At 36.0% G+C, this 72,089-nt stretch overlaps 5 pseudogenes; all 5 read right to left on the bottom strand.

Annotated features, from left to right (window-relative positions):
* Positions 1–5,758: 5,758 nt before the first annotated feature.
* LOC110825066 (agamous-like MADS-box protein AGL62 pseudogene) lies at positions 5,759–6,566 on the bottom strand (annotated as a pseudogene).
* Positions 6,567–22,863: 16,297 nt separating this feature from the next.
* On the bottom strand, positions 22,864–23,650 carry LOC148270385 (agamous-like MADS-box protein AGL62 pseudogene; annotated as a pseudogene).
* Positions 23,651–25,948: 2,298 nt separating this feature from the next.
* Positions 25,949–26,275, bottom strand: LOC110818146 (agamous-like MADS-box protein AGL62 pseudogene; annotated as a pseudogene).
* Positions 26,276–29,259: 2,984 nt separating this feature from the next.
* On the bottom strand, positions 29,260–30,038 carry LOC110818155 (agamous-like MADS-box protein AGL62 pseudogene; annotated as a pseudogene).
* Positions 30,039–32,489: 2,451 nt separating this feature from the next.
* On the bottom strand, positions 32,490–32,816 carry LOC148270386 (agamous-like MADS-box protein AGL62 pseudogene; annotated as a pseudogene).
* Positions 32,817–72,089: the final 39,273 nt, after the last annotated feature.

The raw sequence follows: 72,089 nt of genomic DNA on the forward strand, positions 1-72,089 counted from the left end.
CCGTGATACCGACTGGAACTTCCTCATAAGATAAGTCCTCTTGGAGTGGAAGCGATTCATGAGCCAAGACATGAGAGGGGTCTGGGTTGTACTTACGTAGCATGGATACGTGGAACACATTGTGGACCTTGGAGAGCTCTGGAGGCAGTGCTAGTCTGTAGGCAGCAGTACCAATCCTGTCTAAGATTTCAAAAGGTCCAATAAATCGGGGGTTCAGTTTTCCCCTCCTGCCGAACCTACTAATTCCCTTGAAAGGAGTGACCTTAAGGAACACCTGGTTGCCTTTCTCAAATGCTAGATCTCTCCTCCGGGTGTCCGCATAACTCTTCTGCCTACTCTGAGTCGTCTGAATGTTCTTTCTGATTTTAACTATTTTAGACGTGGTCTCCTCTACCAACTCCGGGCCGAACAATCTTCTATCGCCCACTTCTTCCCAACAAATCGGTGTTCTGCATGGGCGCCTATATAACACCTCATATGGAGCCATGCCGATACTCGCTTGGTAGCTGTTGTTGTATGATTGCGGCAAGCTCCAAGTCATGGGTGGAATAATTCTTCTCATGATTCTTTAACTGTCTGGACCCATATGCTATGACCTTCCCATGCTGCATTAGGACACAACCCAAGCCTAGATAGGAGGCATCACTATAAACTGTATATCCCCCCGATCTACTCGGTAAAGCTAGTACGGGTGCAGTAGTCAGCCGCTTCTTTAATTCTGAAAAACTCCTTTCGCAGTCCTCATTCCACTCAAACTTGGCATTCTTCTTTGTGAGTCGGGTTAGAGGAGCTACTATGATGGAGAATCCTTCAACGAACCTGTGGCAATAACCTGCCATCCCCAGGAAGCTCCGAATTTCCTTAACTGATGTCAACTTCTCCCAGCCAAGTATCACTTCAACCTTTTTGGGATTTACTGATACTCCTTCCTTTAATATGATGTGTCTTAGGAAGGCGGTCTGCTCAAGCCAGAATCCACACTATTCAACTTTGTATATAACTTCTTTTTCTGAGGACCTGCAAAACTTGGGCAAGATGGTGAGCATGTTCTTCTCTGCATTTTTAGTAGACTAAGATGTCATCGATGAGCACGATAACAAATTGATCCAAGAACTCTCTGAAGACCCTGTTCATCAGATCCATAAAGATTGTCAGGGCGTTGGTTAGCCCAAATGGCATGACCAGGAACTCATAGTGTCCGTACCTGGTTCGAAAGGCCGTCTTGGGGATGTCTTCTGTTCTTATCTTCACCTGATTGTAACTTGATCGCAGGTCTATTTTAGAGAAGACCTGTGCACCCTGCAGCTGATTGAAGATGTCATCAATCTTGGGAAGGGGATATTTGTTCTTAATTGTTACCTTGTTCAATCCTCTGTAATCAATACACAGTCTCAATGTTCCATCTCCCTTCCTGGCAAAAATGACTCCGGCACCCCAAGGGGACACACTGTATCAATCTGGGCCATCCGCACGCGTGAGATCTGGGCCATCCGTGGGCGTGAGATCTGGGCCGTCCGCATGCATGAGATCTGGACCGTTCGATCACGTGAGATCTGGCCGTACCTGCACGCGTGAGATCACCCACGTGGCTCCGTCCTGCGTGGCTTCCCGCGTTAGTTTCCTTGCCACGCGGCGTGTTCTGGTTGGCCGGGGCTGCTGACTGGGCTGCCGACGTGGCTGCTGACGTGACACAATTTTTTTAGATTGCGTTTTGACCTCTAGTTTTTGATTTTCTTTTCAAAAACACCCCCATAATCCAAATTTTCACCCCTTTTTCCCAAAATCAATTTCAATTAGATCCCAAAAATAATTTTACCCTATTTTATTACTATTATCATATTTATTTCTATTAAATTAAATTAAAATCTTATAAATTAAATATTAAAATAGAATAAAATTAAAATATATTAAATAATAAAAATACAATTTTTGGGTGTTACATATACATACACACACATATATAAAGAGACGGAACTATCATAAAAATGTACTTTATAGGGAGATTATAGAAGATTAAATATTTTTAAAGATTTGCAGAATTGTACTTAACAATATCGATATTAGGATTGCCATAGCAGAAGGCCCTATTTCCAGGGGAGAAAAAAATAAGGCCAACATCTGGTCTACAAAGAGTGCAAAGTTCACTCGCCTTCTTAAAAAGGCTACTTCGATGTTTTGAGAAGGTAACTTGGAGACTGGCTTCATTCTCCATCTTTTTTGACTCGATCTTTTGACGACCTTTGCTTTTACTTGATGTCCCCTCATCTGCCATTGTTAAAACTGAAAATAACAAAAGATAACCTCGGCAAATTGAGAAGAAGATAATGGAGATTATGATGAGAGGATGTAAGTATACTATTATTGCAATTGACGATTGTAAACTACGCAAGGTATTTATAAGGTTTGGAGGTACCACTTGAGGCTATCCAAGTTGAGTTAGGTGGATTTACTTAACTTTTATGCATTTACGATTCTGGCTACAATCCTTTTTTCATTGAAATATAAGGTAAGGAATATCTTAACATAATCCAAAACTTAAATTTCTGATACTATCAAGAATTCTTTACCTTTATTACTAGTACATAGTTAAACATTCATTTATGAATTTTAATTTGCTTACATCTCAAGGAAAAAACTTATTCTTCGTCCGTCAATGATCATATGAGCGCGGCGATATTGGAATATAAAAATAGAAAGTTTACACAAGCATGTTGAACCTAAATTCCCTTTAATGTATTTTCCTTATACATAGTTCATTTAATTATTTTCTACTAAATAAAAAAATTTGTTCTCATCACGGTCGTCTAGATGATCTTATTCAACTATTAGTATATCATTCATTTAGTATAATGCTAGAGGTAAGTTAAATTTTTTTAATTATTAGTGAATTTTAATATAATTTTATCCAGATAGTTTATATGTTTATATTTTTTTTATGTTCCAGTCTTCTTATCTAGCTTCTATCACTGGATGCATTTTTGAACAAATTATTACTACTTGATTTAAACTGAGGAAGAAATTCATCCTTGGCGCATTAATGATCATGAAAAATACAAAAATGAAAAGTATACGTAAGCGTATAAAATCAAATTCTCTAATATTGACTAAAACAAACTAATGTTCAATAGTTATTCTTTTTCATGCATTTCACTTACTAACAATTCATATAATTGTTTTATGTAAATCAACAAGTTAAGTTTTATCATAGTGAGTAAGGTGATCTTATCCAACAACTAATATGTTGTTCATTTGGTGAAACGCTAGGGGGAAGTTAAAAATGTTTTTACCCTGAATAAATTTGATAGTCTCGTCGATATGATCTATCTATTTGTTTTTTATTTATTTATTTTAGTATTTTTGTTTAATTTTTATTATTAGATGCATTCATAAATAAATTATTGCATCAAGTTTGGTTCAATCTCAAAGAAGAAATTTATTAATGGCATGGAAATGATCATAATAGCCACGATCTTCGAACACAAAATAGAAAGTTTATGAAGATTTATATAACCTAATGCTCTTACATCATGCACAAATTAACTAAAGTGAAATAGTTCAAGAGTTTTTGCCTTCTATTCATTTCCCGTATTAACATATCATTTAGTTGTTCTCAAGTAACTCAGAAGGCTCGATTTTATCATGGTCAGAAAGATGATTTTATCTGATAATGAATATGTCATGCACTGGGTATAACACAAGAGAGAAGTTAAATTCTATCGCTATTATTGAATTTGACATAATCTCATTAATATAAACAACATGTCTATATATTTTTTATATTCCAGCCATCTTGTTCTGTTTTTGTCCTTGAACGCAATATTTTCTTCATACATATCTGTTTGTGTTTCATAAGGCTTCAAAATGTAAACTATCATAATAGTATTGCCTTTTTAATGCATCATTCAGCAGCCCCTTCCTATTTCTCTTTCTTTTTTTTTCTTCTATTTAATCTTAAATCTATTAGCATGTTTTTCTTTATCGGCCTCCTTTGTTGCTCTCAAAATTGAAAGCAATTTAGTTTCAGTGTACAAAATTAGTCTGAAAATATCTTAACAGTAAATCTTTTGAAATAAAATTTTAAGACTTAATATCACACTTATATGCATTGATTAAGCATCTGGTAAAAAATATGTTTTCCTTAGCGAAAAAATTTCATTCTTTGTTACGAGTTTTTTAAAAAATAGTAAGATAAGTATACAAAAATAAGACCCTCGTTAATCAAAATTGAATGGATCACATGAACCGGGAAGCAGAGTCAAATTCTCCCGTATAAATATATGTTTGAAACTCTGGTTTAGAAATATGTTCAGACTTAAAACAGAAGAGATTATTGGTTTTAGATTGAAAGATCTTTTAGCCGCTGTGGATCGACTTCAGATGGTGCTCGGGTGAGAGCACACTGCACGATAGTTGTCTTCGAGAAAGCTATGACATCTCTATGGAACTACCTCCTGCTAACAATATAACCAATCTATCCAATCCATATACAGTGTCCCCTGCATTTCAAAGCATTGCCAGCAAATTTTTTATTCTAAATTCAGTAGCTGTCTTCACATAATAGCTACAATATGATCAACATTTGATACCTACACCGAACTTAGAGCAAAGAAGGATGTCTTCATGTGAAAAAGATATAAATTGTAGACATACACGAGTTGTAGATCCAGTGTAAAAATATAGAAAATAGAAATAAGAAAAAAATTAAGAAAGAGAATAATATGCTGAGCAGATTTGTGATTCCAAAATAGCACCAAATTCAATATAGGAGTGTAATCGCCAGATTTGTGATTAAATACGTATATTATACATTTCAATACAACGGCACTTATATCTGTACATGCCTCATCTTTTTAATGAATAATTTATTTTTATTTTCCCTATCATGTCGTTCTTACAAATTTTTTGTTAAATAAGAATAAATTAACTATATAATACTTTTAAAGTTGATCTATATATACATCTACTACTTACCTTCTCGACAACCTATATGTTCTATCTTTATTTGGATTCATACAATCATTTAGTATCATACATACGTTTAAATTGTACATAAGAAAATACTGGATTATAATTTTTACGTAATTTAATTCTTGTGCATGCTAATTATTCCATAAATTTACCCGAAGAACAAAAACTCATCCATGTGTAATCTAATATCTATCTCTAACCTGAAAGCTTTTGATATTGAAAAATTCTAGTATGCTTACCTCAAGCTCTAAACTTTCCTCAATCTCTCGAGGTATGGTGTACAATAAATATGAGATAATAGGTCACTGTATATATATATACACACACACACATATATATATAATAGAGGCTAAACTCTTGTATATATGTGTTCTATATTTTGTATGGTGAATATAAATGAGTAAATATTTTGATAATAATTGTTTATATATTAAAATAATAGATATTACAATATGTTATATAGGTAGCAGTTGATAGTGTCACAATGCATGACAAAAAAAAACGCGCAGTAGATTGTTTGAGATATATACATATATATATATATATATAATCAAGTGCAAAGGGTTTTAAGGAAAAAAACTTATATTAAGAACTAGATGCAGTATCACTGAACGATTACAAAATACTTAAACAAATAACATAAAATAAGATGCCTCTTATTTTCTAGAACAAACCCTTACTCGTTAGAAGCTAAAATCCTAAAACCCAACATAATATAAAGACTAATACTGAGGCATTTACTGTGCCGGAAAAATTAAAAATTCATTTTAAATAAATAACAAAAGTTTGCTTAGAAGAATCCTTGGCCAAATCCATGATACTGTGGAGGTATCATGTTCGGATTGTTGAACGGAACAATGCTAGAACTGAATCCAGCAGGCTTTGTCTCAAAAGGAAGACCTGCTCCACCGGAAGAACTTCCCAGAAAAAAAGGATGGTTAGGATGATGATGATGAGGATGAGGATGAGGAAGATGAGGATGAGGATGATGATTATTTTGGGTATGAATCACAATCTTCTCAGCTTGCTTAGCCACATTCTTCTTTAGTTCATCGAGAGAGGCCTTCAGTTGTTGAAGTTGTGTCAAGCTCATATCGTTCTTGCGAGCCATCCACCAACATTGATTCTCATTTGCCTTTTTCATATGGTTAAGCTCCTCGCCTCGCTTCTTTTCGATTTCGAGTTGGTTCAGAACCTGTACATGTAGTAAAATTAATATATATTATTTATACCGAAAACGCTTTATAAGAGAGGAAAGAAATTAAAATAACCTGAGTGAGCTGCATGTTTAGCTCACGGACACTAGTGTTCCGATGAGCCTCAATGAGTTTCATGGTTCCAGAAGCAGCTTGTGGTGGATTACCACTAACAAAACGTTCCAACACAGTCTGGACACAAGGATGGCCAAAAGAGAAGACCTTCTGACCGGGTGAGAAGACGATAATAGCAATCTCAGCCCCACATAGAGTGCTCAATTCACTCGCCTTCTTGAAAAGTCCGTCTCGACGTTTGGAGAAAGTGACTTGGAGATTGCTTTCATTATTCATCTTCACCATCTCAACCTTTTGTCGTCCCTTACTTTTTCTCGCCATGGTCACAAGTATTGAATATGTGCAGAGAGAAATTAATAGAGAGATTAAAGGAGAGAAATAATTTGTATTGAAAGAGGGGGAAATGAGTGATATTTATAGGAGATTTGAATCAAGGTTGTGAATTAATAAATTTTAGGTAGACATCCTGTATATATTTTCTTGTTTTAATAATTTACTTGTTTAGGGTTGCTTGAGAATCTCCTCCTTATTGAAATATATGGTAGGAAAAATCTGGACAATTAAAGTTAAATTTTAGCTGTACTTTTATACAATTTCCAAAATCATCATTATTTTAACTTATATAGATACATAGCTAGATGGATATACATGAAAATTGAACCTTCTTGAAAATTTTACATTTTTTATGTTATATATATGTATATATATTCTCGATATTTATTTGGGATAGAGAAGGTAAGATAGCTACTTTTAATTTTATTTATTTGTCTCTTGTTAGGAGACACAATGAATCAAATTGCAATGATAAAAATCCTTAGATAATTTCTGTTAAAGTAATAAAAAATTTAAAAATGTATTATAAGATATATTAAAATTTAAAAATTATGATTAATTCTTTATAAAATTAATTGATCATTAGTACAATGGATAATTTTAATTTTATTTATAAGCATAAGGAAGGATCGAAGTTGCAAATTAAACTATAACTATCAATTGGATCACATTTAAAATTCAAAATTTTAAATAATTAAATTTAATTGTAACAGTCGATTAACCTTCATAACAATAAAGTTTTAATTCGATTGGGTGTGATATTTAATTAAACTTAAAATTCATATAATTCATGTTTAGCTCTTTCAAAAGGTGAATTACAATTATTTTACTTGTACAACACTTCAAGTTGAGCCTGCTTAAACAAAATCCAATTTCTTTGATCCATTTGATTGAAAATTTCTATTTAATACTGTTTGATCCTAATATAAAAACTTCCATGCATTTTTTAGGGAATTTTTATTTAAATTATATCTCATACAATTGAATAAGTTAAATAAACAATTAACATTTAATGAAGATATTATCCATACTTGGGATATATATTCCCAAATATATAGATATATTTCCATACTTAGATAAGTACTCTCGATAAAATATTTCCCGTGAATATTACCTAATTTCATTATTGATTTATTTTAAGATTAATTACTCACATTAAAGTAGTAGAATTTTCTTAGCTACCATTTATGTGTTACAACAATTTTCTTAGCTGGAGCTTGTACATGTGACCCACATAGGCTTAGTATTAAATTATTTATAGGACTTTAACCAATATAATTGATTTATTATGACTAAACACTTTTGACTCATCATCATGATTTATTTATCGCATCAATAAATTTGATGAACATACAGGTCACCAAGAGTGTCATCATATAAATGTATCACAACTCTTACAATGTATAAAAATTTGATCATGAAATTCAATAGTTTGTCTGTGGATGCATAATTACCATATAGTTAATTCATTTCATTTATTATATTTTAGATTAATTCAAGATGTGACTTGTACCAACCATTATTTAACTGAATAGTTGGTATATTTCTTCCTATATAAGAGATTGTACTTCCCTGTATGTTTTTAATTAAATGTTATTTATATTGTTTTAAATTTGATGTATATATATATATTAGTTAATTAACCAACACAGGTATTTATTCAAAAATAGAGACTCATAATTGTCAACATAAAAACTTAACTCGCATAAATATGACATAATTGAAGGTTTTCCCAAAGATGATTCATGTTCTTATCGAAGCACGATTATGTGACTTTAATATCTTATTTTTTATATTTAGACACTACCTTTTTCTTGAGTTAATGAGTTAAAAGTAAATTACTTAAAATATTTTCTCCTATTACAACTCTTAGAATAGTTGGTTGATTTCAACTTGAAAATAAAAATAAATGCATAGATAAAAAAATTATGTTATTATTACACTCTTTGAAAGTACCCCAACACTACAATGAAAAGGAACATGATGAAAACCCAAATTCTAAGGCATCAGATATCTAACATAAATAAAATAAAACAAACTGCAAGCATCGTGTTTACAACTCTTTTTAATTTCATCCTTCCAAGACTTAATCAAGAAATGCACTTAGTAGAATCTTTTTTTCCCATTTCCTTGAATATATATTTTGGGATTATCTTTGAACACGTTAGGTATCGCATTTGGGTCGTTCAATACATGAGGCATCATGTTTAATTTGTTCTGAATTATAATCGTCTCAGCTTCTTCAGTAACTTTCTTCTTCAATTCCTTAAGAGATGTCTTTAAATGCTCAAGTTGTGAGAAACTCATTTCTTTTTTCCGACCCATCCACCAACACTTACTCTCACATTTTTTTTTTTGTATTTCCTTAAGCTCCGCATTGCGATTTTTCTCGATTTTCAATTGATTGATAACCTATTTTTATATTTTTCAAATAATAAGTACAAGTCAGTATAAGTTTTAATCCAACAAAAATAAGATCAAATAAGTATATTAAGTTTTAAAATCTAAATATGGTCTACTCAAACCTGTGTGAGGATCATATTGAGCTCATGTATCCTTGAGTTGCGGTGAGCCTCAATGAGCGTCATGGCTCCTGAAGTATCTCGTGGAGGATTACTACAAATGAAATATTCAATCACTTTTTCAACACAAGGATGACCAAAAATAAAAAGCCTTTTTACCTAGGGAAAAAACAATCATCGCAATATCAACGTCACAAAGAGTGGACAATTCACTAGCTTTCTTAAAAAGACCAGCTCTTCATTTTGAGAAAGTTACTTGGAGGTTGGTTTCATTACTCAACTTCACCATCTCAATCTTTTGACAACCCTTGCCCTTCCTATCCATTGCTAAAAGTGAAAGAAAAAGACGATGTGAAGAAAAGATAAAAAAGTTGGTTTATAATTTACTAAGAACTGATAGAAAATGTGTAGTGTTTATAAGAGTCGTCGGACTGACATTATTATTTTGCGCTATGCAACATCAAACTTTATTTAAATGGATTTTCTATATAAATTTTTTAATCTTTAATTACTTACTCATTTGGATTCATCAGATTGGGAAATATCATTTTGTACTATCCAACATATAACTTGATTTATAAATTTATTAGCTTTAATTACTTACTCATTTGAAGTCAACAGGTTAGACATTATCATTTTCACTATCGAATACATAACTTGATTTAGATTAATTTTCTATATAAATTTTTTAACTTTAATTATTTATTCATTTGGAGCATATTGCATATTATCATTTTGCACCATCTAATATATAAACTGATTTATAAATTTCTTAACTTTAATTACTTATTTATTGGGAATTATCAGGCTGGACATTATTATTTTGAACTATTCAATATTTAACTTGATTAAGAGAGATTTTTTATATAAATTTCTTACCATTAATTACATCCTCATTTGGAGTTACCAGGCTAGGCATTATCATTTTTCACTATCAAACATATAATTTGATTTAGATGAATTTTCTATATAAATTTCTGCCTTTAATTACTTACTCATTTGGAGTCATCAGGTTAGACATTATTATTTTGCACTATATATAACTTGACCTATTTGGGTTTTTTGCATAAATTTCTTAGCTTTAATTACTTGCTCATTTGGAGTCACCAGATTGAGCATTATCATTATACATCATCCAGCATATAGCTTGAGTTAGGTCGATTTTCTGTATAAAATTTTTAACTTTAATTACGTACTCATTTGGAATCATCAAGCTGTGCATTATTATTATGCACTATTCAACCTATAGTTTAAGTTAGGTAGATTTTCTATAAAAATTTCGTGAATTTAATTACTTACTCATTTGGTGTTACCAGATTGACTTTATCATTTTGCACTATCCAACATATTGCTTGAGTTAGGTGAATTTTTTATATAAATTTCTTAACTTTAATTACTTACTCATTTGAAGTCACTAAGTTTAACGTTATCATTTTCCACTATCCAATACACAATTTAATTTAGATTAATTCACTATACAAATTTATTAGCTTTAATAACTTACTTGTTTGGAATCATCAAGTTGGACATTATCATTTTTCACTATCCAACACAACTTGATTTAGATGAATTTTCTATATAATTTTTTTTCGGTTTTGATGACTTACTCGTTCCGAGTCACCAAGTTGGGCATTATTATTTTATATTATTCAATATATAATTTGATTTAGACAAATTTTCTATGTAAATTTATCGGCTTTAAAAACTTACTTGTTTGGAATGCTTTACAATCACCTCATTGAAATATGTAGTAAAAAAATCTTGAAGATTGATATAATATTTACCTATAAGTTATGCGAATTTACCACTTCCAAATCATCCTTGCTTGTAGAACGAAATGAGATGAATCTTCTTAGAAATAGTTATTAGCAGCCACATTTTCTTGCTTATCAAATTTGACAAGATAATAAAAATAGTGTCAGCATCTGTGCAAGGATGAATAAAATTTGAATTACACATCCCAATACACAGTATTATATAATTACAAACCTATTTTCTAATATATATATATATATATAAAATTTAGGAAGATAATGAAAATATTTTTCATGTTTCTCCATACATGAATAATAAATTAGTCAACAAAAAATTACAAGCTTGGTAATAAAATTATAGCGAATATTGCAAAACCACCATGAAGTTTAATAAGTTATATATAAAAGAAATTAAAATTTAAAGAAGAAAATCCCAAAGTACAGAATATCATACAATTACCACCCTACAAATTATTTTAAATACCATTTTCATATTTACAACCTTAGATTTAATAGGTTTTGATGAAGCTTCTCTATAGAACTATTCCGATTTGGCTCAATTCTTCAACATGGTGAGTTGTCTTTCATAGTACATTATCTTTCTTGACGCTTTCGATGATTGCTCATCTTCTCTAATCTTCTCTACATTGATTCAAAATGATTTATACTCTATTTGAATCCATAGGGACTTAAAAGTGTTTCCACGAGAGATATTTTAGTTAGAATTTTAGGATTATCTAATTAAATTTTTATGTTTGCTTTTTCATTAATCTTGTAGCGCCCGGACCGAGGAGGGGAAAAAAAAAAAAAAAAAAAAAAAAACCACGTCGGCAGCCACGTCAGCAGGCCCGGTCAGCAGTCCCGGCCAACCGGGACCTGCCACGTGGTAAAACCACGTCGTTCCAAAAAGGGCCACGTTGGCGATCCGCGTGGGCGCGATCAGACGGCCCAGATCAAACGTGCGATCGGACAGCCTAGATTTAAACGCACGGACGGCCCAGATTTAATCAAAAACGGACGGCCCAGATTAAAACAAAATGGACGGCTGAGATCAAAAGGTAAGGGGTTATAAATAGAACCCCCACACCAGACCACAAACCCTAGCCGCCTGCCACTCGCCGGAGAAGACGAACCAGAAGCCGGTCGCCGCCACCCGCAGCCGCATCGGAGGAACTTCCGACCGCCGATCGAGGTAAATTTCGTACCCCCGACTCGTTTTTCCACGCTGATTCCTCTTGTGGCCAAATCGGAGCCAAAATCTTGGCCAAACTGCCGGAATGCACGGTCAAAGCCCAGCGGCGCCGCCGCGCCCTTCTCGGTATTTCCTCCGATGAGGCCCTTCCTGGCCTCCGTTTGATGCAATTTTTATATCACCATGATCACCACTCTTTTCTCTACAGGTTGACCGGAGCCGAATCACCAAAACACGAACCTCGCCGGAGAGCCGCCGCACCCGAGAGCGCCACCGCCGGTAAGCTCCATTTTTCCGTGATTTTTTTGCCCCCCGAGGGCCCTAGGGTTGTTTTCTCGCAGGGACCGATGCGAGTGTGGCCGAATTCAGCCAGAAACGGCCGAAAACAGCCAACCTGAGGCGAATCGCCGCCGCCAGCGGCGGCGCCGTCGCCAGAACACGGCGGAGCCGCCATGCCGGAGTTGCGATTAGGGCCGAAAGGGGCCCTGGGCCTAATTTGGGATTTTTTTGGAACACGTGCAGGTACCAGTAGTGCGTTTCAGTTCCCCGAAGAAAATTCAGAGAAAATTAGGGACAGCCTGCAAGCTCACTGTGAAGCTGTGTTCGAACCCCGAAACGAGTAAGGACCCCTCACCTTATTTTTTATCACGGTTTTAAAGTTCAATAAATGATAAAACGATATTTCATGAATCAATGAATGTGTGAAATTGCTTAGGGTCGCTAATGGAGCCCGAGTCTAGTGTGTTTGTCGGTTAATTGTTATTTGGCCTGTTTTACAGTTTTAAACGTAGCATGAGGTTCGACGTTTTCATTTTATAGTTTCGTGTGCATATTTTACTGTTTTATTGATTATGGATTGAATGACCGGGATATTGATGCTGTATGTTGTCTGTTTGGCATAAATTATCGTTTTGCTTGTTTGTATGTGATTGATAATGCTGACTGAGGGAAAAGGAGAATGAAAGATTATGTAAATAGAAATTGTATAATGTGTTCAGCCTGACTAGATATCTTGGGAGATGGTGGACGGACCGGGTCCGTAGGGAACCCTACCGGGATTGTGGTCTCCCATATCGGACGGGGTATGGAGATCTTATGTGTTTTAGCGCCCATACCGGACGGGGTATGGGGACGGCCCGTTTCACCCTCATACCGGATGGGGTATTGAGGTTTATGGTTTTGGCGCCCATACCGGACGGGGTATGGGGACGGCCCGTTTCACCCTCATACCGGACGGGGTATTGAGGTTTATGGTTTTGGCGCCCATACCGGACGGGGTATGGGGACGGCCCTAGAATCTGATGACGAATGTTAAAGGTTAACGGGTAGCGGGACCTCTATGGACCCCCACGAATACTAGTAGGCTGGTAAATGAGGAAAAGATATGTTGTATAATGATTGAATTACAAAAGACGTGATAAGTGTTATGTTTTACAGTTTATATGATTCCATGATTATGATAATGTTATTGCTTTCGTATATTGTTTTATAAATTCCACCGAGGTAAGTGGATGGTAAAGTTTTATTATTAATAAAAGGATTTGTCGTAAATCATGCTCCATTGGTCTTTTGTGTTTTTCTACCCACCTTTACCTCCGTGACGGTGAGATATCGTGATGTCTTTACTGGGCTAGTGTAGCTCATTCCTTATTTAATCATTTCAGATCAAGAGGACATCGTTCCCGAGTCGGTTCCGCAGGAGGACGACGAAGGGGACGCCTAAGGACTCCATAGTCACATTCATAGTTTTTACTTTCAAGTTTCCCCTTTAGGTAGTTTAATCTTTTATATTTTGTGAGCACGTTTTTAGTTTTCGTGTAAGGGATGTTATTCAAATTTTGACTTCGCTTCCGCATTTGTTATTTATAATATAAATTCAATTACGAATTTTCGGGGCTGCTACAAATCTCGTCATTCTTCCCAATAAATTTGCTACAAAATGGAAGGATTTAGATAGTCATGTTTTTAATCGAATATTCTCAATTGGAATTAATATTTTCTTGAAGAAATCTGTCTTCGAGAGCTTTTTTTTTTTGGAAAAAAACTCAGACCCCAAAGAGATTAGGGGTCCTCCCAATTTCCATCATAAGTAGTAGTTATGCTAATGGAAAAGCACAATATGTTTTATAAAAATTTTGTAAATATAGAACATGGTTGTAATTTTTCAATTAATTTTTTCAATCTGAGATATTATTTTAACAACACTCGATTATTTATAATATATTGAAATATCATATTTTTAATATAAACTATAACACGTTGCATAGTAAATTTATTAAGTACGCATAGATATTTTAATATAACGTGCACTTGAATCCGTATTTGCATAATGCATTTTTAATTTACTATTTATTTTTACTTTCATTGCCATGTCTTTCTTAAAATTTTTTGTTAAATAAGAATAAGTTAATTGTGTTTTACTTTCGAAGTTGATCTATATATATCCACTATATATCTTCTCCACAAGCTATATATTCTATTTTCCATTGGATTATTACAGCCATTACGCACCATACATCTGTTTTAATAGTAGATCGGTAAATAATTAATATTTCATGGATGATTTTTCAAGAACCTGCCACCCCATATGACATCTAATAGAACATATTGGATATGTAAATACAAATTCATTTTGATTCTTGGTATCTATTGTCTCTCTCTCTCTCTCTCGCTCTCTCTCTTTTGGGGTGAAATCTAAGCCCTAATATGTATTAAACAGTGCACGTCTATATAAGATTTATAATGCATGTGTAGCATATAGTACTGTAAAATTAGAGTTAAGATGAAAGCAAATAGATCTTTTATTTATAAAATATATCACTTTACATTCCATTGATAATATAACTTAAATATGAAAGTCAAACTGTATGAGCACTCTGTGACCTTACTAATCAAAACACATTCCCACAAACTTCAAATTTAGAAAAACTCTTACCCGTTTCCACCATTATTCTGAGTCATATTATATCCTGTAGCTGGCATCATGTTCACATTGTTAAGACCATTGGTATACATCACGTTTTAATCCTTGATCGCATCTGATCCCCCCACCATCATGTTCTGGTCATTGTTCATCATCATATGATCGGCTGGAACCATGTTTTGATCACTATTGATCATCAGATTTGCCGCCGGTAGCATCATGTTTGTAGGGTTACTGTTGATAAGCATGACATTAGAGACCATGATTGGATTATTAGGAATCATGGAATTGGACAAGGGAATGTTTGGATTATTGTTGTTGAGCATGTCACGAAGCATCTTCATATAAGCTACAGGATTAACCATGTTAGGATTAATCATGCTGGGCCTAATCACGTTTGGATTAACCATGTCGGAATTAACCCTATTCATGTTCGGATTAACCATTTTTCTGGGACCAACGATAGCATTTAAGGGGATAGATTCAAATGGAAGTCCAATCCCATTGGAAGAGCTTCCAAGAAAAAGCTGATCATCAGAATTAGGATTAATATTATCCTCTTCAGCATCTTTTTCTTTGGCGACTTTTATAACATTCTCGTATAATTCCTCAAGAGCAGCTTGAAATTGCTGAAACTGTGAAAGGTTCATGTCATCTATAGAACCCATCCACCAGGTTTTACTTGCATTCTCCTTCATCACCTTCTTAAGCTCCACACTTCACTTCTTTTTAGCATCCAGTTGGGCATTAAGCTTTAATTATATATAATCATGTCCAAAAAAAATTCAAGAATTAGTTATAAAAATCAAATAGTATAGATATATGAAGACATGGTAGTGATTATACCTTGTTTAGCTGTGAGTTGAGCCCTTGGAGACAAGCATTTCGATGAGCATCCATCATGCATCTGTTAGCTGAAAGAGGTTGTTCTATTAGGCCACTGAATCGATTGATCAACTTTTCCACAGAACGATTGACAAAAAAAAACACTTTCTTAGCAGGTGAAAAAATAATCACTGCAATTTTAGCGCCACAAAGCGTGCTAATTTCACTCGCCTTCTTGAAAATGCCAGCTCGGCATTTGGCAAAGGTAACTTGGAGATTCGTCGCCTTCTTGATCTTCACCATCTCAACCATTTGGCGGCCCTTTAACTTCCTAGGAGGCTGCATGGATAAATTTAGCACGAATTAAAAGATTAATTTATGATTTGAATGGTTGAATAAGGATGAAGTAGAATGAAGTATATTTATAGACTACTCAATTTGACAGTTACAATTTTTAAGTATTCCTGCATTTAAATTAACTATGTCTTATTACATACTCCTTTAGGATTTTGTAATAATGGAGAGAATATAATTTAACTAATTTAGAGTAGTCTAAATAAATGCACTTGAAGTTTTTAGAATCTTTCTTAAATAATCTGACATAGAGCTTCTACGATATTCTTTTTATTTGACTAAAAATAATTGATTGAATTATCTTTTTTTAATGAACATTGACTTAAATGAAATCTCTCGCGTCATTCAAATTTTATTATGTGCTTAGTATATAAATAGCAAAATGCTTATAAATTTTAACATATTATTACACATGTAATTTATTATTCCTAATTGCGATGAGTATACTATATTTTCCTTTCAGATAATAGAATTTAAAAGTATTTCGCCATAGTTAAGAGAATGATCAATCTTTAATTTACTAAGTTTTGTATGTTGAATATTATATACGTAAATAACCTATTATAATTCTTTTTGAAAATATAATAGATCCTAACGAGTTAAATAGTTTATAACCTCTTTCACATTATTTATTATTTTGAATATTAAAATTTGAAAATAATATATTTAAGAGAATGATCGATCTTTCAATCTATTGCATTTTGGATAGCTTATAATTCTTTTTTTAAAAATATATACATTATAAATTATATCTATCATATAATTTATTACATTTAACTGTGATGAGAATACTATATTGTCCTTTTGAATATCTACATTGAAACTAATATATATGAGAATGACAGATATAATATTTCATAATAAATTATTTACATATTTTCTAATAATAACAAAAGCATTCTCATTTTAACATTCGGATATTGAGACTAAACGTCAATTGAATTATTTTACATTATATCAGTGAATCCAAAATTTTTAATACTATCACAAAATCCAAACTCATATTAAAGATTTTTAAAAACTATAATTTGAATTTGATTTAGAATCATAACTCTTTTCCAATTCAGATATGTGGTATTTGTATAGTAATTTAAATTAAATACAAGTTAAAATTGTACAAACTCTTAAGCACGCTACCAAATTAAATATATACCAACAGATTTATATATTTCTATATAATGGAATAGGGAAGCGAAATGAGTATGCGGAATAATCTTTTACCTTTTTTCTTCAAAGTCACAGATATACACATACATATATTTATATATAATGTAATAATTAACTTTCTAAAAATAATAAATTTATTACGTACTTAAAGAGCTTCAATATTTTCATATGCTCGAGTGTGTTGATACCAAATTCTAAACTCTTTTAAATCTCTCGAGATATAGTTTACAATAAATGCGAGATAAGTGACTACTGTATATACATATATATACATACACATACATACACACACATATATTAAGAGACGGAACTATCATATAAATGTACTTTATAGGGTGATTATAAAAGATTAAATATTTTTAAAGATTTGCGGAATTGTACTTAACAAGAATGTAAAATAAACAACACTCATGAAACACACATATACTTATTAACTCGATCCAAGACTAGCAACGACAACAATTATAAAGAAAAAAAAACACGCACACACACGCACACACAAAAACACCACCTGAAAGTAAGAAAATACAAAACTCAAGCCAATTGAAATCCCAAATTCCCAAATCATTATTTGAAAGACAAGACAAACAAAAACAAAAGACACGATACTGAAACTCTTCAAACTAGCCCTTGATTCATTTCAAGATAATCAACAAACTTAGTCATTAAATTCCTTGGCCGCTTCCTAGAACATTCCCTGCAAGAGGAGGCGGCATTGTTTTCGGATTATCACCGTTAGCCACCTCATTTGGATTGTCCACAATGAAGTTCTCATCATCCAATGGATCCGCAAACAGCATCTCTAGAGTGAAGCCATCAAATACTGAGTTTAGATTTGAATCATTTGGCACAATACGTATCATATTTAGAGCATCGGATGTTGTGCTAATGGGATCATTTGGTGCATGAGGCATAGTACTCGGATTAAAAAACTCATTAGGCCCGACATTTGGATCATTTGACAGATTAATATCCAATGTTGCAATTTGGTTCCCGAAGGCATTAGACATTATGTCTGGATTATCTCCTGCATTAAGTGCTGCAATTGGATTATCTGACTCAATCATAACTAAATTATTGAAGAGATCCCTAGGCATGGCCATCAAGTCATCAACAGGATCTAACACCATGCTTGAATCATGCAACGGGTTATCCATCATCATTATGTTGGGATTGCCAGAGTCTAGGTTACAGAAGCTACTCAGGGGAGGAGTTGAATTAGTACTGCTGGGGGCATATTCATGAGTTGGGTTGGGGAGAGTAGTCAAGGTCTTCATTGCTGGATCTGAGTAAAACATCCCGTCATCCCTTGGAGAACCCTCGGCTGAACTCGAGTTACCTTGTTCCTTCTTTAGCTTCTTTGCGAGTTCGGCAACATCATTCCACAAGGCCTTCATACCAACATCCAAAACTTCAAGCTCTTCTAGGTTAAATTTGTCCATTGAACGCGTATACCAAAGCTCTTTCATCAAGCCTTTTCTTCTTTTTTTGAGCTCTATACCTCGCTTCCTTGCTACCTCCTCCTTGTCTTGAGCCTGTTATCATATACACATATTCATGTATTTGCAGCATTAGATAAGCAATTAGGCTAAAGATTTGAAAGTCCAACAAAAAATTCAAAATATATCACGTAACGTCATAGATTTAAGTATTAGTGACTCATGATAATTTTTGGATTATCATAAATGGATATTATAAAAAAAAGATGACAAATAAGTTGCTAACACCTCAGTGATCCTACTGATTGTTTGTTGAGTATCATTGTCGTTGTCAGGATCTCGAGTTGGACGAACATCAATACTAAGAAAACGATCAATCACAATATCAATATTAGGATTGCCATAGCAGAAGGCCCTATTTCCAGGGGAGAAAACAATAAGGCCAACATCTGGTCTACAAAGAGTGCAAAGTTCACTCGCCTTCTTAAAAAGGCTACTTCGATGTTTTGAGAAGGTAACTTGGAGACTGGCTTCATTCTCCATCTTTTTTTACTCGATCTTTTGATGACTTTTTCTTTTACTTGATGTCCCCTCATCTGCCATTGCTAAAACAGAAAATAACAAAAGATAACCTCGGCAAATTGAGAAGAAGATAATGGAGATTATGATGAGAGGATGTAAGTATGCTATTATTGCAATTGACGATTGTAAACTACGCAAGGTATTTATAAGGTTTGGAGGTACCACTTGAGGCTATCCAAGTTGAGTTAGGTGGATTTACTTAACTTTTATGCATTTACGTTTCTGGCTACAATCCTTTTTTCATTGAAATATAAGGTAAGGAATATCGTGACATAATCCAAAACTTAAATTTCTGATACTATCAAGAATTCTTTACCTTTATTACTAGTACATAGTTAAACATTCATTTATGAATTTTGATTTGCTTACATCTCAAGGGAAAAACTTATTCTTCGTCCGTCAATGATCATATGAGTGCGGCGATATTGGAATATAAAAATAGAAAGTTTACACAAGCATGTTGAACCTAAATTCCCTTTAATGTATTTTCCTTATTCATAGTTCATTTAATTATTTTCTACTAAATAAAAAAATTTGTTCTTATCACGGTCGTCAAGATGATCTTATTCAACTATTAGGATATCATTCATTTAGTATAATGCTAGAGATAAGTTAAATTTCTTTAATTATTAGTGAATTTTAATATACTTTTATCCAGATAGTTTATATGTTTATATTTTTTTTATGTTCCAGTCTTCTTATCTAGCTTCTATCACTTGATGCATTTTTGAACAAATTATTACTACTTGATTTAAACTGAGGAAGAAATTCATCCTTGGCGCATTAATGATCATGACAAATACAAAAATGAAAAGTATACGTAAGTGTATAAAATCTAATTCTCTAATATTGACTAAAACAAACTAACGTTCAATAGTTATTCTTTTTCATGCATTTCACTTACTAACAATTCATGTAATTGTTTTATGTAAATCAACAAGTTAAGTTTTATCATGGTGAGTAAGGTGATCTTATCCAACAACTAATATGTCGTTCATTTGGTGAAACGCTAGGGGGAAGTTAAAAATGTTTTTACTCTGAATAAATTTGATAGTCTCGTCGATATGATCTATCTATTTGTTTTTTATTTATTTATTTCAGTATTTTTTTTTATTTTTATTATTAGATGCATTCATGAATAAATTATTGCATCAAGTTTGGTTCAATCTCAAAGAAGAAATTTATTAATGGCATGGAAATGATCATAATAGCCACGATCTTCGAACACAAAATAGAAAGTTTATGAACATTTATATAACCTAATGCTCTTACATCATGCACAAATTAACTAAAGTGAAATAGTTCAACAGTTTTTGCCTTCTATGCATTTTCCGTATTAACATATCATTTAGTTGTTCTCAAGTAACTCAGAAGGCTCAATTTTATCATGGTCAGAAAGATGATCTTATCTGATAATGAATATGTCATGCACTGGGTATAACACAAGAGAGAAGTTAAATTCTATCATTATTATTGAATTTGACATAATCTCATTGATATAAACAACGTGTCTATATATTTTTTATATTCCAGCCTTCTTGTTCTGTTTTTGTCCTTGAACGCAATATGTTCTTCATGCATATCTGTTTGTGTTTCATAAGGCTTCAAAATGTAAACTATCATAATAGTATTGCCATGTTAATGCATCATTCAGCAGCCCCTTCCTATTTGTCTTTCTTTTTTTTTCTTCTATTTAATCTTAAATCTATTAGCATGTTTTTCTTTATCAGCCTCCTTTGTTGCTCTCAAGATTAATTTTGCTCTCAAAATTGAAAGCAATTTAGTTTCAGTGTACAAAATTAGTCTGAAAATATCTTAACAGTAAATCTTTTGAAATAAAATTTTAAGACTTAATATCACACTTATATGCATTGATTAAGCATCTGGTAAGAAATATGTTTTCCTTAGCGAAAAAATTTCATTCTTTGTTACGAGTTTTTTTAAAAATAGTACGATAAGTATACAAAAATAAGACCCTCGTTAATCAAAATTGAATGGATCACATGAACCGGGAAGCAGAGTCAAATTCTCCCGTATAAATATATGTTTGAAACTCTGGTTTAGAAATATGTTCAGACTTAAAACAGAAGAGATTATTGGTTTTAGATTGAAAGATCTTTTAGCTGCTGTGGATCGACTTCAGATGGTGCTCGGGTGAGAGCACACTGCACGATAGTTGTCTTCAAGAAAGCTATGACATTTCTATGGAACTAGCTCCTGCTAACAATATAACCAATCTATCCAATCCATATGCAGTGTCCCCTGCATTTCAAAAGCATTGCCAGCAAATTTTTTCTTCTAAATTCAGTAGCTGTCTTCACATAATAGCTACAATATGATCAACATTTGATACCTACACCGAACTTAGAGCAAAGAAGGATGTCTTCATGTGAAAAATATATAAATTGTAGACATACATGAGTTGTAGATCCAGTGTAAAAATATAGAAAATAGAAATTCAAATGGAATAGAAATAAGAAAAAAATTAAGAAAGAGAATAATATGCTGAGCAGATTTGTGATTCCAACATAGCACCAAATTCAATATAGGAGTGTAATCGCCAGATTTGTGATTAAATACGTATATACATTTCAATACAACGGCACTTATATCTGTATATGCATCATCTTTTTAATGAGTAATTTATTTTTATTTTCCCTATCATGTCATTCTTACAAATTTTTTGTTAAATAAGAATAAATTAACTATATTATACTTTTAAAGTTGATCTATATATAGGTCTACTACTTACCTTCTCTACAACCTATATGTTCTATTTTTATTTGGATTCATACAGTCATTTAGTATCATACATACGTTTAAATTGTGCATAAGAAAATACTGGATTATAATTTTTACGTAATTTAATTCTTCTGCATGCTAATTATTCCATAAATTTACCCGAAGAACAAAAACTCATGCTTGTGTAATCTAATATCTATCTCTAACCTGAAAGCTTTTGATATTGAAAAATTCTAGTATGCTTATCACAAGCTCTAAACTTTCCTCAATCTCTCGAGGTGTGGTGTACAATAAATATGAGATAATAGGTCACTGTATATATATATACACACACACACACATATATATAATAGAGGCTAAACTCTTGTATCTATGTGTTCTATATTTTGTATGGTGAATATAAATGAGTAAATATTTTGATAATAATTGTTTATATATTAAAATAATAGATATTACGATATGTTATATAGGTAGCAGTTGATAGTGTCACAACGCATGACAAAAAAAAAAGCGTAGTAGAATGTTTGAGATATATACATATATATATATAATCAAGCGCAAAGGGTTTTAAGGAAAAAAACTTATATTAAGAACAAGATGCAGTATCACTGAACGATTACAAAATACTTAAACAAATAACATAAAATAAGATGCCTCTTATTTTCTAGAACAAACCCTTACTCGTTAGAAGCTAAAATCCTAAAACCCAACATAATATAAAGACTAATACTGAGGCATTTACTATGCCGGAAAAATTAAAAATTCATTTTAAATAAAGAACAAAAGTTTGCTTAGAAGAATCCTTGGCCAAATCCATGATACTGTGGAGGCATCATGTTCGGATTGTTGAATGGAACAATGCTAGAACTGAATCCAGCAGGCTTTGTCTCAAAAGGAAGACCTGCTCCACCGGAAGAACTTCCCAGAAAAAAAGGATGGTTAGGATGATGATGATGAGGATGAGGATGAGGATGATGATTATTTTGGGTATGAATCACAATCTTCTCAGCTTGCTTAGCCACATTCTTCTTTAGTTCATCGAGAGAGGCCTTCAGTTGTTGAAGTTGTGTCAAGCTCATATCGTTCTTGCGAGCCATCCACCAACATTGATTCTCATTTGCCTTTTTCATATGGTTAAGCTCCTCGCCTCGCTTCTTTTCGATTTCGAGTTGGTTCAGAACCTGTACATGTAGTAAAATTAATATATATTATTTATACCGTAAACGCTTTATAAGAGAGGAAAGAAATTAAAATAACCTGAGTGAGCTGCATGTTTAGCTCACAGACACTAGTGTTCCGATGAGCCTCAATGAGTTTCATGGTTCTAGAAGCAGCTTGTGGTGGATTACCACTAACAAAACGTTCCAACACAGTCTGGACGCAAGGATGGCCAAAAGCGAAGACCTTCTGACTGGGTGAGAAGACGATAATAGCAATCTCAGCCCCACATAGAGTGCTCAATTCACTCGCCTTCTTGAAAAGTCCGGCTCGACGTTTGGAGAAAGTGACTTGGAGATTGCTTTCATTATTCATCTTCGCCATCTCAACCTTTTGTCGTCCCTTACTCTTTCTCGCCATGGTCACAAGTATTGAATATGTGCAGAGAGAAATTAATAGAGAGATTAATGGAGAGAAATAATTTGTATTGAAAGAGGGGGAAATGAGTGATATTTATAGGAGATTTGAATCAAGGTTGTGAATTAATAAATTTTAGGTAGACATCCTGTATATATTTTCTTGTTTTAATAATTTACTTGTTTAGGGTTGCTTGAGAATCTCCTCCTTATTGAAATATATGGTAGGAAAAATCTGGACAATTAAAGTTAAATTTTAGCTGTACTTTTATACAATTTGCAAAATCATCATTATTTTAACTTATATAGATACATAGCTAGATGGATATACATGAAAATTGAACCTTCTTGAAAATTTTACATTTTTTATGTTATATATATGTATATATATTCTCGATATTAATTTGGGATAGAGAAGGTAAGATAGCTACTTTTAATTTTATTTATTTATCTCTTGTTAGGAGACACAATGAATCAAATTGCAATGATAAAAATTCTTAGATAATTTCTGTTAAAGTAATAAAAAATTTAAAAATGTATTATAAGATATATTAAAATTTAAAAATTATGATGAATTCTTTATAAAATTAATTGATCATTAGTACAATGGATAATTTTAATTTTATTTATAAGCATTAAGGAAGGATCGAAGTTGCAAATTAAACTATAATTATCAATTGGATCACATTTAAAATTAAAAATTTTAAATAATTAAATTTAATTGTGACAGTCAATTAACCTTCATAACAATAAAGTTTTAATTCGATTGCGTGTGATATTCAATTAAACTTAAAATTCATATAATTCATGTTTAGCTCTTTCAAAAGGTGATTTACAATTATTTTACTTGTACAACACTTCAACTTGAGCCTGCTTAAACAAAATCCAATTTCTTTGATCCATTTGATTGAAAATTTCTATTTAATACTGTTTGGTCCTAATATAAAAACTTCCATGCATTTTTTAGGGAATTTTTATATAAATTATATCTCATACAATTGAATAAGTTAAATAAACAATTAACATTTAATGAAGATATTTTCCATACTTGGGATACATATTCCCAAATATATAGATATATTTCCATACTTAGATAAGTACTCTCGATAAAATATTTCCCGTGAATATTACCTAATTTCATTATTGATTTATTTTAAGATTAATTACTCACATTAAAGTAGTAGAATTTTCTTAGCTACCATTTATGTGTTACAACAATTTTCTTAGCTGGAGCTTGTACATGTGACCCACATAGGCTTAGTATTAAATTATTTATAGGACTTTAACCAATATAATTGATTTATTATGACTAAACACTTTTGACTCATCATCATGATTTATTTATCGCATCAATAAATTTGATGAACATACAGGTCACCAAGAGTGTCATCATATAAATGTATCACAACTCTTACAATGTATAAAAATTTGATCATGAAATTCAATAGTTTGTCTGTGGATGCATAATTACCTAAAAACTTAACTCGCATAAATATGACATAATTGAAGGTTTTCCCAAAGATGATTCATGTTCTTATCGAAGCACGATTATGTGACTTTAATATCTTTTTTTTTTATATTTAGACGTTACCTTTGTCTTGAGTTAATGAATTAAAAGTAAATTACTTAAAATATTTTCTCCTATTACAACTCATAGAATAGTTGGTTGATTTCAACTTGAAAATAAAAATAAATGCATAGATAAAAAAATTATGTTATTATTACACTCTTTGAAAGTACCACAACACTACAATGAAAAGGAACATGATGAAAACCCAAATGCTAAGGCACCAGATATCTAACATAAATAAAATAAAACAAACTGCAAGCATCGTGTTTACAACTCTTTTTAATTTCATCCTTCCAAGACTTAATCAAGAAATGCACTTAGTAGAATCCTTTTTTCCCATTTCCTTGAATATATATATTGGGATTATCCTTGAACACGTTAGGTATCGCGTTTGGGTCGTTCAATACATGAGGCATCATGTTTAATTTGTTCTGAATTATAATCGTCTCAGCTTCTTCAGTAACTTTCTTCTTCAATTCCTTAAGAGATGTCTTTAAATGCTCAAGTTGTGAGAAACTCATTTCCTTTTTCGGACCCATCCACCAACACTTACTCTCACATTTTTTTTTTGTATTTCCTTAAGCTCCGCATTGCGATTTTTCACGATTTCCAATTGATTGATAACCTATTTTTATATTTTTTAAATAATAAGTACAAGTCAGTATAAGTTTTAATCCAACAAAAATAAGATCAAATAAGTATATTAAGTTTTAAAATCTAAATATGGTCTACTCAAACCTGTGTGAGGATCATATTGAGCTCATGTATCCTTGAGTTGCGGTGAGCCTCAATGAGCGTCATGGCTCCTGAAGTATCTCATGGAGGATTACCACAAATGAAATATTCAATCACTTTTTTAACACAAGGATGACCAAAAGAAAAAGCGTTCTTACCTGGGGAAAAAACAATCATCGCAATATCAACGTCACAAAGAGTGGACAATTCACTAGCTTTCTTAAAAAGGCCAGCTCTTCGTTTTGGGAAAGTTTCTTGGAGGTTGGTTTCGTTACTCATCTTCACCATCTCAATCTTTTGACGGCCCTTGCCCTTCCTATCCATTGTTTAAAGTGAAAGAAAAAGACAATGTGAAGAAAAGATAAAAAAGTTGGTTTATAATTTACTAGGAACTGATAGAAAATGTGTAGTGTTTATAAGAGTCGTCGGACTGACATTATTATTTTGCGCTATGCAACATCAAACTTTATTTAAATGGATTTTCTATATAAATTTTTTAATCTTTAATTACTTACTCATTTGGATTCATCAGATTGGGAAATATCATTTTGTACTATCCAACATATAACTTGATTTATAAATTTATTAGCTTTAATTACTTATTCATTTGGAGTCAACAGGTTAAACATTATCATTTTGCACTATCAAATACATAACTCGATTTAGATTAATTTTCTATGTAAATTTTTTAACTTTAATTATTTATTCATTTGGAGCATATTGCATATTATCATTTTGCACCATCCAATATATAAACTGATTTATAAATTTCTTAACTTTAATTACTTATTTATTGGGAATTATCAGGCTGGACATTATTATTTTGCTCTATTCAATATTTAACTTGATTAAGAGAGATTTTTTATATAAATTTCTTACCTCTAATTACATCCTCATTTAGAGTTACCAGGCTAGGCATTATCATTTTTCACTATCAAACATATAATCTGATTTAGATGAATTTTCTATATAAATTTTTACCTTTAATTACTTACTCATTTGGAGTCATCAGGTTAGACATTATTATTTTGCACTATCTATAACTTGACCTATTTGGGTTTTTTGCATAAATTTCTTAGCTTTAATTACTTGCTCATTTGGAGTCACCAGATTGAGCATTATCATTATACATCATCCAGCATATAGCTTGAGTTAGGTGGATTTTCTGTATAAAATTTTTAACTTTAATTACGTACTCATTTGGAATCATCAAGCTGTGCATTATCATTTTGCACTATTCAACCTATAGTTTAAGTTAGGTAGATTTTCTATAAAAATTTCGTGGATTTAATTACTTACTCATTTGGTGTTACCAGATTGACTTTATCATTTTGCACTATCCAACATATTGCTTGAGTTAGGTGAATTTTTTATATAAATTTCTTAACTTTAATTACTTACTCATTTGGAGTCACTAAGTTTAACGTTATCATTTTCCACTATCCAATACACAATTTAATTTAGATTAATTCACTATACAAATTTATTGGCTTTAATAACTTACTTGTTTGGAATCATCAAGTTGGACATTATCATTTTTCATTATCCAACACAACTTGATTTAGATGAATTTTTTATATAATTTTTTTTCGGTTTTGATGACTTACTCGTTCCGAGTCACCAAGTTGGGCATTATTATTTTATATTGTTCAATATATAATTTGATTTAGACGAATTTTCTATGTAAATTTATCGGCTTTAAAAACTTACTTGTTTGGAATGCTTTACAATCACCTCATTGAAATATGTAGTAAAAAAATCTTGAAGATTGATATAATATTTACCTATAAGTTATGCGAATTTACCACTTCCAAATCATCCTTGCTTGTAGAACGAAATGAGATGAATCTTCTTAGAAATAGTTATTAGCAGCCACATTTTCTTGCTTATCAAATTTGACAAGATAATAAAAATAGTGTCAGCATCTGTGCAAGGATGAATAAAATTTGAATTACACATCCCAATACACAGTATTATATAATTACAAACCTATTTTCTAATATATATATATATATATAATTTAGGAAGATAATGAAAATATTTTTCATGTTTCTCCATACATGAATAATAAATTAGTCAACAAAAAATTACAAGCTTGGTATTAAAATTATAGCGAATATTGCAAAACGACCATGAAGTTTAATAAGTTATATATAAAAGAAATTAAAATTTAAAGAAGAAAATCCCAAAGTACAGAATATCATACAATTACCACCCTACTAATTATTTTAAATACCATTTTCATATTTACAACCTTAGATTTAATAGGTTTTGATGAAGCTTCTCTATAGAACTATTCCGATTTGGCTCAATTCTTCAACATGGTGAGTTGTCTTTCATAGTACATTATCTTTCTTGACGCTTTCGATGATTGCTCATCTTCTCTAATCTTCTCTACATTGATTCAAAATTATTTATACTCTATTTGAATCCATAGGGACTTAAATGTGTTTCCATGAGAGATATTTTAGTCAAAATTTTAGGATTATCTAACTAAATTTTTATATTTGCTTTTTCATTAATCTCATCATTCTTCCCAATAAATTTACAACAAAATGAAAAGATTTAGGTACTCATGTTTTTAATCGAATATTCTCAATTGGAATTCATATTTTTTTGAAGGAATCTGTCTTCGAGGGTAGGTTTTTTTTTTGGAAAAAACTCAAACCCGAAAGAGATTGGGGTTCCTCACCAGTGTCTGTCATAAGTAGCAGTTATGCTGATGAAAAAGCACAATATATTTTATAAAAATTTTGTAAATATAGAACATTGTTGTAATGTTTTCAATTAATTTTTTCAATATGAGATATTATATTCACAACACTCGATTATTTATAATATACTGAAATATCATATTTTTGATATAAAATATAACACGTTGCATAGTAAATTTATTAAGTACGCATATATATTTTAAGATAACGAGCACTTGTATTTGTATTTGCATAATGCATTATATAGGTAGCAGTTAACAGTGTCACAACGGAAGATAAAAAGAAATAGTGTAGTAGAATCTTTGAGAGAGAGAGATATATATATATATAATCAAGCGCAAAGGGATTGAAGGAAGAAAATTTATATTAAGAACTAGATGCAATATCATTGAACGATTACAAAATACTTGAACAAATAATATAAAATAAGATGCCTCTTATTTTCTATAACAAACCCTTACTCATACTAGAAGCTAAAATCCTAAAACCAAATATAATCTAAAGACTAATCCTGAGGCATTTACTGTGTTGAAAAAATTAAAAATTTGTTTTACGTAAATAAAAAAAGTTCACTTAGAAGAATCCTTGGCCAAATCAATGATACTTTGGAGGCACCACGTTTGGATTGTTTAATGGAACGATGTTAGAACTGAATCCAGCAGGCTTTGTATCAAAAGGAAAACCTGTTCCACAGGAAGAACTTCCCAGAAAAAAGGATTGTTAGGATGATGATGATGAGGATGAGGATGAGGAAGATGAGGATGAGGATGATGATTATTTGGGGTACGAATCATAATCTTCTCAGCATGCTTAGCCAAATTCTTCTTTATCTCATCGAGAGAGGCCTTCAATTGTTGAAGTGTGTTAAGCTCATATCTTCTTTGGGAGCCATCCACCAACATTGATTCTCATTTGTCTTTTTCATATGGTTAAGCTCCTCGCCTCGCTTCTTCTCGATTTCGAGTTGGTTCAGAAACTGTACATGTAGTAGAATTAATATATATTATTTATATTGAAAACATTTTATTAGAAAAGAAAGAAATTAAAATAACCTGAGTGAGCTGCATGTTGAGCTTACGGACGCTAGCGTTCCGATGAGCCTCAATGAGTTTCATGGTTCCAGAAGTAGCTTGTGGTGGACTACCACTAACAAAACGTTCCAACACAGTCTCGACACAAGGATGACCAAAAGAAAAGACCTTTTGACCGAGTGAGAAGACGATAATAGCAATCTCAGCCCCACATAGAGTGCTCAATTCACTTGCCTTCTTGAAAAGTCCGGCTCGGCGTTTGGAGAAAGGGACTTGGAGATTGCTTTCATTATTCATCTTCACCATCTCAACCTTTTTTCGTCCCTTACTCTTTCTCGCCATACTTACAAGTATTGAATATATGCAGAGAGAAATTAAAAGAGAGATTAATGGAGAGAAATAATTGTATTGAAAGAGGGGGAAATGAGTGATATTTATAGGAGATTTAAATCAAGGTTGTGATTAATAAATTTTAGGTAGACATCCTGTACATATTTTTCTGTATTAATAACTTACATCTTTAGGGTTGCTTGAGAATCTTCTCTTTCTTGAAATATACGGTAGGAAAAATCTAGACAATTAAAGTTAAATTTTAGCTGTACTTTTATACAATTTGCAAAATCATCAGTGTTTTAACATTTATAGATACATAGCTAGATGGATATATATGAAAATTGAACCTTCTTGAAAATTTTACATTTTTTATGTTATATATATGTATCTATATTCTCGATATTAATTTGGGATTGAGAAGTTAAGAGACCTACTTTTAATTTTATTTATTTGTTTCTTGTTACGAGACACAAGGAATCAAATTGCAATGATAAAAATCCTTAGAATATTTATGTTAAAGTAATAAAAAATATAAAAATGTATTATATGATATATTAAAATTTAAAAACTATGATGAATTCTTTATAAAATTAATTGATCATTAGTACAATTGATAATTTTAATTTATTTATAAGCATTAAGGAAGGATCTAAGTTGCAAATTATAACTATCAATTGGATCACATTTAAAATTCAAAGTTTTAAATAATTAAATTTAATTATGACAATCGATTAACCTTCATAACAATAAAGTTTTAATTCGATTGCATGTGATATTCAATTAAACTTGAAATTCATATAATTCATGTTGAGTACTTTCAAAAGGTGACTTACAATTATTTTATTTGTATAACACTTCAACTTGAGCCTGCTTAAACAAAATCCAATTTCTTTGATCCATTTGATTGAAATTTTCTATTTAATATTGTTTGGTCCTAATATAAAATCTTCCTTGTTTGCATACTCAACATTTAATGAAGATATTATCCCTACTTGGGATATATTCCCAAATATATAGATATGTTTACATACTTAGATAAGCACTCTCAATAGAATATTTCCCCTGAATATTACCTAATTTCATTATTGATTTATTTTAAGATTAATTACCCACATCAAACTAGTAGAATTTTCATAGCTAGCATTTATGTGTTAATAGAATTTTCTTAGCTGGAGCTTATGCATGTAGCCCATATAGGCTTAGTATTAAATTATTTATAGGACTTTAACCAATATAATTGATTTATTATGACTAAACACTTTTCATTCATCGTCATGATTTATTTATCGCATCAATAAATTGGATGAACATACATGTCACCAAGAGTGTCATCTAATAAATATATCACAACTCTTACAATGTATAAAAATTTGATCATGAAATTTAGTAATTTGTCCATGGATGCATAATTACCATATAGTTAATTCATTTCATTTATTGTATTTCAGATTAACTCAAGATATGACTTATACCAACCATTATTTAACTGAAGAGTTGGTATATTTCTTCTTGTACAAGAGATTGTACTTCCTTGTATGTTTTTAATTAAATGTTATTTATATTATTTTTAAATTAATGTGTGTATATTAGTTAATTAACCAACACAGGTATTTATTCAAAAATAGACTCATAATTGTCAATGTAAAAACTAACTCGCATAAATGTGACATAATTGAAGGTATTCCCAGAGATGATCATGTTCTTATCGAAGCACGATTATGTGACTTTATATTTTCTTATATTTAGACATTACCTTTGTCTTGACTTAATGAGTTAAAAATAAATTACTTAAAATATTTTCTCATATTACAACTCTTAGAATAGCAGATTGATTTCAACTTGAAAATAAAAATAAATGCATAGATAAAAAAATTATGTTATTATTGCACTCTTTGAAAGTACCACAACACTACAATGAAAAGGAACATGACGAAAACCCAAATGCTAAGGCACCAGATATCTAACATAAATAAAATAAAACAAACTGCAAGCATTGTGTTTACAACTCTTTTTAATTTCATCCTTCCGAGACTTTGTCAAGAAATGCACTTAGTAGAATCTTATTTTTCCCTTTCCTTGAATATACATATTGGGATTATCGTTGAACACATTAGGCATCGTGTTTGGGTCGTTTAATACATGAGGCATCATGTTTAATTTGTTCTGAATTATAATCATCTCAGCTTCTTTAGTAACTTTCTTCTTCAATTCCTCAAAAATGTCTTTAAATGCTCAAGTTATGAGAAATGCATTTCCTATTTTTGACCATCCACCAACACTTACTCTCACATATTTTTTGTATTTCCTTAAGCTCTGCATTGCGATTTTTCTCGATTTCCAGTTGATTCATGACCTATTTTCATATGTTTTAAATAATAAGTACAATTCAGTATAAGTTTTAATCGAACAAACGGAAGATCAAATAAGTATAATAAGTTTTAAAATCTAAATATGGTCTACTCAAACCTGTGTGAGGATCATATTGAGCTCATGTATCCTTGAGTTGCAGTGAACCTCAATGAGTGTCATGGCTCCTGAAGTATCTCGTGGAGGATTACCACAAATGAAATCTTCAATCACTTTTTCAACACAAGGATGAGCAAAAGAAAAAGCCTTTTTACTGGGGGAAAAAATAATAATTGCAATGTCGACGCCACAAAGAGTGGACCATTCACTAGCTTTCTTAGAAAGACCAGCTCTTCGTTTTGAGAAAATTACTTGGAGGTTGATTTCGTTACTCATCTTTATCATCTCAATCTTTTGACGACCCTTGCTCTTCCTATCCATCTAAAAGTGAAAGAAAAAGACGACGTGAAGAAGAGATAAAAAAGTTGGCTTATAATTTACTAGGAAGTGATAGAAAATGGGTAGTATTTATAAGAGTCATCAGATTGACATTATTATTTTCCACTATGCAACATCAAACATTATTTAAATGGATTTTCTATATAAAAATTTTAATCTTTAATTACTTACTCATTGGGATTCATCAAATTGGAAAATTTCATTTTGCACTATCCAACAAATAACTTCATTTATAAATTTATTAGCTTTAATTACTTATTCATTTAGAGTCAACAGATTAGACATTATCATTTTGCACTATCGAATATATAACTTGATTTAGATTAATTTTCTATATAAATTTCTTAGCTTTAATTACTTATTCATTTGGAGCAGATTGCGTATTATCATTTTGCACCGTCTAATATATAAACTGATTTATAAAATTTAATTACTTATTTATTGGGAATTATTAGGCTGTACATTATTATTTTGCACTATTCTATATATAACTTGATTGAGAGAGATTTTCTATATAAATTTTTTAGCTTTAATTACTTCCTCATTGGGAGTTACCAGGTTGAGGATCTTCATTTTTCACCATCAAACATATAATCTGATTTAGATGAATTTTCTATATAAATTTTTTACTTTAATTACTTACTCATTTAGAGTCATTAGGTTAGACATTATTTTTTTGCACTATCTAATATATAACTTGATTTAAATGGATTTTTTGCATAAATTTCTTAGCTTTAATTACTTGCTCATTTGGAGTCACAAGATTGAGCATTATCATTATACACCATCCAACATATAGCTTGAGTTAGGTGGATTTTTTGTATAAAATTTTTAACTTTAATTACGTACTCATTTAGAATCATCAGGCTGTGCATTATAATTTTACACTATTCAACCAATAGTTTGAGTTAGGCAGATTTTCTATAAAAATTTCTTAGATTAATTACTTACTTATTTGGTGTTACCAGATTGACTTTATCATTTTGCACTATCCAACATATTGCTTGAGTCAGGTGAATTTTTTTTATAAATTTTTTAACTTTAATTACTTACTCATTTGGAGTCACTAAGTTTGACATTATCATTTTGCACTATCAAATACATAATTTAATTTAGATGAATTTTCTATACAAATTTATTAGCTTTAATAACTTACTTTTTTGGAATCATCAAGTTGGAAATTATCACTTTTCACTATCCAACACAACTTGATTTAGATGAATTTTTTATATAATTTTTTTTTGTTTTGATGACTTACTCGTTCTTAGTCACCAAGTTGGGCATTTTTATTTTATATTGTTCAATATATAATTTGATTTAGACGAATTTTCTTTGTAAATATATCGGCTTTAAAGACTTATTTGTTTGGAATGCTTTACAATCACCTCATTGAAATATATAGTAAAAAAATCTTAAAAATTGATATAATATTACCTTTAAGTTATACGAATTTACCATTTTCAAATCATCATTGCTTGTAGAACGAAATGAGATGAATCTTCTTAGAAGTAGTTATTAGCAGCCATATTTTCTTGCTTATCAAATTTGACAAGATAATAAAAATAGTGTCAACATCTGTGCAAGGATGAATAAAATTTGAATTACACATCCCAATACACAGTATTATATAATTACTAACCTATTTCCTAATATATATATATATATATCAAATTTGGGAAGATAATGAAAATATTTTTCATGTTTCTCCATACATGAATAATAAGTTAGTCAACAAAAAATTACAAACTTGGTAATAAAATTATAGCGAATGTTGCGAAACCACCATGAAGTTTAACATGATATATATAAAAAAAAATTAAAATTATAAGAAAATCCCAAAGGACTAAATATCATACAATTACCAACCTACTAATTATTTTAATAACCATTTTCCTCTTTTCAACCTTAGCCATAAAAGGTTTTGATGAAGCTTCCATATAAAACTATTCCAATTTGGCTCAATTCTTCACTATGGTGAGTTGTCTTTCATAGCATGTTATCTTTCTTGACGCTTTTGACGATTGCTCATCTTCTCTATTAATCTTCTCTACGTTGATTCAAAATGATTTATACTCTATTTGAATCCATAGGGACTTAAAAGTGTTTCCACGAGAGATATTTTAGTCAGAATTTTAGGATTATCTAACTAAATTTTTATGTTTGCTTTTTCATTAATCTCGTCATTCTTCCCAATAAATTTGCTACAAAATGGAAGGATTTAGATAGTCATGTTTTTAATCGAATATTCTCAATTGGAATTAATATTTTCTTGAAGAAATCTGTCTTCGAGAGCTTTTTTTTTTTGGAAAAAAAACTCAGACCCCAAAGAGATTAGGGTTCCTCCCAATTTCCATCATAAGTAGTAGTTATGCTAATGGAAAAGCACAATATGTTTTATAAAAATTTTGTAAATATAGAACATGGTTGTAATTTTTCAATTAATTTTTTCAATCTGAGATATTATTTTAACAACACTCGATTATTTATAATATATTGAAATATCATATTTTTAATATAAACTATAACACGTTGCATAGTAAATTTATTAAGTACTCATAGATATTTTATATAACGTGCACTTGAATCCGTATTTGCATAATGCATTTTTAATTTACTATTTATTTTTACTTTCATTGCCATGTCTTTCTTAAAATTTTTTGTTAAATAAGAATAAGTTAATTGTGTTTTACTTTCGAAGTTGATCTATATATATCCACTATATATCTTCTCCACAAGCTATATATTCTTTTTTCCATTGGATTATTACAGCCATTACGCACCATACATCTGTTTTAACAGTAGATCGGTAAATAATTAATATTTCATGGATGATTTTTCAAGAACCTGCATATGCTCGAGTGTGTTGATACCAAATTCTAAACTCTTTTAAATCTCTCGAGATATAGTTTACAATAAATGCGAGATAAGTGACTACTGTATATACATATATATACATACACATACATACACACACATATATTAAGAGACGGAACTATCATATAAATGTACTTTATAGGGTGATTATAAAAGATTAAATATTTTTAAAGATTTGCGGAATTGTACTTAACAAGAATGTAAAATAAACAACACTCATGAAACACACATATACTTATTAACTCGATCCAAGACTAGCAACGACAACAATTATAAAGAAAAAAAAAACACGCACACACGCACACACAAAAACACCACCTGAAAGTAAGAAAATACAAAACTCAAGCCAATTGAAATCCCAAATTCCCAAATCATTATTTGAAAGACAAGACAAACAAAAACAAAAGGCACGATACTGAAACTCTTCAAACTAGCCCTTGATTCATTTCAAGATAATCAACAAACTTAGTCATTAAATTCCTTGGCCGCTTCCTAGAACATTCCCTGCAAGAGGAGGCGGCATCGTTTTCGGATTATCACCGTTAGCCACCTCATTTGGATTGTCCACAATGAAGTTCTCATCATCCAATGGATCCGCAAACAGCATCTCTAGAGTGAAGCCATCAAATACTGAGTTTAGATTTGAATCATCTGGCACAATACGTATCATATTTAGAGGATTGGATGTTGTGCTAATGGGATCATTTGGTGCATGAGGCATAGTACTCGGATTAAAAAACTCATTAGGCCCGATATTTGGATCATTTGACATATTAATATCCATTGTTGCAATTTGGTTCTCGAAGGCATCAGACATTATGTCTGGATTATCTCCTGCATTAAGTGCTGCAATTGGATCATCTGACTCAATCATAACTAAATTATTGAAGAGATCCCTAGGCATGGCCATCAAGTCATCAACAGGATCTAACGCCATGCTTGAATCATTCAACGGGTTATCCATCATCATTATGTTGGGATTGCCAGAGTCTAGGTTACAGAAGCTACTCAGGGGAGGAGTTGAATTAGTACTGCTGGGGGCATATTCATGAGTTGGGTTGCTGGGCATACTAGGCATGGGGAGAGTAGTCAAGGTCTTCATTGCTGGATCTGAGTAAAACATCCCGTCATCCCTTAGAGAACCCTCGGCTGAACTCGAGTTACCTTGTTCCTTCTTTAGCTTCTTTGCGAGTTCGGCAACATCATTCCACAAGGCCTTCATACCAACATCCAAAACTTCAAGCTCTTCTAGGTTAAATTTGTCCATTGAATGCGTATACCAAAGCTCTTTAATCAAGCCTTTTCTTCTTTGTTTGAGCTCTTTACCTCGCTTCCCTGCTGCCTCCTCCTTGTCTTGAGCCTGTTATCATATACAAATATTCATGTATTTGCAGCATTAGATAAGCAATTAGGCTAAAGATTTGAAAGTCCAACTAAAAATTCAAAATATATCACGTAACGTCATAGATTTAAGTATTAGTGACTCATGATAATTTTTGGATTATCATAAATGGATATTATAAAAAAAGATAACAAATAAGTTGCTAACACCTCAATGATCCTACTGATTGTTTGTTGAGTATCATTGTCGTTGTCAGGATCTCGAGTTGGACGAACATCAATACTAAGAAAACGATCAATCACAATATCGATATTAGGATTGCCATAGCAGAAGGCCCTATTTCCAGGGGAGAAAATAATAAGGCCAACATCTGGTCTACAAAGAGTGCAAAGTTCACTCGCCTTCTTAAAAGGCTACTTCGATGTTTTGAGAAGGTAACTTGGAGACTGGCTTCATTCTCCATCTTTTTTTACTCGATCTTTTGATGACTTTTGCTTTTACTTGATGTCCCCTCATCTGCCATTGCTAAAATTGAAAATAACAAAAGATAACCTCGGCAAATTGAGAAGAAGATAATGGAGATTATGATGAGAGGATGTAAGTATGCTATTATTGCAATTGACGATTGTAAACTACGCAAGGTATTTATAAGGTTTGGAGGTACCACTTAAGGCTATCCAAGTTGAGTTAGGTGGATTTACTTAACTTTTATGCATTTACGTTTCTGGCTACAATCCTTTTTTCATTGAAATATAAGGTAAGGAATATCTTGACATAATCCAAAACTTAAATTTCTGATACTATCAAGAATTTTTTACCTTTATTACTAGTACATAGTTAAACATTCATTTATGAATTTTGATTTGCTTACATCTCAAGGAAAAAACTTATTCTTCGTCCGTCAATGATCATTTAGTATAATGCTAGAGATAAGTTAAATTTCTTTAATTATTAGTGAATTTTAATATAATTTTATCCAGATAGTTTATATGTTTATATTTTTTTTATGTTCCAGTCTTCTTACCTAGCTTCTATCACTGGATGCATTTTTGAACAAATTATTACTACTTGATTTAAACTGAGGAAGAAATTCATACTTGGCGCATTAATGATCATGACAAATACAAAAATGAAAAGTATACGTAAGCGTATAAAATCTAATTCTCTAATACTGACTAAAACAAACTAATGTTCAATAGTTATTATTTTTCATGCATTTCACTTACTAACAATTCTTATAATTGTTTTATGTAAATCAACAAGTTAAGTTTTATCATGGTCAGTAAGGTGATCTTATCCAACAACTACTCACATTAAAGTAGTAGAATTTTCTTAGCTGGAGCTTGTGCATGTGACCCATATAGGTTTAGTATTAAATTATTTATAGGACTTTAACCAATATAATTGATTTATTATGACTAAACACTTTTGACTCATCATCATTGTAACGGCCCCAAAAATTCAAAAGAAAATACATATAATAATCTTAGTGCGGAAGCGAAATAAAAGATTAAGGTTAACATCCCTTACACAATAACTTAAAAGTCCTAAACAATATCACAGAATAAGTTCTCTAAAAGAAATACGAAAAATGAGAAAAATAAAGGAAACTATGAAGCATCTAGCATCTACTCGCCGTCCTCTTGTGGATTGGGCTCGGGAACCAGGTCCTCTTGATTTGAAATGGTTAAATAAGGAATAAGCTACACTAACCCAGTAAGGACATCACACTATATCACCGTCACATAAGCAAAGGTTGGTAGAAAACCAAAAACAGCCAATGGAGCACAAATTTTAAACCAATACATTTATTTAAAATAAAACCTCTTACCATTTTTCTTACCCTTGGAGAACCTATGAAAACAACCTACAAAGATAATAACATCATACATATCACAATTTCATGCATAATCAGTAACATAAAACATATCATGAATCTGTATTCATTAACAATAGTTGATTATCACTGTTTCTCGTTTTCACCAGCCTACTAATATCCATGGGAATCCATAGGGGTTTCCCCGCTACACATGAGCCATTCTTCTTAACAGTCTTAATTCCAGGGCCATCCTCATACCCTGTCCGATATGAGCGCTAAGACATTAAACCTCAATACCCCGTCTGGTATGAGGGTGAACGGGCCGTCCCCATATCTCCTCCGGTATGAGTGCCAAATGACCAAGTTTTCATACCCCGTCTGGTATGAGACGACATTCACGGTAGGGTTCCCTATGAACCTAGTCCGTCCACCATCTACCAGGATATCTAGTGAGGCTGTCACCTTATTTGTTTTCTCTTAGTCTCTATTACCAAGTTGAACATAATCACATAAACAATAAACATGCACCTGGTAATACAATCATATCTTAAATTCCAAAATCACACAGTGGTCAAGTAAGATAGTAACACATGCATTTAAAACTATAAAATAGATAGACCATATACCATAATGCATTTAAACTGTAAAATAAATCAAGCAGGAATCAACAGAGAATAATGTTCGATTTCGGGCTCCATTAGCAACCTTAATTAATTATGCATATCTATTAATTTACACAAAATACAGTACTATCATTTATTCAAACTTTAATTCCATGATAGGAAATAGGGTGAGGGGTCCTTACTTGATTCTACGTCAAAAACTAGATTGTCACTGCGCCTATGGGTGGTCCCTAGGTTCCCTGAATTTTTTCTCAGAAACTGAAACGCGCTTACGGTACCTACACATGTCCCAAATAACCCAAAAAATTAGATCCAGGGCCTAATCGACCAATTTTGGAATTCCAGCACGGCGGCTCTGCCGTGCTCCAGCGACGGCGGACGGCGACGATCCGCCTCGGGTTGGCTGTTTTTGGCCATTTTTGACAGAATTCAACCAAACTTGCATCGGTTCCTATGAGAAAACACACTTAGGGCCCTCGGTGGGCCGAAAAAACGTAGAAAACTGAAACTCACTAGCGGTGGGGCTCTCCGGTGCAGTGGCTCCTCCGGCTCACGTTGCGGTTGGGTGTTTTGCTCCGGTCAACCTGTAGAGGAGGAAAGGGTGAGCACAACAGTCAAAAAATCACATCGAACGGGAATCGGGAAGGGCCTCATTGGAGGCAAAAATCGAAACACCCCGCGGCGGTGCCGTTGAGCTTCGGCGGCATTTTTCGGCCAATTGGCCGGTGCTTTTGCTCTGATTTTGCCATGGGTGGGTATGGAATCAAATTCTCAGCAAAGGATAGAAGTTTTACCTCGTTTGGCAGCCAAAAATTGCTCCGGTGCGGCAGTGGGTGGCGGCGGTCGGCTCCCCAGCGGCTAGGCTGTCTTCTTCGGCGAGGGGCTCTGGCAGCTAGGGTTAGGGTTTGGGTGCAGATGGAGTTATTTATGCCCATCCGCTTTTGATCTAGGCCGTCCATCGCTTTTAATCTGGACCATCCGATCGCGATTAAATAAGGAGTGAATATGGGTGGTTCATCGCGATTCAATCTGGGTCGTCCGTGCGCAATTCAATCTGGGCTATTTATGCGCGATGCAATCTGGGTCGCCCGTGCGCATTTTTGATTTGGGCTGTCCGTGTGCGCGGGAACGGATTTCAGCAGTTCGATCGCGCGCACGCGGATCACCCATGTGGCTCCCTCCCGCGTCAGCGTCTCTGCCGCTTGGCGCGTCCTAGTTGGTCGGGGCTGCTAACCGGGCAGCTAACATGGTGTAACTTTTTTAAATTGCATTTTAACACTTAGTTTCTGATTTTTCTTTCAAAAATACCCCTAAAACCCAAATTTTCACTCTTTTTCTCCAAAATTATTTTCAATTAAATCCCTAACCAATTTTTTTTATCCCTTTTTATTATTATTATTATTATTTTCATTAAATTAAATTAATACATATTTATATTTATGTAGAATTAAATAAAAAATAAAACAAAATAACAATAATAAAAATAGTTGGGTGTTACAACTCTCCCCCCTTAAAAGAAATTTGGTCTCTCAAATTTATTTCTTACTCTCGATCGAACAATTGGGGGTACTAGACTCTAAAGTCTGATTCTAGCTCTCATGTAGCCTCCCTTGGTGTGTGGTTCTGCCATACGAACTTTACAAAAGATATTTCTCGATTGCGAAGTAATCTATTCTTTCGATCCGTAATGTCGACTGGTACTTCCTCGTAGAATAAGTCCTCCTGGAGTGGGAGAGGTTCGTGGGCCAAGACATGAGAGAGGTCCGGGTTGTACTTGCGTAGCATGGACACATGAAATACATTGTGGACCTTGGAAAGCTCTGGAGGTAGTGCTAGTCTGTAGGCGGCGGTACCAATCCTGTCTAAGACTTCAAATGGTCCAATAAATCGGGGGTTCAGTTTTTCTCTCCTGCCGAACCTACTAATTTTCTTGAAATGAGTGACCTTAAAGAACACCCGGTCGCCTTTCTGAAACACTAAATCTCTCCTCTGGGTGTCTGTATAACTCTTCTGCCTGCTCTGAGTCATCTGAATGTTCTTCCTTATCTTAACTATCTTGGATGTAGTCTCCTCTACCAGCTCTGGGCCGAACAATTTTCTATCGCCCACTTCTTCCCAACAAATCGGTGATCTGCATTGGCGCCCATATAACGCCTCATACGGAGCCATGCCAATGCTCACTTAGTAGCTGTTGTTGTAGGCAAACTCTATCAGGGGTAGATGGTCATTCCAATGGCCCCCAAAGTCAAGGACACAAGCTCAGAGCATATTCTTAAGTGTACGGATTGTCCTTTCTGACTGTCTATCAGTCTGAGGGTGGAAGGCAGTACTGAGGGACAGCTTCGTTCTCATGGCTTGCTGAAAGCTACTCCAAAATCGAGAAGTGAACCTGGGGTCCCTGTCGGACACCACTGTCACTAGAACTCCATACAATCTGACTATTTCTCTGATATACATTCTTGCTAACTTGTCTAGGGGATCGGTCATCCTGATGGTTAAGAAGTGGGAAGACTTGGTAAGCCAGTCAACAACTACCCAAATGGCATCATGTCCTGAGCATGCCTTAGGTTACCCTGTCATGAAGTCCATGGTGATATGTTCCCACTTCCACTATGGGATCGGTAAAGGCTGAAATAACACGCCTGGGCTCTGATGCTCTACCTTGACCTGCTGACATACCAAACATTTAAACACAAAGTCAGCTATGTCTCTTTTCATCCCATTCCACCAAAACTGGGGTCGCATGCTTTGGTACATTTTAGTACTTCTGGGATGCATGAAAAACTTTGAGCTATGGACCTCTGTCATGATATATCTCTTTAACTCAAAGTCACCTGGAACACACACCCTGTCCTGGAATCGGAGTAACCCATCGGCAGAGACTCAAAATTCTGAGCTAACTCCCTGTTCTGCATCGTTCTTGAGGGCTACTAGGGCAGGATCAGTTGACTGAGTTTCCCTTATTCTCTAGATTAACTTAAGCTGGACTGTCAGATGGCCCAAACAAGTGATTCTCCTCAAGTCCTGAAGTCGAACCTGTTGTGTGGCCCCAATTTGCATGCATTCTGAGACATCAAATGGGCTAAGATACCTGCATTTTTTTCTACTGAGTGCATTGGCTACCATATTGCCCTTACTCGAATGGTACAAGATGTTACAATCATAGTTCTTAAGAAGTTCTATCAACCTTCTCTGACTTGGCATTCTTCTTTGTGAGTCGGGTTAGGGGAGCAACTAGACTAGAAAATCCTTCAATGAACCGGTAGTAATAGTTCGCCATTCCCAGAAAGCTACGGATTTCTTTAACTGATGTCAATTTCTCCCAGCCGAGCACCGCTTCAACCTTTTCAGGATTCACCGATACTCCATCCTTTGATATAATGTATCCCAGGAAGGTGGTCTACTCAAGCCAGAATCCACACTTACTCAACTTTGCATACAACTTCTTTTTTATGAGAACCTGCAAAACCTGAGCTAAATGGTGAACATGTTCTCCATGGGGTGCACCAGTCCTATTTGTGAATAAAAATGATGAGACTGAACGATTGTGTATTGACAACATGACTCTCAACCAAGTCACAGTCAAGAACAGATATCCTGTACAAAGGATGGTAATCAGTCTTGCTACCATGCCAATAATGCATGTTATGGTTGTAAAAGCACTCATCACAAGATCCGTGATTGTCCAAACCACTATAGGCAACCTGTACATGCCACCCAGGGCAGGGCATATGCTCTTACAGTGCTAGATGTTGAGGCTAATCTAGAGGTTATCCAAGGTACATATCTCATCTCTAAAACTCTTCCACATGTTTTAATTGATCCAGGATCCACACACTTATTCATATCATTTATTTTTGCACCACGTTTGAGTGGTACACCTGTTTAATTGGATAAGACTTTAATGGTTTCTACTGCTAAAAATAATATTTTATTTTCCCATTTTATGTATAAATCTTATATAATTGAAATAGCCGAAAAGAAATTAGCAGTAGACTTAATACTTCTAAAGACGGTCTTTGATATAATTTTAGAAATGAATTGACTAGCAGCCTACCATACAACTTTAGATTGTTACAACAAAAAGGTTGTCTTCCATTTTCTTAATCAAAAGTCATGTATGTCCTAAATTTATCTTTCATAAATAAAATGTAATTAGTTTCTAAAAATTAAATTACAAATTTAATTATTCTCAACTAATTGTTGGAACTGATTGATAGACAAAAAGCAAAAAGAAATTCCACTACAAGAAATACTAGTGGTATAAGAATTTCTTAATATATTTCCTAAAGAGTTAACATGACTACCACCAGATTGAGAGATAGAGTTCTTTATTAAATTTTTTCTTGGCACTCAACCTATTTCTATTACTCCTTACAGAATGGGAAGAGTAGAATTAGCAAAGTTATAGAAATAACTTGAGGAACTCTTCAAAAAAGATTTTATCTGCCCTGGCATTTCTCCATGGGATGCAACAGTCCTATTTGTGAAGAAGAATGATGGGACTGAACGATTGTGTATTGACTACAAGACTCTCAACTAAGTCACAATTAAGAACATATATCTTATACAAAGGATTAAAGACCTCTTTGATCAATTGCAAGGTGTAAAAGTATTTTCAAAGATTGATTTGAGGTCTAGATATCATTAGATAAAGATCAAGGTAGAAGAATTCCCAAGACTGCTTTCAAAACCAAGTATGGTCACTATGAATTTCGGGTCTTATCCTTTGGCTTAACAAATGCTCCTGCAGTATTTATGAATCTGATGAATCGGGTATTTCGATCTTATTTGGACAAATTTATCATTATATTCATAAATGATATCATGATCTACTCCAAGACTATTGATGAACATGTTGAACATCTAAGGTGTATTTTGGGTACTCTCAGAAGAGAAAATTTATATGCTAAACTGAGCAAATGTGAATTTTGCCTCAATAAAATCTTCTTCCTTGGTCATAAGGTTTCTAAGATGGTATATTAGTGAACTAAAAGCATCTTACTATTGTTATAGAAATCTGAAGCTTCCTAGGATTGGCAGGTTATTACCGCAGATTTATCGAGAGATTTTTCAAGATTGTAGGTCCCCTTACTTTACTAGAAAATATGTAAAATTTGAATGGATAGATGATTGTGAAAATAGTTTTCAAGAAATTAAGAATTGGTTTGTTACTACTCCAGTGCTAGCTCTTCCTAGTAGTTCTGGAGGTTATCTAATGTATACAGATGCTTCATATTTGGACTTAGTTGTATTTTAATCCAGTATGGTAAGGTCATCGCTTATAGGTCATGACAATTGAAGAACTATGAGCAAAGTTATCTAACTCATGATATAAAATTGGCTGCTATTGTATTTGCTCTCAAGATGTGGCATCAGTACTTATATGGAAGGACATTTGAGATCTTTATTGACCACAAGAGTCTTAAGTATCTCTTTAAACAGAAAGAATTAGACATGTGTCAACGTCGATGGATGGATATTTTGAAGGATTTTGATAGTAACATCTCTTACCATCCAAGTAAGGATAGTGGCTGATGCATTACGTCGAAAAAGTATTTGAATGATGGCCAATGTTACATTTTTTTATTGGAAGGATCTAGAGATAGTTTATGAACTTCAATGGAAAGATTACCATTCAGGTTATTATATGGCCAATTTAAGAATACAACTGGTACTAATTCAGAAAATCAAGAATGGACAGATGACCGACACTACCATTCAAGCCTTGAAAAAGAAAGCAAAATAGAATTTGAAGGCTGACTTCAGGGTTCATGATGATGAACTCCTTATATTCAAGAATAGATGATGGAATCCTTATATTCAAGAATAGATGATGTGTTCCTAATGATCAAAATCTGAAGAAACAAATCTTAGAGGAAGCTGATTATTCTAAAATGTTAGTCCACCCTGGTAGCATAAAGATGTATAAGAACTTGAGATTACTGGATAGGTGTGAAAAGGACGTCAAAACTTCATTAGTAAATGTCTCACATGTCAAAGAGTTAAGACTAAGCACTAAAAACCTGGTGCTCTAACTTATCCTAATTCCAGAATAAAAATAGGAACACATCACTATAAACTTTATTACAGGGCTACCTAGAACCAGATCAATTCATGATGCAGTTGTGAACAGATTGATTAAGTCGGCTCATTTTCTGCCTAAGAAGACCACAGATTCTCTCAAAAAGCTTGTCGGGTTGTACATTAAAGAGGTAATCACACTCTATGGGATTCTTGTTTCAATAATTTCTAATAGAGATACTCAGTTTACTTTTAAATTTTGCACAAGTTTTTGGCACTACACTATCCTTCAGTATAGCCTTTCACCCTTAGATGGATGGACAATTAGAAAAAATCATCTAGACTTTGGAGGATATACTTCAAGCTTATGTTCTTAATTTATGAGGGAATTGGGATGATCACATTCCACTAATCGAGTTTTATCAGTCCAATATTAGTATGGCTCTATATGAAGCTTTTTATGGCAAACCTTACAGATCTCCAGTGTTTTGAGAAGGGGTAGGAGATTGAAAATTTTATAGACTAGAAATAGAGTAATAACCAAATTCCAAAGTTGCCCTAATTAAAAAGAAAAATTCAAACTGCTTAGAATCGACAAAAGAGCTATGCAGATAACTGCAGGAAAGATCTAGAATTTCAAGTTGGTGATCATATATTCCTAATGATATCACCACTGAAATGCATCATGAGATTTCAAATGAAAGGAAAATTGAGTCCCTACTTTATTGGACTTTTTGAGATATTAGCCAATATAGGTACTTTTGTATATTAGATAGCACTTCCATCAGAGCTAGTCAAGGTTTATGATGTATTTAACGTATTTATGCTATGCAGACATCATCCAAACCCATCTCATATACTACACTATGAAACACTTTCAATTAAAGAGAACCTAACTTTTGAAGAGGTATCAGTGGCCATTCTTGAATAGTAAGACTAGGTATTCAAGAACAAGACCATTCTCATGGTGAAAGTTCTTTGGCCATACCATTCCTAGAATAAAGCTATTTAAGAACATGAAGATTCTATGTGGGAAATGTACCATCACTTATTTTGAACTATGTGATTGGGGAGACCAAATTCATTTAAGGGGGGAGAATTTATAACACCACGTGGATAAATTAAGTAATTATAAATGGAAATTTTGTGTTAAATATAGTTATGCATAAATTAAAACCCAAGAAAAATTGTAAAAAATTAAAATTTACCCCTAAATATGCAAAAAAAAAATTAGAGACTAAATTGAATAAAATTAAATTTATTTGGGTTCCTTTATAAATTTATAAATTGATTTAGGCGCTAAAATCTAAAGAAAACTCGAAATCGGGTCATTCCATAATTTTTAAAAAATAGGCCACCTGGGCTGGTGATGTGGCAGCCACCAATCAAAGAAAGTCGTGTGGCATTTGACTTGCATGTGTGGTTAGCCATGTTGGCACCCATGGTAAGCAGATTGGACGATCCTGAGTGTTATAAGATAATCAAACTGTGAAAACTGCAGTGATCAAATCCAACAGTGTGGAAATATGCTGAGAAAATGATTGTGATCCAACAATCCACATACAAGATGCCAATCGAATGGCATGCATGTGTTCTAAGGCGATCTAATGGTCCTACGCACAAATGGTTTAGATCTAAAAGAGAATCGCTATTTAGTGATTGAGGGAACAAGATGGCAAAATTACAATTTTGCCAAGGCCTATCCAATGGACTATACGCGACCACACGTGCGATGTTTGTGCAGTCTAGATCTATTTAGTGTTGGATTTAAAAACTCATCCAAACCACTCAACCCAGCCCAATTTGGAAAGAAAGAAAAAAACAAAAAGAATAAGAAAAGAAGAAGAAGAGAATGGGAGGTCGAAGTCTGCTATTCCCAGCAAAAAAAAGATGAAAGGAGGGAAAAAGAGAGGCAAAGATCTCTCACGAAGGCCCTACCGCCGAGAGAAGGTGATTTGCGACTGATTGGTGCCGAAAATCGTGAAAATCTGTTGAGTTTTCTGGTGACCTGTGAGCACAACACGTGATCAAACTGGCACTTTTGTTTGTAGTAGCCCCGGAAATTCATAATGGAATTTATATTATAAATATCAAATGCGGAAGCGAAGTCAAAATTTGAATAACATCCCTTACACTGAAACCGAAAGGCGCTCGCAAAATATAAAAGATTAAACTACCTAAAGGGGAAACTTGAAAGTAAAAACTACGAATGTGACTATGGAGTCCTTAGGCGTCCCCTTCGTCGTCGTCCTGCGGAACCGCCTCGGGAACGATGTCCTCTTGATCTGAAATGATTAAATAAGGAATGAACTACACTAGCCCAGTAAAAACATCACGATATCTCACCGTCACGGAGGTAAAGGTGGGTAGAAAACACAAAAGACCAATGGAGCATGATTTACGACAAATCCTTTTATTAATAATAAAACCTTTACCATCCACTTACCTCGGTGGAATTTATAAAACAATATACGAAAGAAATAACATTATCATAATCATGGAATCATATAAACTGAAAAAACATAACACTTATCACGCCTTTTGTAATTCAATCATTATACAACATATCTTTTCCTTATTTGCCAGCCTATTAGTATCCGTGGGGGTCCATAGGGGTCCCGCTACCCGTTAATCCTTAACACTTGAAATCAAATTCCAGGGTCGTCCCCATACCCCGTCCGGTATGGGCGCCAAACCATAGACCTCATTACCCCGTCCGGTATGAGGGTGAAACGGGCCGTCCCCATACCCCGTCCGGTATGGGCGCCAAAACATAGACCTCATTACCCCGTCCGGTATGAGGGTGAAACGGGCCGTCCCCATACCCCGTCCGGTATGGGCGCCAAAACACATAAGATCTCCATACCCCGTCCGGTATGGGAGACCACAATCCCGGTAGGGTTCCCTACGGACCCGGTCCGTCCACCATCTCCCAGGATATCTAGTCAGGCTGACCACATTATACCATTATCCATTTACATAATTTTTCATTCTCTTTTTCCTCAGTCAGCATCATTAATCCACATACAAGCAAGCAAACAGTAATTTATGCTAAACAGACAACATACAGCATCAATATCCCTGTCATTTAATCCATAATCAATAAAACAGTACAACATGCACACGAAACTATAAAATGAAAACATCGAACCTCATGCTACATTTAAAACTGTAAAACAGGCCAAATAACAGTTAACCGACAAATACACTAGACTTGGGCTCCATTAGCGACCTTAAGCAATTTCACACATTCGTTGATTCATGAAATACCGTTTTATCATTTATTGAACTTTAAAACCATGATAGGAAATAAGGTGAGGGGTCCTTACTCGTTTCGGGGTCCGAACACGGCTTCACAGTGCGCTTGCAGGCTGTCCCTAATTTTCCTTAAATTTTCCTCGGGGAACTGAAACGCACTACTGGTACCTGCACGTGTTCCAAAAAAATCCCAAATTAGGTCCAGGGCCCCTTTCGACCCAAATCGTAACTCCGGCACGGCGGCTCCGCCGTGCTCCGGCGACAGCGGCGGCGATTCACCTCGGGTTGACTATTTTCAGCCGTTTCTGGCCGAATTCGGCCACACTCGCATCGGTCCCTGCGAGAAAACAACCCTAGGGCCCTCGGGGGGCCAAAAAATCATGGAAAAATGGAGCTTACCGGCGGCGGTGCTCTCGGGTGCGGCGGCTCTCCGGCGAGGTTCGTGTTTTGGTGATTCAGCTCCGGTCAACCTGTAGAGAAAAGAATGGTGATCACGGTGATATAAAAATTGCATCAAACGGAGGCCGGGAAGGGCCTCATCGGAGGCAAAAACCGAGAAGGGCGCGGCGGCGCCGCTGGGCTTCGGCCGTGTATTCCGGCCGTTTGGCCGAGATTTTGGCTCCGATTTGGCCACAGGAGGAATCAGCGTGGAAAAACGAGTCGGGGGTACGAAATTTACCGCGATCGGCCGTCGGAAGTTCCTCCGGTGCGGCGGCGGGTGGCGGCGGCCGGCTTCTGGTTCGTCTTCTCCGGCGAGCGGCAGGCGGCTAGGGTTTGTGGTCTGGTGTGGGGGTTTTATTTATAACCCCTTGCCTTTTGATCTCAGCCGTCCATTTTGTTTTAATCTGGGCCGTCCGATCGCACGCTTGATCTGGGCCGTCCGATCGCGCCCACGCGGATCGCCAACGTGGCCCTTTTTGGAACGACGTGGTTTTGCCACGTGGCAGGTCTCGGTTTGCCAGGATTGCTGACCGGGCCTGCTGACGTGGCTGCCGACGTGGCTTTTTTTTTTTTTTTTTTTTTTCCTTTCTTCCCGGTCCGGGCGCTACAACTCTCCCCCCCATAAAGAAATTTGGTCCTTAAATTTGCCTCATTACTCTTGATCAAACAGATTGGGATATTGGGCCCTAAATTCTGATTCCAGTTCCCAAGTCGCCTCCCTGGGCGTGTGGTTCTGCCACATGACTTTTACAAATGATATTTCCCGGTTGCGGAGTATTCTGTTTTCTCGGTCCGTGATACTGACCGGTACTTCTTCATAAGACAAGTCCTCTCGGAGTGGAAGCGGTTCGTGAGCCAAGACATGAGAAGGGTTCGGATTGTACTTACGAGCATAGATACATGAAACACATTATGAACCCAGGAGAGCTCAGGAGGCAGTGCAAGTCTGTAGGCAGTGGTACCAATCTTGTCTAAGATTTCAAAGGGTCCAATATATCTGGGGTTTAATTTTCCCCTCCTGCCGAACCTACTAATTCCCTTGAAGGGGGTGACTTTAAGAAACACCCGGTCGCCTTTCTCAAAGGCCAGGTCTCTTCTCCGGGTATCGGCATAACTCTTCTGCCTACTCTGAGCTGTCTGGATGTTCTTCTTGATCTTAACTATCTTGGACGTGGTTTCTTCTACCAAATCCGGGCCAAACAATCTTCTATCGCCCACTTCCTCCCAACAGATCGGCGACCTGCACGGACGCCCGTATAGCGCCTCGTATGGGGCCATGCCGATGCTTGCTTGGTAACTGTTGTTGTAAGCAAACTCTATCAGGGGTAGGTGGTCGTCCCAATGGCCCCCGGAGTCAAGGACACAAGCTCGGAGCATATCCTCCAGCGTACGAATTGTCCTCTCTGATTGTCCATCGGTTTGGGGGTGGAAAGCAGTACTAAGAGACAGCTTTGTTCCCATAGCTTGCTGGAAACTATTCCAAAACCGAGAAGTGAATCTGGGATCCCTGTCGGATACCACTGTTACTGGAACTCCATGCAGTCTGACTACCTCCCGGATATACATTCTTGCCAACTTGTCCAAGGGATCAGTCATTCTGATGGCCAGGAAGTGGGAAGACTTAGTGAGTCGGTCAACAATTACCCATATAGCATCATGTCCCGATCGTGCCTTGGGTAGTCCCGATACGAAGTCCATGGTGATATGTTCCCACTTCCACTCTGGAATCGGTAAAGGCTGAAGTAACCCGCCCGGGCGTTGATGTTCTGCTTTGACCTGCTGACATACCAAGCACTTAGATACAAAGTCGGCTATATCTCTCTTCATCCCATTCCACCATAACCGAGGTCGCATAGTTTGGTACATTTTCGTACTTCCTGGATGCATGGCGAACCTTGAACTATGGGACTCTGTCATGATGTCTCTTCTTAACTCACTATCGTCTGGGACACACACTCTGTCCCTGAAACGAATTAATCCGTCAGCGGAGATCTGAAATTCTGAGCTCACTCCCTATTCTGCACTCTTCTTGCGGGTTACTAGGGCGGGGTCGACTGACTGGGCTTCCTTTATTCTTTGGATTAACTCAGGTTGGACTGCTAGGTGGCCCAAACATGTGACTCTCTTCAGGTCTCGCAGGCGAACCTGCTGTGTAGCCCCAATGGACCTACATTCTGAAACCATCAGATGGGCAGGGTGCCTGCACTTTTCCTGCTGAGGGCATCGGCCACCACGTTGCCCTTACCTGGATGGTATAGGATGTCACAATCATAGTCCTTGAGGAGCTCCATCCACCTTCTCTGACGCATGTTGAGATCCTTCTGGGTGAAGATATGCTTCAAACTCTTATGATCGGTGTAGATCTGAAAGGTCTCTCCATACAAATAATGGCGCCAGGTTTTCAAGGCGTGTATGATGGCGACAAGCTCCAAGTCATGGGTAGGATAGTTCTTCTCATGATTCTTTAGCTGTCTAGATCCATATGCTATAACCTTTCCATGCTGCATTAGGACACAACCCAGGCCCAGATAGGAGGCATCACTATAAACTATGTACCCTCCTGATCCACTCGGTAGAGCCAGCACTGGTGCAGTAGTCAGTCGCTTCTTCAACTCTGAAAAACTCCTCTCACAGTTCTCATTCCATTCAAACCTTGTATTCTTCTTTGTGAGTCAGGTTAGAGGAGCTGTTAGACTAGAGAACCCTTCGACAAACCGGCGGTAATAACCTGCCATCCCTAGGAAACTGCGAATTTCCTTAACTGTTGTCAGCCTTTCCCAACCAAGTACTGCTTCAACCTTTTCGGGGTTCACCGACACCCCTTCCTTCGATATAACATGTCCTAGGAAGGCGGTTTGTTCGAGCCAAAACCCACATTTGCTCAACTTCGCATACAACTTCTTTTCCCTGAGTACCTGTAGGACTTGGGCAAGATGACGAGCATGTTCTTCCCTACTTTTTGAGTAGACTAAGATATCATCGATGAACACGATGACAAATTGGTCCAAGAATTCTCTGAAGATTCTGTTCATTAGATCCATAAAGATGGTCGGGGCGTTGGTTAGCCCAAACGGCATAACCAGGAACTCATAGTGTCCGTACCTGGTTCGGAATGCCGTCTTGGGGATGTCTTCTGCCCTCACTTTTACCTGATGGTAACCTGATCGTAGATCTATTTTAGAAAAGACCTGTGCACCCTGCAACTGATCGAAAAGATCATCAATCTGGGGAAAAGGGTACTTGTTCTTAATTGTTACCTTGTTTATCCTTCTATAATCAATACACAGTCTCAACATTCCATCCCCTTTCTCTGCAAAAGTAACCCCGGCACCCCATGGGGAAATGCTGTGTCTAATGAAGCCACTGTTTTGTAGCTCAGTGATTTGTTTCCTTAGCTCTTCCATCTCGATGCGGCTCATTCGGTAAGGAGCTACCGAGATGGGCTGGGTTCCTGGCTGTAAGTCTATGGTGAACTCGACCTCTCTGTCCCCTGGTAGACCGGGCAGTTCATCCGAAAATACGTCTGGAAAGTCTCGGACTACTGAAATCTCTTGGATACAAACTTCTTTCTTGGGTTTACCTAGTTAGGGAAAATACAATATCAAGGCACTGGGCATTAAGAAGAAAAGAATTTGTCATTAGGGAAAAATCAGTACCGAATAATTTTATTAACTTGTAAATGGCTCGTCGTTGGGAGGATTAAATACAATCTTTTTATTAAAGCAGTCTATGGTGGCGTGATACGCCGCTAGCCAATCCATTCCTAGGATTACATCAAAATCCCCTGTGTCTAACCCTATCAGGTCTACCCTCAATTCCCTATCTGCTATCTCCACGGCACATGCCCTGTAGACAACCTCTCCTAGCAATGTCTCCCCCCCAGCGGTAGATACAAGCACTAATGAATCAAGTCTATCAGGTGATACATAAATTTTGGAAGCAAGAACATGTGAAATAAAAGAATGTGATGCACCAGTATCAAACAAAATATGAGCAATGTGGCCAGAGATAGTATACATACCATGTACCACGTCCGGGTCTGCGTCGGCATCCTTCTGGGTAAGGTTGTAAACTCTGCCCTGGATTGGAAGCCTCCCTTGATTCTGGTTCCTAGAGCACTCCCTCGCATAGTGCTGGGCACTGCCGCATATGCGACAGATGTTGTTGAGGCGGTAGCAGGGTCGGTCCCCATGATCCCTGCCGCAGTACTGGCAGATCTTCCCACGTGCTGCCCCCATAGCCTGAGGAGGGGCTTGAACGGCAGGTCTGGGCCTCTTACTGGGTTGGACAGGCATGGTAGGCGCTGGCCTGCGGAGCGGGGCTGAGGGTCGGGAACTTCCCGCTAGCTGAGGGCGGGTGTCGAAGCTCCTTTCTATGATCTGCGCCTTTGTCAGGACTGTCGAATATGTCTCGAGCTCCATCATCAATAAGTGCTGTCTGATCGCCGGGCGGAGGCCCCACTGGAATTTCCTGGCCTTTCGGCCCTCATCCAACAATGTCTCCGGGGCATGTCGGCCCAGCTTCAGGAACTTGCGGGCATACTCCGACACTGTCATATTACCCTGGACCAATTGAGCAAATTCCATTTCCTTTAAATGTTGGATGTGTTTAGGGAGATACTCCACATGGAAGGCCGCTAGGAACTGCTCCCAAGTAACTGGTACAGGCAGGGTGGCCCGCTTGAGCTCCCACCAGCGTACTGCTTCCCTTACCAGCATGTAGGAGGCAATGGCAGCCCTCTACTCAGGAACTACTCCCAAGGTCTCAAAAGCTCTCTCAGTCTCTGCCAGCCAGTATTGGGCCTCTTCGAACGAGGATCCCCCTGAAAAAGTAGAAGGGTTCAGTCTCCTGTACCTCTCTATGAAGCCGGGGTCGATCAAGGAGGGAGCGGGGTCCCGAGGTAGAGAGACTGGGGCCGGCTGAGGGTGAACTGGGGAACCCTGTGGTGGCGCCTGCTGATGTGGTGGGGGCACTGGAATGTGCTGTGGCAGCACCTGTTGGTACTGTGGCTGTGGTACCGGATCGTATCGCGGCTGTGGTGCCGGGTGGTATCGTGGGGGAACAGGCTCCTGCCGGGGTGGCTCGGGATCAGCCTGCTGTGGCGGGGGCTCAACCTGCGCTAGCGGAGGAGGTCCCGATAACTCCCTTCTCTCCTCTTGCCTTCGCTGGGCAGCTGCGAGAGCCTCCACCATCTCGAATAGTCTATCTAAATCCTCCCGAATTGAATTATCTGGGGCCGCTCGGTTTAGTGGGGGCCTTCCTCTCCTCATTTCTGTGTTCCTGCATTCACAAGGAATGATTGAGTAACAATATATCGGTGAGTATTTCTCTAAGGCACATTAGTGTAAGGGATGGGTCCGAGGAAATGCGGCTCTGATACCAACTGTAGCAGCCCCGAAAATTCATAATGGAATTTATATTATAAATATCAAATGCGGAAGCGAAGTCAAAATTTGAATAACATCCCTTACACTGAAACCGAAACGTGCTCGCAAAATATAAAAGATTAAACTACCTAAAGGGGAAACTTGAAAGTAAAAACTACGAATGTGACTATGGAGTCCTTAGGCGTCCCCTTCGTCGTCCTCCTGCGGAACCGCCTCGGGAACGATGTCCTCTTGATCTGAAATGATTAAATAAGGAATGAGCTACACTAGCCCAGTAAAGACATCACGATATCTCACCGTCACGGAGGTAAAGGTGGGTAGAAAACACAAAAGACCAATGGAGCATGATTTACGACAAATCCTTTTATTAATAATAAAACCTTTACCATCCACTTACCTCGGTGGAATTTATAAAACAATATACGAAAGCAATAACATTATCATAATCATGGAATCATATAAACTGTAAAACATAACACTTATCACGCCTTTTGTAATTCAATCATTATACAACATATCTTTTCCTCATTTACCAGCCTACTAGTATCCGTGGGGGTCCATAGGGGTCCCGCTACCCGTTAACCTTTAACATTCGTCATTAGATTCCAGGGCCGTCCCCATACCCCGTCCGGTATGGGCGCCAAAACCATAGACCTCAATACCCCGTCCGGTATGAGGGTGAAACGGGCCGTCCCCATACCCCGTCCGGTATGGGCGCCAAAACACATAAGATCTCCATACCCCGTCCGGTATGGGAGACCACAATCCCGGTAGGGTTCCCTACGGACCCGGTCCGTCCACCATCTCCCAGGATATCTAGTCAGGCTGACCACATTATACTATTATCCATTTACATAATTTTTCATTCTCTTTTTCCTCAGTCAGCATCATTAATCCACATACAAGCAAGCAAACAGTAATTTATGCTAAACAGACAACATACAGCATCAATATCCCGGTCATTTAATCCATAATCAATAAAACAGTACAACATGCACACAAAACTATAAAATGAAAACATCGAACCTCATGCTACATTTAAAACTGTAAAATACGCCAAATAACAGTTAACCGACAAATACACTAGACTTGGGCTCCATTAGCGACCTTAAGCAATTTCACACATTCGTTGATTCATGAAATACCGTTTTATCATTTATTGAACTTTAAAACCGTGATAGGAAATAAGGTGAGGGGTCCTTACTCGTTTCGGGGTCCGAACACGGCTTCACAGTGCGCTTGCAGGCTGTCCCTAATTTTCCTTGAATTTTTCTCAGGGAACTGAAACGCACTACTGGTAACTGCACGTGTTCCAAAAAAATCCCAAATTAGGCCCAGGGCCCCTTTCGGCCCAAATCGTAACTCCGGCACGGCGGCTCCGCCGTGCTCCGGCGACGGCGCCGCCGCTGGCGGCGGCGATTCGCCTCAGGTTGGCTGTTTTCGGCCGTTTTCGGCCGAATTCGGCCACATTCGCATCGGTCCCTGTGAGAAAACAACCCTAGGGCCCTCGGGGGGCCAAAAAATCATGGAAAAACGGAGCTTACCGGCGGCGGTGCTCTCGGGTGCGGCGGCTCTCCGGCGAGGTTCGTGTTTTGGTGATTCGGCTCCAGTTAACCTGTAGAGAAAAGAATGGTGATCACGGTGATATAAAAATTGCATCAAACGGAGGCCGGGAAGGGCCTCATCGGAGGCAAAAACCGAGAAGGGTGTGGCGGCGCCGCTGGGCTTCGGCCGTGTATTCCAGCCGTTTGGCCGAGATTTTGGCTCCGATTTGGCCACAGGAGGAATCAGCGTGGAAAAACGAGTCGGGGGTACGAAATTTACAACGATCGGCGGTCGGAAGTTCCTCTGGTGCGGCGGCGGGTGGTGGCGGCCGGCTTCTGGTTCGTCTTCTCCGGCGAGCGGCAGGCGGCTAGGGTTTGTGGTCTGGTGTGGGGGTTCTATTTATAACCCCTTGCCTTTTGTTCTCAGTCGTCCATTTTGTTTTAATTTGGGCCGTCCGTTTTTGATTAAATCTGGGCCGTCCGTGCATTTAAATCTGGGCCGTCCGATCGCACGTTTGATCTGGGCCGTCTGATCGCGCCCACGTGGATCGCCAACGTGGCCCTTTTTGGAACGACGTAGTTTTGCCATGTGGCAGGTCTCGGTTGGCCGGGACTGCTGACCGGGCCTGCTGACGTGGCTGCCGACGTGGCTTTTTTTTTTTTTTTTTTTTTTTTTCCTGGTCTGGGCGCTACATTGTTAGTAATTTTCTAGAGCTTTATTTATCAGTTTAATTAAACAAAATGCTCTAGAGATAGCTTACATGTAATAAAACATGTTTGAAGTTCAAATTAAATCAAAATAAAGCCATGCATGCATGAAAAACTGCATGCAAATTACAGGTTTATTACTGGCCCGAAAAAGAATTTTTCCCTACAGATTTTTTCTCAAATGATATTTTTGGAGCTTAAATCATTTCATAATGACTTCCAAATTATAAGTATAATTAATAGGTAACCCAAAGCCTACATAATATAAATATTTATTAAATTTCGTTAACCGGATAAGAAGTTATAAGTTTGCAAACAGGGATTACTGTGTTGGGTTTAAAATTCATCTAAGAACTTATCAAGGCAGTTCAAACCGCTAGAAAAGGTCTTTAAATCATCTGTTTAGATATTCTGATATTTTTTATCATGTTTTTAAACTCTCATTTGTTTGATTGAATTAATTGAATGCATGTATGATACTTATATAATGTATATATGTATAAATTGTCTTAAAATAAAAAAATTTTAAAAAAAATATGAAAAATAGGTTGTTAAAATTAAGAAATTAAGTAGATGAAGAAAAAGAGAAGAAAATAAATTAGAAGTAAAAGAAAATTAGATTCAAGTTACTAAATGGGAAAATAAGTAATTAGATTAGAAATAAATTAGAGTAAGGATAGGATTTTAAAAAAATACTAATTACACATAATAAGAATTAAAAAATAAAAATATCTAAAATAAAAAATAAAAAATGAATAGAACAAATTAAATAATAATAATAATAATGTAAGTAATATTAATAAAATAAAATAACAATAATAATAATAATAATAAATACTAGCAAATATATATAATATTAACAAATAATAAAAAATTACATAAAGTAAACGAATATTAACAAAAAAAAATAAACTCAAATAATTAAATAAAATTTTAAAGTAAATTAAGAGGGAATTAGTTAGAAAATGGAAGGGAAGAGTGATAAGTGAAACTTTAATTGTGAAATAAAATAAAATAAAATATTATTTTTAACTTGAATAGAAAGAAAATAAAATAATACGAAGATTGAAAGAAGTAAAAATTTAGAGATAACCTGTTTAAAATTGGTACGGCTGAAATTTAGTAGTGTGGTGAACCCTATCCTTGAGTGAATAGAAACTCTTCTAGAGGTGGTTGGGATCTGTATTCTGTTTTGGGTCACCTGGCATTGGACTACTATGAACAATGTGAATGTCTAATTTGTGTGTGCATCCCCTTGTGATAGTGAAAATTCTGATATCGTAACGTTACCAATTGGATAACGGATACATCCGTTCAATATAAAAAAAAAAAATTAAAACTTTAATAACTTCAATATGGTTATTGTGATGGGACAAATTGAGAATAGAGAATACCCACTGAGGGGTTACGAATGTCTTGAGTTGACCGAAAACTTGCAGAACATTTTAGGTGGTGATTCTGAAGGATAAAAGATGGCTTAAGAAAAACTATGGGATAAAATGGATCTAGAGGGATTTTGAGGAAAAATGAGTCTAAGAGAATTTTGATGGATAATACCTAAGTTTAGCGGAAGTTTAAGAGATGAGATAGGAAATTGATTACATTTGCATTTCATAGTTTTCAAATAAAAAGATTAAAAAAAAAAATTTTACATCTTTACTTGATTGTTTGATTGTATGTTGCATGCATATCATGTAACTTGTTTCTTATACTTACTGAGCGCGTTGAAATTGTTTATCTTATTAAATTATCATCTTTTCATATCAAAAGGATCTGATTGTGGATTAGGAGAATCTCACCCCTGAACTGGATCAAGAAGAAATTGTTTGAGCACCCGTGATGGAAATAATATTTTGTAACCAGACGGATATCTATTTTGTCTTGACTCTGTTACACGAATCTCGTGTATTGTAAATAATATTGCAATGTGGTCAAAAGATAAATTATGAATATTTTGAATCTATAAATATTTTGTTAAGTATATTTTCATTGTATATCTAGTGTTTGACGACTATAATCATTTTAAAGGAGAGCAGAGACATCACAATCAGTCACCACTAATTCATAATATAGTTATAAAGCGGCATTTTATTACATTTTTAATGATATTCAAACTCGTAATTTTTAAATATAATACGAATATTTTAATTATTGTAAGATTTTTTTGTTTTGAATGATGCTAAATAAAACTATAAAATAAAAGTTGCACTAAATGTATACAAATATTCACAACAATAATTTGTGTGTATCCTATTTGTTATAGGATAATTTTCATAGTTACTATAATAAATTAAATGCAATTATAAACAAATGTCTTTTGTTTTATTTTATTAAAGAACGAATTTTTATTAGTAATTTATCAACCAATTGTTTTAAACAAAAATTGATAACCTAATAATCATATCAAAGGATTATTAAGTGATCATCCAATTATTGTACACTATCAAAATTTATTATAACGGCCCAGAACTTGAAAGGAAATAAATTATAAATTTGAATGCGAAAGTGAAATAATAGCGTTAGGGTTTACACTTCTTACACAATAATTCTGAATACGCAATAGGATTACGGGAATTACCCTTCTAAAAGAACAATGAAAAATCAAAGAAATAAATTAAAAAGTAAACAATTGAACATCCTATTCGCAACCCTCTTGTAGATCAGGATCTGGATCTTGGTTCTCTTGATATGAAATTATTAATGAAAGAGTGAGCTACACTAACCCAGTAAGAATATCACGCCACTCACTCGATACAAAAAATGAAGGTTGGTAAAAATCATGAAAATCACTAATGAAGCTCTTAATTTAAGTAAATTCATTTATCATAAATAAATTATTTATTATACACCTACCGTAGTGAAATTTCTAAAAACTGACCTATAGAGGCATTGGCACAAACAATCTCATAATCTCACGTACAATTAAGTAAAAATAACAACTTTCGACTTTTATCTGCCTACTGGTATCCATGGGGATTCATAGGGATGTCCCCACTATGCGTGAACCCTTATTCAATATTTTCAATTAACCGGCCATCCCCATACACCGTCCGATATGAGCACCCAAAATATCATCCCTCAATATTTCGTCCGGTATGATGATGAAACGGGTTATCCCCATATCTCGTCCGGTATGAGCGTTAAAGTACCAATCCTCCATACCTCGTCCGATATGAAGCAACGTTTACGGTAGGATTCCCTATGTACCCGATCTGTCCACCATCTCCCAAGATATCCAGTAAGATTACCATTCATTCAATCACTTAATCAAACAATTTCTCGTTTACATTTAATTTTTAATTTCACAATTTAACTATAAATCATGCAGAACAAGCAATACATGCATCAAGGAAATACAACAAATCATCATGCCAACTTCAGTGTATTATTATGCATTTGACACTGTAAAATCAATCAAACAGGATAAACAGTGAATAATAATCCGGTTCCAGCTCCATTAGTGACACGTGATTAATTATCGATATTTTTTAAATTGCATAAAATACCACATTATTTATAATTAAATTTCAATTTCATAACTAGGAATAGGGTGAGGGATTCTTACTCGAATTGGTGTCCGAACGCTGAACTTTTACATACGCCTATTGGCAGTCCCTGGGTTCCCTGAATTTTTTTTTTAAAAATTAAAATACGTTCCAAGTACCTAAAAATACCCCAAAAATTCAAAATCGGTGTTAGAAACCCTTTTCGGCCAATTTCGAGATTCTAGCACGGCAACACTGCCATGCTCTGGTGACGGCACTTTGGCTCAGGTTGGCCATTTTCGGCCAGTTTTGGCCGATTTTGGCAAGTTTTGTGCTCATTCATGTAAGAAAATACGTTAAGAAACTTTGGTTAGCCGAAAAAAGTCAAAAAACAGAAACTTACCGGCAGTGAAATTTTTCGGTATGCTAGCTCCGCCAGCTCACCTTAGCGGTTAGGCGTTTTTCTTTGATCAACCTGTGGGAAACAAGATGGTGAATACAATGATGAAAAAATTACAGGAAATGGGAATCGAAAGGGCCTCATCAGAGGCAATTTTTTATTTTTTCTGCGGCGGCGCCGCCAAACTTTACCTACGATTTCTGGCTCATCTACTAGTCTATTTGCTCCGATTTGGCCATGGGAGTGTTCAAAATCGAATTTCGAGCGAATGAGAAAATCTTTACCTCTTTTGACTGTCAGAGGTAGCTTCGGCATGGCGGCGGGTGGTGGTTGGTGATTGGCTCCCTTCCTGGCGACTAGTTCTTCTTCTCCGGTGGGGGGTCTGGTGGCTTGGGTTAGAGTTTGGTGTGGGGTGAGGTATTTATATCTGTCTCCTTTTAATTTAAGTCATCCATCAATTTGATCTGGATCGTCCGATTTCGTTTAAATAGGAAGTGAATCTAAACCATTTATCGTGATTTCATCTGGACCATATGATCGCGTTTAAAGAAGGAACAAATCCAGACCGTCCACACGCGCAGGAACAAATCCGGACTGTCCGATCGCGGGCACGCAGATTGCAAGCGTGACCTCCCGTGTGGCACCGCGTCAGAGTGCCTTACCATGCAGCGCACTCTAGTTTATCGTGGCTACTGACTGGGCGTCGTATGTGGTAAATTTTTCTAAATTCTATTTTGACCCCCAGTTTCTAATTTTTCTTTTAAAAATACTTACATAACCCAAATTTTGACCCATTTTTCTCAAAATTATTTTCAATTTCATCCTCAATCTATTTTTCTTCATTTTTATATTAAATAAAAATTTAAAAATTATATTTATACATTAATTTTAAAAATATTAAAATTAATTCTGGATATTACGTTTATAATGTAAAATTAACAAAACACTAACACAAATCATATTTTTATGATAAAATAAAATAATTGAATTATATCTAAGTTAATATAAATTATTCAATTAATGGATTAAATATCTTGGTTATTGTCATTATTTTAAGGAACGTGCTATTACAATCATTAATTATAAAAATTATTTTAAATATTTTCACATAATCAACTCAATTTTAGTCCAGAAAATTAGTACATAATATTTTCACATAATAAGCATTAATTACATAAAATATAATTGGCGCTAAACAAAAGAATAAATTGTCAAAATTATATATTATTATAAGTATTTTTTTTAAATAGAAAAAAATATGTAATAAATTATTTAAACATTAAAAAAGATAAATGCGTGTCGTCCATTTACTGGTGATGATAAGTACGTATCATTAAAATAGGCATTGGATTTTGATGGTTGAATTTTTTTATAGATATAAACTATTGTATGACTAATGTAATAACCAACGGTGGAATCTTTAATTTAGGAAATATTAAAAGTTAAAAGTATAATCACTATTCTTTTATTATATGGTTTCTATTAATTTTTTATCAAAAGAATTAGGTTAATGTTTTTGCCCATTACAGATACTGTAATTAAAAGAAAAATTTTAAATAAACATAATAATTTCACTGATTTAATCACTATATTTTTATTAATACACTAATTAATTTAAATATTATAATTATTTATTGTTAATTATGCTTATTAAATTATTAATTTACAAAAACAATTAGTTTATAAAAAATAATTATTTATTTAACTCATGAATTAAATATTAAAAAGAAACCATTGAATGAAGTAAGACTCTCAATAAGTTATTCATGCCTATAAATTTCTTAATTTGACTCCAACAATTATGGGTGAGCCCTGCTCAACCTACTAATTTTATTATTAATAATTATTATATTTTAAGTAAATAAAATTTTTGTAACGACCCGTGAACTTGAAAGGAAATAAATAGTTAGGGTTTACACTTTTTACACAATAATTCAGATTACCCAAATAGAGTTACGAGAATGACCCTCTTAAATGAAATAATGAAAAATCAAAGAAATAAACGAAAAATAAACAACTGGACATCCTACTCGCAACATTCTTGTGGATCGGGCTCTGGATCTTGGTACTCTTGATCTGAAATGGTTAATGAAAGAGTGAGCTACATTAGCCCAATAAGAATATCACACTACTTACCCACACAGAAATAAAAGTTGGTAAAAATTATAAAAACAACTAATAGAGCTCTTAATTTAAGTAAATTCGTTAATCATAAATAAAATCATTTACCGCATACTTACCATAATGAGATTTTCGAAACCAAGCTATAGAGTCAGTAACATAAACAATATCATAATCTCATATGCAATCAGTTGGCAACAACAACTTTCTCTTTTATCAACCTACTGGTATCCATTGGGGTCCATAGATCCCAATACGCGTGAATTTTTTTTTTAATATTTTTAATTAATCGGCCATTCCCATACCCCGTCCGGTATGAGTGCTAAAATATCATCCCTCAATGTAATACCCAAATTAATTTAATTGTAATTTAAATTAATTTATAAAAATAATTTTTGAATTTTTTGAATTTTAATTTAATGAAAAAATAAAAGAAAATAGGAGGGAGATGAAATTGAAAACAATTTTGGAAAAGAATGGTGAAATTTTGCGAGTAGGATACCAATTTTATTTATTTTCCATTTATTTTCTTATTTTCTTCGTATTTCCTTCAAAGGATAATTCTCGTATCACTATTTGGGACTTTAAGTTTTTGTGTAACAAATGTAAACATTAACTATTTATTTTGCTTCTGCACTTAATTCATAATTTATTTTCTTTAGAATTTTCAAGTTCGTTACAGTTGGTATCAGAGTCAGGTTTCTCGAACCCATTTGATATATTAATATCCCTTGTTGCAGTTCGGTTCCCGAAGGCATCAGACATTATGTAACACCCAAATTTTATTTATTTTTATTTATTTTAATTTATATTAGAATTTTAGTTTAATTTTTCAATATTTAATTTATAAGATTTTAATTTAATCTAATCTAATTTAATAAAAATAAAAATAATAATAATGATAAAATAGATTTAATTGAAATTGATTTTCAGAAAAAGGGGTGAAAATTTGGATTCTATGGGTGTTTTTGAAAAGAAAATCAGAAACCGGGGGTCAAAACGCAATTTAGGAAAGTCGTGCCACGTTAGCAGCCCAGTCAGCAGCCCCGGCCAACCAGAACACGCCGCATGGCAAGGAAGCTGATGCAGGAGGCCACGCGGGACGGAGCCACGTGGGCAATCCGCGTGCACGCGATCTAACGGTCCAGATCTCACGCGTGTGGACGGCCCAGATCTCATTCGCACGGACGGCCCAGATCTCACGCGTGCGGACGACCTAGATTGAATCACGCACGGACGGCCCAGATCACATCGCGATGGACGGTCCAGATTTATTCCCATTTTAATCACGATCGGATGGCCCAGATTAAATCGTGAAGGATGGCTGAGATTAAAAGGGAAAGGTTATAAATAACCTCACCCACACCCGACCCCAAACCCTAGCCGCTAGTACCCTCGTCGAAGAAGAAGAACCAGTCATTGGAGGAGCTGGTTGCCGCCACCCGCTGCCGCACCGGAGGGCTTTCCGACTGCCAAACGAGGTAAATTTTCTACCCTTGGCTCTTTTTTCGATGCTAAATCTGCCTATGGCCAAATGGGAGCCAAACCACCGGCCAATCGAACAGAAAATACCGCCGAAGTCCAGTAGCGCCGCCGCGGCTTCCCTCAATTTTTGCCTGCGATGAGGCCCTTTCCGGTTCCTGTTCCATGTAATTTTTACACCACTGTGATCACCGTCCTTTTCTCTATAGGTTGACCAAAGCAAAACATCAAATCGCGACTCGCGCCGGAGAAGCCGCCGTACCCGAGATCTCCACCGCCAGTAAGTCTCAGTTTTTTGTGATTTTTTAGCCCACCGAGGGCCCTAGGGTTGTTTTATCGCAAGAACCAATGAAAGTTTGGCCGAATTCAGCCGAAAATAGCCAACCCGAGGTGGATCGCTGCCGCGGGCGGCAGTGTCGTCGCCAGAACACGGCGGAGCCGCCGTGCTGGAATTCTAATATTGGCTGAAAAGGGGCTTTAGGTCTGATTTGGGGTTTTTTGGGATACGTGCAGGTACCGATAGTGCATTTTAGTTTTTCAGAGAAAATTCAGGAATTTAAGGATAGCCCGTAGGCACATTGTAGAGCCGATTTAAGACCCCGAAACAAGTAAGGATTTCTCACCCTATTTCTTATCACGGTATTAAAAGTTAATAAATGATTAAACGGTATTTTATGAATTCATAAATATGTATAATCAATTAAGATTGCTAATGGGGCCCGAACCTGATGTATTTGTCGGTCTGTTTCTGTTTGATCTATTTTACAGTCTAAACGCAGCATGGTATCTGATGTATTTATTTTATGGTTTCGTATGCATGAATCACGGTTTCGTCTATTCTGGTTTGAATTATTGAAAAACCGACGCTGTGTTATTTTGTTTGGTGTTCATTACTGGTTTACGGGTTTGTGTATAATTGGATAATTGAGACCAAGAAAAATGGAAAAAGGTAAGTGAATTCATAAATGAATAATGGCTACAGCCTTACTCGATATCCTGGGAGATGGTGGACGGACCGGGTCCATAGGGAACCCTACCGGGAACGTGGTCTCTCATATCGGACGGGGTATGGAGACTTTATATGTTTTGGCACCCATACCGGACGGGGTATGGGGACAGTCCGTTTCACCCTCATATCAGATGGAGTATTGAGGTTCATGGTTTTTAGGCGCCCATACCGGACGGGGTATGGGGACGGTCCTGGAATTAAGTTATTAATGTTAATGATTCACGTGTAGTGGGGACCCCCTATGGATTCCCATGGATACTAGTAGGCTGATAAAAGAGGAAATTTATTGTCTGATTATTGGGGTACAAAAGTATAACATGTGTTACGTTACAAAGTGTATATGATTTTATGGTGTTTATAATGTTATTGTTTTCATATGTTATTTTCACGAATCTCACCGAGTTAAGTGGACAGTAAAGGTTTTTATTATTGATAAATGAATTTATCATGAATTATGCTCCATTGGTTGTTTTTATTTTTCTACAAATCTTTACTTCTGTGATAGTGAGATAGTGTGATGTCTTTACTGGGCTAGTGTAGCTCAGTCCTTATTTAACCATTTTAGATCAGGAGGATTTGGTTCCCGAGCCCATCCCGTAGGAAGACGGCAAGTAGACGTCTATGGAATTCCCAATTTTATTTATAGCATTCATTACTAGTATTTACCTTAGTTTATTTTTTCACACGTTGAATACGTTTTTGGTTATTGTGCAAGGGATGTTTATCAGAATTTTTATTTCACTTCCGCACTTAGAACTTTTTAATACATACATTTCATTTTTATTTCCGGGCCGGTTACAGTTTGTATTAGAGCCGCGTTCCTCGGACTCATCCCTTACATAATAATGCTTAGAGAAATACCCACCGATAAATCGTTACTCAACTCTTCCTTGTGAAATGCAGGTGTAAAGAAATGAGGAGAGGAAGACCCCCACTAAACCGAGCAGCCCGAGATTATTCACTTCGGGAAGATGTGGATAGGATATTTGAGATGCTAAAAAGGATCATGGCCGTCCAGCAAGGTCGAGAGGAGAGAAGGGAGTTACCCGAACCTCCCCCACTACCACGGGTTGAGCACCGCTACAGCAAGCGGATCCCGAGCCACCCCGGCACGAGCCTGCTCCACCACAGTACCACCTGGCACCACTGTCACAGTGTGAACCGGTGCCCCAACCATCGTACTATCCGGCACCGCCACAGTACAATCCGGTGCCCCCACTATATAATTAGGTGCCACCACAGGGCCCCCCAGTCTATCCCCAACCGGGCCCAGTCCCTCTTCCACGGGACCCAACTCCTTCCTTGATCGACCCAGGCTACATAGAGAGGTACAGGAGACTGAACCCTTCCACTTTTGCATGGGGATCCTCTTTCGAAGATGCCCAGTACTGGTTGGCGGAGACTGAGAGAGCTTTTAAGACCTTGGGAGTGGTTCCTGAGCAGAGAGCTGCCCTTGCTTCCTACATGCTGGTAGGGGAAGCAGGTCGTTTGTGGGAGCTCAAGCAGACCACCCTACCTACACCAGCCACTTGGGAGTAGTTCGTAGTAGCCTTCCATGCGGAGTATCTCCCTGAGCACATCCGACACCTGAAGGAGATGGAGTTTGTTCAGCTGGTCTAGGGAAACATGATGGTATCGGAATATGCTAGTACATTCTTAGAGCTGGGCTGATACTCTCCGGAGACATTGATGGATGAGGGCAGGAAGGCCAGGAGATTTTAGTGGAGCCTCCGCCCAGAGATCAAGCAACACTTATTGGTACTGGAGCTCAAGACATACTCAGCCGTTCTAGCAAAGGCACAGATTGTGGAGAGGAGTTTAAACACCCGTCCTCAGTTAGCAGGGAGTCACCGACCCTCAGCTCCACCCTGCAGACCAGCACCTACTGCGCCGGTCCAACTAACTAAAAGGCCCAGACCAGTGATCCAGGCCCCTCCTCAGGCTCCAGGGGCAACACGTGAAAAGATCTGCCAGCACTGTGGCAGGGATCATGGGGACCGACCATGCTACTGCCTCAACAAAACCTGTTGCATATGTGGTAGTGCCCAGCACTATGCGAGAGAGTGTCCGAGGAACCAGAACCAAGAAAGACCTCCTTTTCAGGGCAGGGTTTACAACCTCACCCAGCAGGATGCCGACGCTGACCCAGACGTGGTACAGGGTATGTACACTATCTGTGACCATATAGCTCATGTTTTATTTGACACTAGTGCATCGCATTCATTTGTTTCACATGTTTTTGCATCCAAACTTAATGTATCACCTGATAAACTTGATTCAATATTGTATGTGTCTACTGCTGGGGGTGAAACACTATTAGGGGAAGTTGTCTATAGTGTTTGTGCCGTGGAGATAGGAAATAGAAAACTGAGTGTAGACCTGATAGGGTTAGACACGGGGGATTTTGATGTAATCTTAGGAATGAATTGGCTAGCGGCGCATCACGCCACCATAGATTGCTTTAAGAAGAAGGTTGTATTTAATCCTTCCAATGAGGAGCCATTTATAAATTAATAAAATTATTTAGTACTTATTCCTTGATGGCAAGTTTCCTTAATTTTCTAGTACCTTAATCTTGCTGTTTTCTCTAACTAGGCAAACCCAAGAAGGAAATTTGTATCCAAGAGATTCCAGTAGTCCGAGACTTTCCAGATGTGTTTCCGAACGAACTACCCGGACTGCCAATGGACAGGGAAGTCGAGTTCACTATAGACCTAAAGCCAGGCACCCAGCCCATTTCGGTTGCTCCGTACCACATGATCCGCATTGAGATGGAAGAGCTAAGGAAACAGATCAATGAATTGCAAGATAGTGGTTTTATTAGACACAGTGTGTCCCTTTGGGGTGCCGAAGTCACTTTTGCTAGGAAGGGAGAAGGAACATTGAGACTGTGTATTGATTACAGATGATTGAACAAGGTTACAATTAAGAACAAATATCCCATTCCTAGGATTGATGACCTCTTCGATCAGCTGCAGGGTGCACAGGTCTTCTCTAAAATAGCCCTGTGATCAGGTTACCATCAGGTGAAGATAAGAACAGAAGACATCCCCAAGACGGCCTTTCGAATTAGGTACGGACACTATGAGTTCCTGGTCATGCCATTTGGGCTAACCAACACCCCGGCAATCTTTATGGATCTGATGAACAGGTTCTTCAGAGAGTTTTTGGATCAATTTGTTACCGTGTTCATCGATGACATCTTAATCTACTCAAAAAGCAGAGAAGAACATGCTCACCATCTTGCCCAAGTTTTGCAGGTCCTCAGAAACAAGAAGTTATATGCAAAGTTGAGTAAGTGTGGATTCTGACTTGAGCGGACCGCCTTCCTAGGACACATCATATCGAAGGAAGGAGTATCAGTGAATCCTGAAAAGGTTGAAGCGGTACTTGGCTGGGAGAAGTTGACATCAGTTAAAGAAATCCAGAGCTTCCTAGGGATGACAGGTTATTACCGCAGGTTCATTGAAGGATTCTCCACCCTAGCAGCCCCTCTAACCCGACTCACAAAGAAGAATGCCAAGTTTGAGTGGAATGAGGACTGTGAAAGAAGTTTTTCAGAATTAAAGAAGCGGTTGACTACTACACTCGTACTGTCTTTACTGAGTGGATCGGGGGGATATACAGTTTATAGTGATGCCTCTTATCTAGGCCTGGGTTGTGTCTTGATGCAACTTGGGAAGGTCATAGCATATGGGTCCAAACCGTTAAAGAATCATGAGAAGAATTATCCCACCCATGACTTGGAGTTTGCCGCAATCATACACGCCTTGAAAACCTAGCGCCACTACTTATACGGAGAGATCTTTTAGATCTATACCGATCATAAGAGTTTGAAACACATATTCACTCAGAAGGATCTCAACATGCGTCAGAGAAGGTGGATGGAACTCCTTAAAGACTATGATTGTGATATCTTATACCATCCGGGTAAGGGCAACATGGTAGCAGATGCTCTCAGCAGGAAAAGTACAAGTATCTTAGCCCATTTGATGGTTTCAGAATGTAGGCAAATTGGGGCCACACAATAGGTTCGACTTCAGGACTTGAGAAGAGTCACATGTTTGGGCCGCCTAACAGTCCAGCCCGAGTTAATCCAGAGAATAAGAGAAGCCCAGTCAGTCGACCCCGCCCTAGTAGCCCGCAAGATTGATACAGAACAGGGAGCAAGCTTAGAATTATGAGTATCTATCGATGGGTTACTCCGGTTCCAAGACAGAGTGTGTGTTCCAGACGACAGCGAGTTAAAGAGAGACATCATGACAGAGTCCCACAGCTCAAAGTTTTCCATACATCCTAGAAGCACCAAAATGTACCAAAGCATGCAACCCCAGTTTTGGTGGAATGGGATGAAGAGAGATATAGCCAACTTTGTATCTAAATGCTTGGTATGTCAGCAGGTCAAGGCAGAGCATCAGTGCCCAGGTAGGCTACTTCAGTCTTTACGATCCCAGAGTGGAAGTGGGAACACATCACCATGGACTTCGTGACGGGATTACCCAAGGCACGTTTAGGACATGACGCCATCTGGGTAATTGTTGACCGGCTTACCAAATCTTCCCACTTCTTGGCCATCAGGATGACCGACCGCTTGGACAAGTTAGCAAGAATGTATACCCAGAAAATAGTCAGATTGCACGGAGTTCTAGTAATAGTGGTATTCGACAAGGACCCCAGGTTCACTTCTCGATTTTAGAGTAGCTTTCAGCAAGCCATGGGAATAAAGCTGTCTCTCAATACTGCCTTCCATCCTCAGACTGATGGACAATCAGAAAGAACAATTCGTACACTCGAGAATATGCTCCGAGCATGTGTCCTTGACTTCGGGGGTCATTGAGACGACCATCTACCCCTGATAGAGTTTTCCTACAACAACAGCTACCAAGCAAGCATCGGCATGGCTCCATATGAGGCGTTATATGGGCGCCTATGCAGATCACCGATTTGTTGGGAAGAAGTGGGCGATAGAAGATTGTTCAACCCTAAGTTGGTAGAGGATACCACGTCTAAAATTGTTAAAATCAGAAAGAACATTCAGACGGCTCAGAGCAAGCAAAAGAGTTATGCGAACACCCGTAGGAGAGATCTAGCATTTGAGAAAGGTGACCGGGTGTTCCTTAAGGTCACTCCTTTCAAGGGAATTAGTAGGTTCGGGAGGAGGGGAAAATTGAACCCCCGATTTATTGGACCTTTTGAAATCTTAGACAGGATTGGTACTGCTGCCTATAGACTAGCACTGCCTCCAAAGCTCTCCAAGGTCCACAATGTGTTCCACATATCCATGCTATGTAAGTATAACCCGGACCCCTCTCATGTCTTGGCTCATGAACCGTCTACTACAAGAGAACTTATCTTATGAAGAAATACCAGTCGGTATCACGGACCAAAAGAGCAGGATACTCCGCAACCAGGAAATATCATTTGTAAAGGTCGTGTGGTAGAACCACACGCCAAGGAGGCTACCTGGGAGCTAGAATCAGATTTTAGAGCCCAGTATCCCCATTTGTTCGACCAATAGTAAGAGTCAAATTTGGGGGACCAAATTTCTTTAAGGGGGGGAGAGTTGTAACACCCAAATTTTATTATTTTATTTTTTTAATTTATATTAGAATTTTAGTTTAATTTTTCAATATTTAATTTATAAGGTTTTAATTTAATTTAATTTAATTTAATAAAAGTAAAAATAATAATAATGATAAAATAGGGTAAAATTATTTTTGGGATTTAATTGAAATTAATTTTGGGAAAAAGGGGTAAAATTTTGGATTCTGGGGGTGTTTTTGAAAAGAAAATCAGAAATCGGGAGTCAAAACATAATTTAAGAAAGTTGTTCCACATCAGCAGCCCCGACCAACCAGAACACGCCGCGTGACAAGGAAGCTGACGCAGGAGGCCACGCGGGACGGAGCCACGTGGGCGATCCGTGTGCACGTGATCGAACAGTCCAGATCTCACGCGTGCGAACGGCCCAGATCTCACCCGCACGGATGGCCCAGATCTCACGCGTGCGGACGATCCAGATTGAATCACGCACGGACAGCCTAGATCACATCGTGATGGACGGTCCAGATTTATTCCCATTTTAATCGCGATCAGACGGCCCATATTAAATTGTGAAGGATGGCTAAGATTAAAAGGGAAAGGTTATAAATAACCTCACCCACACCTGACCCTAAACCCTAGCCGCTAGTACCCTCACCGGAGAAGAAGAACCAGTCACCAGAGGAGCCGGCCGCCGCCACTCGCCGCCGCACCGAAGGGTTTTTTGACCACCAAACGAGGTAAATTTTCTCCCTTTGGCTCGTTTTTCGATGCTGAATCTGCCTATGGAAAAATCGGAGCCAAACGACTAGCTAATCGGCCAGAAAACAACGCCGAAGTCCAGCAGCACCGTCGCGGCTTCCCTCGATTTTTGCCTGCGACGAGGCCCTTTCCGGTTCCTGTTCGATGCAATTTTTACACCACTGTGATCACCGTCCTTTTCTCTATAGGTTGACTAGAGCAAAACATCAAATCGTGACTCGCACCGGAGAAGCCGCCGCACCCGAGAGCTCCACCGCCGGTAAGTCTTAGTTTTTTGTGATTTTTTGGTCCACCGAGGGCCGTAGGGTTGTTTTATCACAGGAACCAATGCAAGTTTGGCCGAATTTGGCTGAAAATGGCCAACCCGAGGCAGATCGCCGCCGCGGGTGGCGGTGCCGTCGCTGGAGCACGGTGGAGCCGCCGTGCTGGAATTCT

This window comes from Carica papaya, chromosome 1 (genome assembly GCF_054855325.1).
Source record: "Carica papaya isolate Zhongbai chromosome 1, ASM5485532v1, whole genome shotgun sequence".
Lineage (NCBI taxonomy): Eukaryota > Viridiplantae > Streptophyta > Magnoliopsida > Brassicales > Caricaceae > Carica > Carica papaya.